Here is a 65,672-nt window from a genome sequence, read left to right as displayed (position 1 = left end):
GCGGGCCGCGGCGCCAGGCCCTCCTCTAGAGCTTGTCCCCCGCATGGACCTTCTGGTGGCGGATGAGGTGCGAGCTGCCCCGGAAGGCCTTGCCGCAGCGGTTGCACTCGTAGGGCCTCTCCCGTGTGTGGGTCTTGTAGTGCTCGATGAGGGCCGAGCGGTGCCGGAAGGCCTTGCCGCACTCATTGCACACGTAGGGCTTCCGGCCCGTGTGGATGCGCTGATGCTGGATGAGGGCCGAGCTGTGGCAGAAGGCCTTGCCGCATTGGCCACACTCATAGGGCTTCTCACCGGTGTGGATACGCTGGTGCTCGATGAGCGAGGAGCTCTGGCTGAAGGCCTTGCCGCACTTGTGGCACTTGTAAGGCTTCTCGCCCGTGTGTGTCTTGCGGTGCTCGATGAGGTTGGAGCTCTGGCTGAAGGCCTTCCCGCACTCCTCGCACGCATACGGCTTCTTGCCTGTGTGGATCCTCTGGTGCCGGATGAGGTGGGACCGGTGGCAGAAGGCCTTCCCACAGAGCTCGCACTCGTGCGGTTTCTTCAGCGTGTGGATCTTCCGGTGCTGGCTCAGGCCCGAACTCTGGTTGAAGGATTTCCCGCACTCCTTACACTGATAGGGCTTCTCCCCGGTGTGGATGCGCTCGTGCTTCCGGAGGCTCGAGCTCCGACTGAAGTCCTTCCCGCACTCCCTGCATGCGTACGGCCTCTTCCCGGTGTGGGTCTTCTGGTGTTGCGCAAGGGCAGAGCTCTGGCGGAAGGCCTTGCCGCACTCCCGGCACTCGTAGGGCTTCTCCCCCGTGTGGATGGCCTGGTGCCGCAGCAGGTGCGAGCTCTGGCTGAAGGCCTTGCCACACTCACAGCACTCGTAGGGCTTCTCCCCCGTGTGGATCACCAGGTGCCTGAGCAGGTGCGAGCTCTGGCTGAAGGCCTTGCCGCACTCGCGACATGCGTAGGGCTTGGCTGGCTGTGCAGTCCTGTGAGGCCCCTCGGGTCCCGAGTCCCCCCTGCCCGCCGTCTCCCCATCGGGCTTACCGGACGCTTCCCCGCTGTGGATTATCTGGCACATAGTCAGGTCTGATTTCTGGAGGAAGGTTGGGCTGGACGGCTCATCGTCCTGGGGTCTGTCTCCTGGGGGGACGCTCTGATGCTGGACGGGGCTTGAGCACAGACTGCTATTACCCTCATAATCGTCCTGCTCCCCCAGAGGGATCTCCTTGTAGATGACAGCCATCTGCTCTAAACCCCCTTCCTGAAGAAAAGGGTCCCCCGGGTCCTCCTCCGGGAAAAGGTTTGTCTGCATCTCCAACCCATCCTCAAACACGAAAGCCTCACCCAGCTTGGCTGCCGGGGGAATCTCCATTGTGGGTCCGGGCTCACCCCCAGTGACTGTTTCTCTTTGGGACACACTTACTGCTCTCAGATTCTGAAAAGAAAACAAGAGACACTGTCAAGTCAGCAAGTCAAGCACCTAGTAGGTGCCAGAGTCTAAGGTAGAGATAACCAAAGACACAATCTTGCCCTTGAGATGGTCCTTACTGAGTTAGAGACAAGTTTGACTTACCAGAAACAACTGCAAGGAAGACAGACAGACAGACAATGCCACACTGTGGTGTCCAGACACTAAAGGCTCAGGGTGTCCAGAAAGGTGGGCAAGGACAGGAAGTGGAGCCATTCTGAAAAAGGGGCAAGACTCCAGCTACCGGAGGAGGTTGGGGCTGGGGTCTTGTTGGGAAAGAGAGAGCACACACCTGCCTGCTACGATCGGTCGGCTGCAGGCCTCCAGCCCAGAGCCCCAGCCGGAGCCCTGGGAGTCAGCCCTTCTCATTCCCGCTGGCACACCCCGTCCTGTCCACTTCCCGTCTTTACTGAAGGGGTCTCTGCCTCTCTCCTCGCTGCCACTGGGCAGCTCAGGCCTCGGTGTGACTCGCCTCCCCGCTGGCTGCCTACCTCCAGCTTCCCCCCTCCCCGCAGCCCGTTCTCTACGTGGATGCCAAGGTCAAACGCCCAAAACACAGTCCTGATCACAGCATCCCCCTTCTCAGGAGCTTGCAGCAGCCCAAGTCCTCCACACCCAGCCATGCGGCCCTGTCCCCTGCTTCTCCTTCCACACACCCCCCAAACTTCCAGCTCCACCACTCACACATGATGCTGTTTCCTCCTCCTGACTGGTCCCCACTCTTCTCACATGGCCACTTGCTCATCCTTCCAGACTCAGTTCAAATGTCCCCTCTTCCCTGCACCCTCAGACTCTGACAATCTTGGGCACGTGGCCTTGGTGACCGTGGAGCATGGGGCACATGTCCATCACAGCACTCACTACCTGGAGGGCAAATGTCATGGCAGGACTTTCCCCACCACCGCCTGCGAGCTCCCCAAGGGCAAATCCGGGGCTCCTCCATATTGGAATCCCCAGCTCCCAGCACAGCCACTCAATCATTACACACACATTTATTGAATAAATAAATGATTGAATGGAGGAAAAGTTATTTGTGTTTGTGTTAGAACTGCTTACCACACTTTTATTTTATTTTGCCAAAGTACTCTTTATTCAAATAAGTCAATTATCTGGGAGATATGAATAAATGAAACATACAAAAGCAGAGCTGCTCCGGTTGAAGGGGGTGTTTTCGGAGGGACAAAGAAGGAGGCTAGAACACCCCACTCAGCCCCCCATCCCACTGTGGGGGCCCAGAGGGAGCCCCACAGGACCCCATCCACAAGCTGCTATGCAGCCTCCAGGGAAACTCTTCAGGTACCATAATGATGACAACTCGAGTTTATTGAGCAACTACTGTGTGCAAGGCACGGCTAGACCTCTTACAAGCATATCTCACGTACTCCTCAGGACTCCATACAAAGGTACTATCATCCTTACACTGAAGTCAGAGAGGAACTGCCTCAAAAAGACATACTAAATTAATCAGAATAGTCATGATGGAACTCATTCCTATTTGGAATTTTTTTTTTAATGAATTTTCAGCCAGTAGAAAGGCCAGGTGTGAAAAAAAGCACAGAACTGCAATATCCTCAAGAAGCCTGTGTCAGACTTCCCTGGTGGTGCAGTGGTTGAGAATCCACCTGCCAATGCAGGGGACGTAGGTTCAAGCCCTGGTCCGGGAAGATCTCACATGCTGCGGAGCAACTAAGCCCGTGTGCCACAACTACTGAAGCCCCCACACCACAACTACTGAAGCCCGCATGCCTAGAGCCCATGCTCCGCAAGAGAAGCCACCGCAATGAGAGGCCAGTGCACCTCAACGAAGAGTAGCCCCCGCTCGCGGCAACTAGAGAAATGCCCGTGCACAGCAACAAAGACCCAACGCAGCCAAAAATAAATAAATAAATAAATTTATTTTTTTTAAAAAAAGCCTGTCATCACTCCCACTCCTCTTCACAACCACGGTCTCCACTCCCCCCCCCACCTCACCCGACCTCCTCAAACCTCACGTCCCATTTTCACCCTGGTCCACCCCTTCCCCATCTAGCTTAGACCTTCTCTACAGCGGGTCTAACTATGGGCGTCACTTCAACCAGCTCTCTGACCAGCATCACATTCCTCACCTCCCTGCCCTGCCACTAACTACCCACCTCCTCTGCCAGCTCCTCCTAAGATGCTGAATGTTGCCAAGGAAAATCATATGACTGTTTCTGGCACGGAGACAAACTTCAAGTTTCCAATTTCAGCTGGGACTTCAGCTCCAGCATCTAATGACCTCCTTACGGCCAAGCCCTCTCTTCTGGGTCCTCACTTCCTCCCCGCTCTGGAAGGCCTCCCCAAGACATCCCTCTCAAAACCCTTCATTTCAGAGACTGCAAATTGGCACTCTGGGGATCCTGCCACAGACACGTTGTGTTTGGCTCTCAAAGAGTCAGGCTTTTCCATTTTGTTTAACTTAGCTGCCAATATTTAAAACTCAGTAGGTTTTCTCATGAAAAACTGGACGATGTGACAATACGAGCCCACCCTTCACTAACCCACCTTGCTGGCCAACCTACCCCCACTCCCACGCCCCACTTCATTCTCTCGGTTTCTTTCCCCCCCCTAATTTTAATGCCCTCTGACCCCTCTTTCTCGGTATCTGGGGACTGTGCCTCCACCCACCTGCTAAATCCTGGTGTTTCCGAGGTTCCCTCCTCGGGGGTTTTCCATTCCCACTATGTACCAGCTACACGCTTAAGTCTCCACTGTGTTGAAAAAGTTGGCGATACTTTATCTGTGCCCAACGATGTTTTAAATATTTTGGGACCGAAAATCCAAAGGTCTGGAACCCCACGCTTCCCACCTCTCTCGGGCCTTCCCCGGCTCCTCATGCCTCCGTCACTCCATCCTCCTGGGACCCCCAGGGCCTGGGCACCCGGCCAACCCTCGGGCCAGTCAGGGCCTCCTGGCTGGAGACCAGCGCGCGGCCGCGCACCCGCACCTGCTTCCACGGACGGGGGCCGCCCACACCTGCGCCACCGGAGGGAGAGGTGGCCACACTGGCTGCCGCGGAGCCACTCACCTAGGCCGGGGCGGGGCCGCTCACCTGAGCGGGGGCGGGGCCGCGGGAGAGCGGGGCGGGGCAACACCTGAGCTGCTCCTGCCCGCGGCCGTGGCCTCGCTCGGCTGCGGCTGCTGACGCGGAGCCCGCGGCGGCCCGAGAGCCTGAGCCCCGCCCCCTCTCGCGGCACTTCCGGGACCGCTCTAGGCCGCGCGGAGGCCGGTGTCTCGCTGGTCCCGCCGCGCGGTACGCGTAGCCGCCTGGACGCCGGGGTCCGGGTCGCAGGACTGGGGTCAGGAGAGGCCGTCTGGTCGGCTCAGGGCTCCGGGCCGTCCCCGAGCGCGTCCCGGCTGGGCAGGCGTTGGCGGGAGCGCAGGGGAGGAAACTGAGGCCGGGACGGGCGGCCGGCTCCTGGGCACCTGTCCTGGGGGTGGGGCCCGGGGTCGTGCTGCGATTCCCCCTCCCTTCCTGGGGAGCTCTGGTCCTGCTTGCTCACCTCGTCCCCGCAGAGACAAATGAGGAGAGCCCGGAGAGGGCCCAGGAGATGGCTGGGAGCCTAGGCGGGACCCTCTGTGGACCCCACCTCTGCATCTGAGGGATGGCCTCCGTTCAGGTGGCGCCTCTTAGGGGAACCGGGAGGGAAGCGGGGTGTGTCCTTCAGCCCCCGACCCCCCTCCCAGAGCTCCCTTCTGCTTCTGGTGGCAAGACTTGCCCCTACACCCAAGGATGGCTGCTGCCCATTCTGCCCCTGCCATCTGCCCACCTGTCTTCAGCACCTTACGTCCTGGCCCTCAGGTGCCTCCTAGCCCCATCCAGGAGTAGGCAGGGGCTCCTAGGGACCCAGTCCAGTGACCCTGTGTGTGTTGGACCACAACCAACCATGCAGAGCTGGGACCAGCAAGGGCTGGTTACTTTTTCTCTCACTCCATCTCCTCCAGTCACAGGAAGGCAAGAGCCACCATTCTGAGCCCCCTGGGGGCTGGTAGGGAGGTGGGGCCCCACCCAAGGGTCTCAGGTGCTTCCCCTTCTGCAACAACCCCCAGAATCCCTACCCCCACACTCCCAGACCAACCACAGTCACTTTTTCAGCCAGGATCTCATGGCCCTCAGAATAGTTATTGTTGACATGTTGATTATTAACCCATTTTACAGAGGAGGAAAATCAAGGCTTAGAGAAAGGGAGGGTCCCAAGGTCAGGAGCATAAGTGGGAGGCAGATGGAAGGCACTCATCCCACACCCCACCCCTAGGGTATGTAGCCCACGGAGCAGTAATAATCTGCGGCGTCTTCAGGCTGCACGGGGCTGATGGTCAGGATGCAGGCATTATGGGCTGCATCCGTGGCTGCCGAGAAGCGGTCAGGGATGTCAGGGGGGCGGTGGTGGTCCTCCTCTGAGCGGTAGTGGAGGAGCAAGCGGGGGGCGCTGCCTGCCCGCTGCTGATACCAAGACACGCCGTAGTCCCCGACGGTGGCATGGCGGGGGCTGAGCATGCAGGAGAGTTGGGCCACTTGGCCTGGGAAGACCAGCAGTGTGTCCGGCTGGGTCAGGGTTGGCTGGGAGGCTGAGAGAGACAGACACACTCAGGTCTGGCCTGGGCCCCTTCCTTCCTGCCCCTGCCCCACAAAGTCTTGGTCAGACTCCCAGGAGAATCCGCTCCCTAAAGCTCACAGCCCGGTGCCATGGGATCGTCACTGGGTGGGGCACAGAGCTGGCGACCCCTAAGCCCCCATTAGTGTCATGTTCCCAAGGAGCCATGTTCAGCTAAGAATCTAGAGTTCAGAGGGTGATCTGGTGGTCTCTGGGCTGCCCACCCTCATCCCTTGCCCTGCAGACCCCTATCACTTTGGTCACACTGGCTTGTCCAAACCCTGGCTACAGACTGACAACCCCCAAGAAGCCTCCTGGGCTGTTACTACCCACTGGCTCAGCCTCTGGCCACTGGCTGCTGAAGACCTTCTCAGGGTTAGCTTGTTCCTGAGGCCCTGTGGGGTAGGAACCAGCCCACACCAGCTTCCCCTCTGAAAAACTCAAAAGATGACGAGTCTCTGAGACCCCCAAGAGTCAGAGTCCAAAGGGACCCTAGCAATCTGGTCATTCACAAATGGGGAAACTGAGGCCCACACAGAGAAATGACTTGCCTCAAGTCTGGGGCAGGGCCACCTGTGGCCAGTTCTCCTCTCCACCTCAAGGACACTTGCAAAACCGTCCCCACTGCCCACATGGATTTGCTTCCTTATAGGGGGCTTCCAGAGCCAGTGTGGGAGTCCTCCTCTGAGCGGTAGTGGAGGAGCAAGCGGGGGGCGCTGCCTGCCCGCTGCTGATACCAAGACACGCCGTAGTCTCCCACTGTCTCCCACTCCACCCCCGGGTGAGCAAGGCCCAGGGAGGGCTCACCTGCCAGGAGGATCCCAGTCAGAAGGAGGGCCAGATGCCAACAGGCCATGGCCAGAGGCAGGGAGGCAGGTGGGAGTCGCTTGTTGTGTTGGGCTTGCGCTGGGCGTGCTCCAGGTGCTTCAGGGCACACTGGGGAGGCTGCTGGACCACGACAGGGCATGCAAATCAGCCCACTGACACGGTGGGAGGGCGGTGCTGGGCCCTAGCAGCCAGACCTTATCTTCCCAGACGTCAGCACCCCGGCCCCACAGGGCCTTCTTGAGAACAGAAGCCCGGAAATCCACATGTGCAGTTAGAGCAGGTGGCTGCTCTTCACTGAGTTATAACTCATACGGTCAAGTGCACAAATCTTACATGTATGGCTCAATGATTTTATATATATATCCCTGCAGCCTCTACCCAGACCAAGATTTAGAACATTTCCATCACCCCAGAAGGCTCCCTCATACGCCTCCCCTGCCAGTAACGCCCTCTTAGCCCCCGACGGTAACCGAGTGGGACTCTGTGGTTAATCAGTTTTGCTGTAGAACGTCAGCTATAAATGGAGTGATAGTGTGTCCTCTTTTGTTTCTGCTTCTTTTGTTAAACATTATAAGAGTCGTCCGTGTGTGCAGCAATGCTTAATTCATTGTCACAGCTGTGTGTAAGCCACTGTGTGGATAGCCACAATTAGTTTATCCATCTCCTGTTACTAGCCATTTGGGTGCTTTCATCTTTGGCTATTTCAAGGAGAACCGCTGCGAGCATTCCTGCCTGTGTCACTGGTGCACCTGAGCTCTGGTTTCTGCTGGGCAGGCACCCAGGACGGGGAACGTTTCCGTTTAGTGTTGGGTTTTTTTTGGCCGCATCGCACCACGCAGCATGCGGGATCTTAGTTCCCAGACCAGGGAGCGAACCCGTGCTCCCTGCAGTGCAAGCGCAGAGTCCTAACCACCGGACCGCCAGGGAAGTCCCCTTTCTGTTTAGTTTTAGTAGATACCGCCAGGGTTCCCGACATGGTTGTGCCGATCTGCACTCCTGTTGTGGGTAAGAGAGTTTGCCAGACCGAGGGGAGCTGACTTTGGTTGGGATTCAACCCGCGTTGGGATTCAAACCTGAATCCCAGATCCTCCTCCTCTTAACTGCACAACTTCAGCCAAGTTCCCCTCTCTGTGCCTCAGTTTCCTCATCTGGAAACTAAAGATGAGCATTGTGCCAGCCCAAGTGTTGTGAAGATGCAAAGTTAGGACTTTGTGGGAGTTCCTTGGTTGCCTAGTGGTTAGGATTCTGGGCTTCCATTGTGTGGCCTGGGTTCAACCCCTGGTAAGGGAACTGAGATCCCACAAGCTGCACGTTGCAGCCAAAAAAAAAAAGAAAGAAAGAAAAACAAAAACAAAAGAAAACATAGATAGGACTTTGTGTGTATTAATCATGCCTTTTATATTCTCTATCCTGATGGTTTGACATCTGGGGCCTTGCTGACCTTGGAGGGACTGGCCCTCCCAGTGTCAGCCAGTTCCTAGAGACAGTAACACACTTTTCAAATGCAAACCAACCATTCCTGAGTCCACACTCCCCCGACCACCTCCCCTAAGGGGCTCTCTCATTGGACCACTGCCCTCCTGCCCTGTCACCCAGGGCAAGTACCAGACAACCAGGGACGGTTCCTGTGCCCCAGAGCATGAAGGTATTCCAAACAGCCAACCCTGAGCCTGCTCACCCCACCTCACTGTTCCTTCCCTCAGAAACCACAATAGAGTCTCCCGCCCAGGGTTCCCCCTCTCTCTCTCTCTCCTGACCAGCCCTGGTGCTTTCCCATGTGGCCTCCCCCACCATGGGGTGTCATACCTCCTCCACTGCGGAACTGTAATAAACCATCTCCTCAACGGCAATCATGTCCTGATCTGCTGGCCTTACCAAGTACCTAAAAAATAATAAAACAAGTTAAAGCAGTGTGCTCTCGTTACTTTGTAGCCTTGAGAGCTCGCTTGGGGAAGGTTACAAAGCTCCCACTGTGGGTCCCACTCCAGTCCTAACACCTCCTTAGGGCACCTCCATGACACTTAAGACAAAAGACCCCTCCTCGGCGGCCCTAAAGACAAACCCCTCGGAAAACAGAGGGGTGGTCATTGGAGCTGAGGGTCCAGGCCGGGAGTTCCATGCCTTCCAGAATCTGGCTGCAGCCACTCCTGGGCTGTGTTCTGCAGGACACGGGTCCCCAGATTTTGGAAGAAAGTGCCCTGCCTGTAAGTTTGGGAAACGCTGCTCCAGGGTTTCCCCAGTGCTGCCTCTGAGCGCCTGCTGCAGGCTGAGCACCCAGGTAGCACTCAAAAGGGTTACTGCGTTCCATCCTCACGCTAACTTGCCCGTGGTGCTGTGAGCCATGCCAGCGGTGCCTCTCACTGCTTTACAGGTGTGAGCACTGAGGCAAGTCCTGTCCAGAGGCAGTGATGCTGACGAGCTGCGGGGACGATCTGGGCCTCCCCCTGCCTTCTGCCTTGAGCTCTGCCTGCAGAGGGGGGATGAATAGTCTAATCACCGGGGAGCAGTGGGAGGGCAGCTAAGAAGGAGGTATCCTGACCTGCCATGAGTCCAGAGGCCCAACCACAACCAGACGGAAAGAGGGGCAATGCAAACGCTGCACACGCTGGAAAACAATGGCAGTTTCTTACAAAGTTAAACATACTCTCTGCAGAGGACCCAGCAATCCCTCTTGCTGAGAGTTACAGTAGATAAATGGAAATGTCTCTTCACCCAGAGACCTGCGGGTGAGTGTCTGTACTGGCTTTACTCATAGTCACCCAAAACGGGAAACAATCCAAACAGCAGCAGGTGAGTGGATCCACAGACTGTGGCACCTCCAGGCAGTGGGACCCTCCCGGGTGATGAAAGGAAGGACCCATTGACACCGGTTGACGACCCCGGTGAATCCCGCACGCATGGAGCTAGGTGAAAGCAGCCGCACCTGAAAGGCTCCGCGCTGTCTGCTGCTTCCCTCTCTGTGACATGACAGTCTAGAAGAGGTGGGGGCAGGGAACACTGCAGCGCTTGCCAGGGGCTGGGGTGACCACAAAGGGGCATGAAGGAATTTGGGAGAGTGACGGAAATGTTGTGTATCCAGACTGGTGGTGGTTCTGTGAGACTTGTCACAACTGGAAAACACTCAAGAGTGTTTTGTTCACTCAAAAGTGAATTTTACTGTATGTAAACCATAACTCAATAAACTTGACTAAGAAAGGAAAGAAACAAGGACAGAAGAGAGGGAGGCTGGGAGTGAGCCCCGGGCAGGGGGCCTTGAGTTGATAGGGAGCCTGCGAGGTTGGTGAGGATCCCGCTTCTGCTACAGCCATGCCAGCACCCCACCCCCAGGAACCTCCCCCGCTTTCAGCCTGGGAGCTCTGTCTCTACTGGTGAGGGGATGTGGTCTCTGGACATCCCTGGGCCCTGAGGCTCCAGCCCCCACTAGAGCCCTGTGTCAGGGAATGTCCGGACCCTCCCCAGAGCCCGTTACCGGGATACTGGGGGGAAGGCATTTCCTGCCTAGACCTCTTGGCAGCTCCCACTCCCATGGAGACCAGCTTGGAAGGTGGGAGGGCCTGAGTCTTCTCTGATTACTCTGATCTAGCTAGCGGGAGGAAGAGGAGGCCAAGGCTCCTGGACTAGCTGCAAGGACCCCCTGGGCTGGTGGAGCCCAGCCCCAAGGGCGGCTGAGCGGGGAGCTGCACCTGGACCCACCCACCCATCACTCCCCCATCCCCGACACACACATCTCCTGCAGGGCGCCGCACGGGGTAGATCTCAGCCCCAGCTCCTTCCTTAGTCAGGAAGTTGGGGGTTGGGGGATCAAAGCCCCTACATCTGTCTCCTTCCCCCTGCAGCATGTTTATCACGGTGACGTCTGGAGGTAAGTGGGGTCCCCTGTCCCGGCAGACTGGTGGGGGTACATTCCCTCTGCCTTGAGGGAGAGTGGGGAGGCGGCGTGGGGAAGGGGTACACATGGGAAGGGATGGGAGCGTCTGCGGAGAGTCCCTTGAGGGGAAACCCCGGCTGGGTCCTGGGAAATGCGCGTGGGCTCCTCTAGGAGCGCACGGGCCACGCAGCAGCCAAGCCGTTGCCGTGGAGCAAATGTTCAAACTGTTCCATCCCTTAGCTGGTCAGTGGTCCTCCAGCTTCAGGGGGCATGAGGCACCTAAAGCTCTAGCCCCAGCTGCAGATTCCTGACCTTCTGGTGGAGGTGGGGCTGGTGCGGGGTAGGGGGTGAGGGGCTGTCAGGTGCCGGAGGTGGGGCTGAAGTGGGAGGGGAGGGTCGCGTGAGAAAGGCAGAAGTTGTGCACCCCGGTCACCGACATCTTGGGAGATGGAAGGGGGTACATTCCTAATCTCGTAGCCCCATTCCCTGCTCTGTAGGGAAGAGACGGGAGGGAGGCAGAGGGTCCCAGTTTGGGGGGAATAGAGGGTGCCATTCGTTCACCTCTGCTCCTCCCCCACAGCTGGCTGCTGGGAGCTGGTGAAACCCTGGTGCAGCCTGGTGATCCTCATCACCCACCTGAGGCAGAGGGGGCAGGTGCCCCTGGATGGTGAGGGGGCAGGGAGGGGTGCTGGGAGGACTGCTGAGGGCCCCCAGGCAGGGATTCCAGCCCTGCCCTGCCTCCCTCTCTGCTCCCCCAGCGACCATCGCCCTCCTGGCTGAGGACGGGCACCTGGTGAACCTGGGTGAGGGACTGGAAGAGGGGCCTTCCCCGGCGCCCTCCGTGGGCAGCCCCCTGCTGCAGGAGCGTGGGACCTATGTCCTAGTGCAGATCATCAGTAAGTGGGGCCCCAGACTCCCCCTGTGCAGCTATGTTGGAATATAAGAGGGGGGACAGCAGCCACAGACCACCCAAGCCCTGCCGAGCCCTAACTTTGGCCAGGACCTAGCCCTGACCTTCCCATCCAATGCCCTGTCCTGACCCCACTGTGGACCAGCAAACAGGTCCAGAGTGAGAGGTGGGGGTGGGGACCACCAGGCCAGCCAGGAATCAGCCTTCTTCCCTCTGCAGAGTGCAAGCGTGGGGCCCCCACCTGCTATGAGTCCCTCCTGGAGAAACTGGATGAGCGGTGTCCAGACCTGGCAGGTGAGTGTCACAGGAGAGCCCCAGGGGGAGGGTGTGCCTTCCCACCAGCCCCCCACAGGCAGGATTCTTGGGCCTTCCAGAGGAGCTGCGCTGGCTGTCGGGCCTGCCCCCCCTGGGCGATGGCTGGAGAAGGCGCGCCGGCACTCTGCATGGCCACCAGGAGCAAGGCCCTCCTTCACGGCCCCGAAGGGTGGGCTTCCTGCTGTCTGGGACCCACTAGCTGGGGCCGAGAGCCAGGTAAGGAGGAGACATGGATCCCTGAGGGGATGCTCATGTCCTTCCCAGGGGACAGATGTGTGTGAGAGGTGGACCCCAATGGCAACCCCCCTCAGAGACACACACGTATACCCACATGATGGAAGACACTATATCCAGAGACAGGTCCCCACCATCCCGCTGGAGGCTAAGTGCCTGCACAAGGGCAGGGAGACGTGGAATAGGGCCTGGCACACCGTAGGTGCTCAGTGCAGAGCTGCTGAATGAACCCAGTGAAGGCAGCAGCACAGCGTGTGATGGCGTTTGAAGGGCCAGCACCTCTGTTCCGGCAGGCCCCGTGACCTGGCACATCACGGCCAAGTGGCCGAGCTGGACTCAGATCCAAGGGGGTTGGCCGTGACCTCTGCCTGGCGTGATCAGGCGCAAAGGCCCAGCAGTATTCCTCTTGCAGAATCTGGAATTTCTGGGAAATTGTAAGGTCGCTGACAGAACGTGAGGCCGCCGCGGGGCTCCTAAGGTGTGGGTGTGGAGAAAGGGATCCAGAGGCAGAGATGAGAAGGGTGGAGGGGCAGGGGTCCCTGAGAGGAGACAGCACGCTCCTCCAGGGATTCCAGCCCCCAGGAGTCAGATGCCCTTGAGGCTTATGGTCACCTGCTAATGCCTCACCACCCAGTCTGGACTGCCCGAGGCTGTCAGATTACACCGGATTACAAGGTCACCTTCCCCACCCAGGACACCAGCTGAAGGTGAAGCATCCCACTCCACAGTGGGACATCCATCCATTCTCCCCCCACCCACAGAAAGTCCAATGAGAGCGGACACAGCAGGCTCAGATCTAACATAAACTATTTTAATTGCACATTTTCGTCTCGGGTCATCTGTGGGGTGAGAAACCCCCTCCTCACTTCCAGTCCCAGCTATGTGGGTACAATCTGACGTCATGGTCTGGCTGTCGGTGAAGGGGTGAAGGTGGCTGCAGGGCTGGCCCCTGAATCTGCACCAGTCTCTTCAGGGCAGGGAGCTCAGACCTGGAGAGGGAGGGCCGGCACAGGTGGAGGTCAGGCCACAGGTACAAGAGGAGGGACCACTGCTCCCGCCCCAGCAGGGGTCAGGGCCTCCCGCTCACCGTGGTTGTACTTGCATTGCTTCAGGGCCTCGCTGAAGCCCTCGCACAGGGTCAGGTCGCTCTGAGCGGTGGAGCAGTCCAGGAACTGCCTGATCTCATAGGCGCAGGGCCCCATCTGCAGGGGCTGCGGGGCAGCGCGGGCCGGGGCCTGGGGTTACAGCACAGGAAGCAGCAAGGTCAGCTTGGGGTTGGCACCCAGAAGAGAACTCCAAAGCTGGGGGTGCCAGCTGCCCCTCCTAATGCCCCCAGCCCTGCCAGGCCCAGCCTGCCCTGTTTAGCCTCAGCTGCTCCATCCCTGAAACAGGGTGAGCCCACAGCCCTCTCAAAGCCACCCTGTTGGTGCTGGTACAGACAGCATTCCCAGCTGCCTCATAACAGGTATGCTGGCAGGTGGGGGTGGGAGGTGAGAGAAGGTTCTAGAAAAGCCCAGTGCTCTGCTGGAGTATGAGCCCCACCCCCACAAGTTCTAGCACCTTCCTGCTCAGCAACACTGATCCTCATGACCCCCGACCCCACCACTAAGCCAGAATTTGGTTCAGGACTGGTGGGGTGCCCAGTGGGGGACAGGCCAGCAGAGAACAGACCCAGAGTCACTGGCTACCCTTCACCCTTGGGTGCAGGGGCTACAGGAAGGGGCTGCCTGGGAGAGAGAGAGCACGGACTCAGGAACTTCAACATCCCTCCCTTCTACTAGGGTTAGGTGACCTTGGGCCAGTCTCTGAGCTCCTAAGGGCCTCAGTTTCCCCATCTTTAAAGGGCTGGTTGGTGTCTGTCCACAGGGGTCTAGGGACCTTGGCCTCAGGGGAGGGGCAGGGAGAGCCAGCCTGTGACCAGAGGCCAACAGCAGAGCGACTACTAGGACCCTTCTTGGGCACAGTCCCCGGCCGAGGCAGCTCTGGACACCCTGGACACTCCTCGCTGGACGTTCCGGCAGCTCCCCGCTCAGTGGCCTTTAGAGAAGGCGGCCTCAGTTTCCCCTGAGCCCTTGCTCACCTGCTGGGCAGCAGCCTGGGCGGGCTCTGAGCTCCCCCCGCTCAAGGCTCCGGTCAGGGCGCTGCCCACGACGTGTCCCACAGCCGAGCCCACGGCCACTCCTGCGGCCGTGGTCGCCATCTGCGCCATCAGGCCGGGCTGGCCCGACGGGGCGGGGGCCGGGGCCACGGCCGAGGGCGGCGGGTGCGCGGGCGGGTGGGCAGAGGGCGCGGCGTTGCGGCTGCGGGATGGGAAGAAGCAGGGTTAATCCCGGCGGGACTCCAGGCCTGCGGCCCCAGGGGCCCGCAGCTCCAGAGAGGTACCCTCTCCTCCTCCCCGAGGGTGGACGACCACCGTCTTAGACACGTGATTGCGGTACCCCCCGCCCCTCCCCCGCCAAGATGGCGCAGCAGCCGCCAAGGTCACGCTGTCACGCCCTTGGGGGCCGAGCTTCCCCAGACCCCACCCTGCAGGCCCTCGTCCCGCTCCCACCTTGCTGGCCGGGCGGCCATGCTACGGCTCCCCCGGGGCATGGTGGCGGCGGTGGGACCGGCTGAGCCGAGTCGGAGACGGCGACTGTGACTGCGGTTCCGGTTCTGGGACGAATGCGGCGGCGCCTGTCACGGCAGGCGCTGCGGGGCGGGGCTGGGGCGGGGCCTCGGGGACACGCCCCCGGCCGGAGGCTCGGGACCCGGGGCCAGGCTGCACCCCCGCGGTTCACCCGGCCTCTCCGTCCGGCAGCACCCGTTGCCGGTGACCCTGCGCCCTCCCAGCTCCTGGCCCGAGCTATGTGCGCCATGGGGACACGGGCCGCTGTCGTAGGGCACCGAGGGCGTACGCAGGAGCGAAGGGCCTGGTCCTTCAAAGACCACCGCGGAGCTCTGGGAGTGGAGCTAGGGGCTGTCCCGCGCTCGGGAAGGGGGGCACTGGGAGGCCGGGCCCTGCCCCTCCCCCTCCTATCGGACCGGGCTCGCTGGCTCCGGCGTGGCCTCAGGGTCGCGGGTGGACTGGGCAGGGGAAGAAGCACCCACCCTCCGTGACGGTCCCCAGAGCTCCCGCCAGGGGGCGTCCGGACCGCTCTCGGACTCCTTCCCGGCAAAATCACTGCGGGGCGCGGGCAGCCCCCGCTGGGGTGCGACGAGGCCCACTGCGTGGCCCTCCACCCAACCCGACCCCCTGCCCCACGGATGCAGCGCCAGACTCCGACAGCGTTTACGCAGCGTGTCCCTCCCAAAGGCCGTAACCTAGAGGTGTTTGCGCAGGTTTGAATCCTGTGGCCTCGAATTTTACCACCTTGGTTCCAGGCCCAGGGCAGGGCAATGCCGAGTTTAGGACGCTTCCCAGCCCTTCGGGAACTGGAGGTTTTCATAGTCTTTTATTGCTACCCTTAGAGGGGAGAGGTCCTGACCTCTTTACCACCCCCTCATCACTGTCCCCTATGCCCGAGGGAGGCCTCCCAGCACCAGGACTGTGGGGAGGATGAAATCGCCCACAGCAAAATCATGAGGGAGGGGTCCCTCTGTGAGGAAGGGGCGGAAGGGACGGAGGGGACATGGGCAGTGCCTGGCAGGCTCAGCATGTCTCTGCTGTGTCCCAACCACACAGTCCTGTCAGCCAGCCTGGGAAGCAGGGCCCTCCCCTGACCCCCATCTGGGCCTGGGCCAGAATTTTCTCCTCTCTGCAGTGGGGGTGACCATTGGCCTCGAGGTGAGGGAAGCATGTGAAGGGTGGCTACTCTCTCCTCATAGACATGCCAGGCCTGGTCCAGCCTCCACCCCTTTACTCATGCAGCCCCTGACCACTTGTTCCCATTGCCAAACTGGCCCATCCTAGGCTGATCAGGGTCTTCCTCCTGCAGGAAGCCCTCTGTGACCAGCCCAGCTTGCTGTAACCATGGCTCTCCACTGCGGCCTGCAACGTGGGAGGTTGTTACTTGAGCTCCCATGACAGGTGGACTGCGGTTGCGCAAAGCAAGGCCATGCTCCCCTGGAGGCACTCAAGACCACTTAAGGTAGTTACACAAATATTTTTACTGTCTATATTTTCAGGTGTATCGGAAAAAAATGTATAATTAGCTCATCAAATCTATGATTTCTTGACCAATGTGGCTAAAATGAGGCTGAAGTAGGCATTTCAATTTTTAAAAGTAAATCACTTTAAATAAGAAGATGGCAAACAGCCCAGGTAGTAAAAATCACTGCTGTCTTTCCTCTCCTTGCCCTCTAGGGGTCTCTGTAGAGCCTCCCTGGAGAGGCTGTGAAGGTTCCCAGGAGTGGGACCCGGAGGGAGGGCTGAGTCAGCTGGTGTCCCTCTCCTCCCCCTCCCCACACCGCCTCCCCCTTCTTAGGCCCAGGATGGGTGCCCACAGCCTCACCCTGAGGCAGCTCAGCACCCCGCCCACCAGGACGGGAGCCACCGCCTGTGTCCTGGCTCCCCAGCATTGCCCATGATGGAGCGGATTGCCTGGCAAGGTGGTGAGGTCCATGGTCATCACAGGGAGTATATGAGCCTGGAGGATCCCTTCCAGCGTGTGGTCATCAACCCCTCCTCTGATTCTCACCTACTTATCCTCGGTCTCAGAAGGCTGGGCCGGAGGTGTCCAGAGGAGTCTGTTAGTTCCTGACCAAGGGGCAGCCTGGGCCCCCAGTGCCCCACTCAGACACTGCCCACCATGGCTTTCTGCCCGTACCCTCCCTCCAGCTGACCAGCTAGAGGGCCTTCTGACCCCTCTGCCTGCCTGCTGGTTTGGAAAAGCCTGATCTCGTCCCTCCCTCTTAGGGCTTCAGTTTCCCCATCTATAATTGTCTATGGTTCTGTGCCAAGCTGGGGTCCTGGCCAGCCGCCTCCATATGCCTCAGTTTCCTCTGGGGCACATTTTAATATCCCTTTCCTCACAGGGACTATAGTGCCATCTTCCAGATGGATCAGCTGAGGCTCTGAGGAGTGGCAGAACTTGCCCGTGGGTACCGCCACCTGTCACAGGCTAACAGGAGGTCAGAGGTCAGGCCCCCAGGGAGACCAGCTAGGGATGCGCCTTCCAAAGGTGGCCTGGTCAGGAGGGGGAGGAGTGAAACGCGGCTCCTCTCAGACTTTCCACCGCATCGGGGAAACTGAGGCCCGGAGCAGCACCGGCTGGCCAGGGTCCCCCAGCACCAGGCCCCTGAGACCGCAGAGCCGGCCCGCCCGGGAAGGACTGGGTCCGTGGGCCGGCCCCCGCCTGGCCAGCCCTCCCCGCCCACCTCCCCCACCCTGGCCGCCAGCACGGGGCGAGTGCAGAACAAAAGACGCGGGGGCGGGGCCGGGCGGGCGGGGGCGGGGCGGAGGCTATAAGGGGCGGCGGCCGGCGCGGCCCAGCAGGCCCAGCAGCCCCGGGGCGGATGGCTTGGGCCGCCCGGCTCCGCGGCGCGGCCACGCGCGCCCTCCTGCTCCCGCTGCTGCTGCTGCTGCTCCCGCCGCCGCCGCTGCTGGCCCGGGCCCCGCGGTCGCCGGTGAGTGCCCGCCGCCGGCTGGCCGCCCCCCGCCGAGGGGCGCCGGGCACGCGGGCTGGGCCCGGTGGCCGAGCTGGACCCACGGGGATGCCCGGGGTGGCCCGGCGCGGCCCCTTACCCGAAAAGCTGTCTGGGTCCCTGGGGGGCGTGATAGATAGTGAGCTTCCCGTCCCTGGAGGTGTGCAAGTGGAGCCTGCGCCGGGATCGCTCAGGCTGGTGAGCGGGACTCCGCGCCCCCCTCCCAGCTCTGGGACCTGCTCCTCGGCGCCCCGGCCGAGATACTGGGGTGTGTGTTGGGGGAGGTACAGCAGGAGTGGCTACAGGGCCCCATATTCACTGCAGGGACAAAGCCCAGCAGGTCTCAGGCTGGCGTCAGCCTCCAGATGTGTGGCCTCCGTGAGCACACCTCCAGGCTGGAGGATTAAGGAAGCGCTGGGGAGGGCAGCCGGTGCCCGGGAAATGGGGTCTGAGCCTGGAGGAGGCGCCACCGCCTGGCACCTGAGAGTGGCGATATTGGGGGGCGTGGAGCCAGGAGGCAGCATGAGTGTGAGAGCTAGTGTGTGTTATATGAGTTGGGTGAGAAAGAAGGGGCCGAGGCAGGGAGTCGAGACCCTCAGAGAGCAGGGGGTAGGGTCAGACAGGGAAGGGAGAGGAAGGTGTGATCAGAAGAGGAAGGAGGTCCCGGCATGTGTGACAGCCTGTGTGTGCCTGGGAAAACTGCACCCTCCCCTCCGGCTGGCGCTTGGGGGGACCAGTCCCAGGGGCGGCCAGGTGGGCCTGGGGTCACAGCCTGGGCAACTGCAGGCCCAGAGCCCGCTGGGTGCCCAGCCCACTCAGACGCCCAGCTGAGCATCCAGCCAGCCCAGGCAGGGATGGGAGCATTAGAGGGGTGGCAGGTAGAGTCCAGTGAGGAGGGAGGTCTGGCCAGGTTGGGCCCCTCTGTCCAGCCACGCCAGCTCTGCCCTCCCCTGCCCTGGCTATAGGAGCAGGAGAGGACAGAAGGGGTGGTGGGCACCTCAGTCCAGGGACCCTGCCTCTTTCCCAGCCCCTCCTGGTCCCCTAGACCTTGGGGCAGAGTCAGAAATCACCCTGGGTAGCTGTTGAATCCATGGGGTTCGGGTATGGGAGAGACCTGGGTTTGAACCGCGTGACCCTAGGGGAGCCCTCTGGAGCCTCAGCACCCCCGACCTGTCTTGTCTGGGTGGGTGGGAGGCAACAGTGCCCACTGCTGGGCTGAAGACTATATGAGGTGAGGCCAGGAGAGGGCTCAGCCAGGCACACTGGAGACATTGTCACCTGCAGCTGCTACTTTGCCGCTTGTGTGGGGTCAGTCGGGTCTGGGTCTGAGCTGGGCCGTTGTCTGTCACGCTGCAGATATGCAGGGAGCATTTGGGGTCGCCTCCGATTTGTTTATCCCCGGACTGCTGTTGGCAGGGCCAGAAAAGCTCTATAAATATTTATCCATCCCAGTTCACAGCCTTCAGGGTTGATGAAAGCCCCGCCGCCCAGTGGGGTGGACGCTGCCTTCCCTTCTGGAGCCAGCGGGGAAGGTGGGGGGAGATGGACCTGCCTGCCCACCAGCGGTGTGACTTGGGCAGGTTGCTTGATCTCTCTGAGCCTCAGAGGGGCATAGAATGGCGTGGTGATGCTCCCTGCCTTCCTCACAGTCTAAGCAAATGCCCTCCCCTCAGGGTCACCTCCTGCCCACAGTAGAGAGAGTAGCTATGAGTAACTGTCCCGCTGGACCAACAGCAAACAGGCCCAGAGAGGGGCACACCCGGCCTGGCCTTACCCAGCACTTTCCAGTCTGGGGTCTTCCCTCACCTCCCCTCTGCTAGGTACCTCCCATTTTCCTAATTGGAGGTTGACCCAGGGGCTGACCCCAAGCCTCTAGCTCAGCCAGGAGGCTGAGTTCCCCAAGAAATTCCTCGAGTATGTTTGAGGCTGTGGTTTGGTGCCCGCCAGAGAAGGGTGGGGTGAAGGAGCTAGGCACCCTCCCCAGGGCAGGCTGAGGGAGGCCGCTGGCCAAGGAGGAGGCGGACCTTCTCCGAAGAGGCGCATTTCTCAGGAATGTGGGTTTTGGAGACAGGCCAGAGCTGGGGGGATGGGGGGCTATGGGTGGGGAGGCATGAACCCCAGGTCTAGGCCCAGCTCTTGGCTGACTTGCTGTGTGACCCTGAGCCAAGACCTTGACCTCTCTGGGCTCTGTTTCTTCCCCTGGGAAATGGGGTGAGACCTGCTCCCCAATCCCCCAGGGCTGTAGATGAGGCCAGGCGTGGTCTATGCCCACCCCCCACCTCACTGCCTCCCAGCCGCCCTGGGGGGACTGGCACACCCATCTGAGGAATCAGGTTGCTGCGTGCCAGGCCTTGCAGCTAGGGAGGGCCCCTGGCCCCAGGCCGGAAAGGACTTGGGAAGACAGAGTGCCGGAGGTCGGCAGGGCAGGGAGCATGTGTCCCATCCCAGCAATGGGAAACTGAGGCCAAGAGCCCTTAAATGGTGGCTCCAAAAAAAAGACCCCACTGCCCAGGGGCCTTGACCCTAGTGCCTCCTGCTCATTCGCTCTCCAGTACCAATGAACGTGATCTGGGCGGGGAGCAAGAGGCCCCTGGCTTGTGGGTGGACCCAGCACGAGTCACTCTTCCTCTCTGGGCCTGAGAGCTCCCTTCTAGCTGCAACTCCTTTGTTACGATTTAAAGTCTGGAAACTTCAGGGGAGCTGTAGGGAATTGGGTGGAGCAGATTCCCAGGTGTGGGAGGGGAGGGCCCACGGGGCAAGAAGCCAGACCAGGAAGAGGCTCTTCTCTGCACCAGACGCTGCAGTGGGCATTACAGATGGAGGTCATTTAGCCCTTTGCCATGGCGCCATTCCCATTTGACAGATAGGAAAGTCGAGGCTAAGAGAGGACAGTGACTTGCCCAGGGTCACTCCATCCAGGGTCTCCACAGCACAGAACTGGGCCTTCTGAATCTCAGCCCGTGGCTCTTTCTGCTGCACTGACAGTCCCATGATCCAGGAGTCCTCGTGGGGGATCCATGAGAACTTGGTGCCTCGTGGGGGCAGGAAAGGAAGGCACACCCACCCTCCCTCTGTGGCTGGCTGCTCAGGCCTCACTGGGGGGGCAGAGGAGGGAGCAATTTCTGCTCGTGGGCATAAACAGCTGGCAGGCTGGGCTCTGGGCTGTTTGGGGCTCCCAGGAACGACGCAGCCCTGGCCTTCCTGGGGAGGGTCCTCAGACCCTGGCCAGGGTTGGGGGGAAGGAATCTATTTATCCTGGAGGTCTACGGGCTAGACCTTCCTGGGGAGGGGAAGGTGCAGGCCGTCATGGCTCGTCACATAAGTCTGGGGTCCACATCCTTGATGTGAGACCTGGCATGCATATCCTCCCCAACTTATGCCGGGGGTGGGGGCGGGGAGGTTCAGTGAACCTGCCTCCAGAGTGCCTGGGAAGTGGCAGGTGCTTAATCATTTCCCCTTCCTCCTCTTCTGTCACCAAGGTGAGGCCAGCCTGGGTCCCTCCTCCAGGGGTAGGGTGACCCCAGCCTGAAGAGCAGAGCAGAGTAGCAAGTAGGGGGTGGGCTGTGAGTGCAGACAGCCCGCCACCTGCCAGCTGTGCCCCCCGCAAGTTGTTTAACTTCTCTGGGCTCCGGGTCCTCACCTGAGAAATGGGGATGATGACTGCAGAGATGGTGGGAGGTCCCATCAGGGGCTGAGAGCGTGTCTGTGGAGCAGTTGGCAGCGTCCTAGCCTAGATACGGGTGAGCTGCAACAGCCATCAGTACTTAGTACTGGCACACTCAGTATGGCTGGGCTCTGTCAGGTGATCAGCCATTCAGGAAGCAACTCTGAAATGGGGAAAACTGGCCCAGGGCCTCACACCCCAGAAGCTCCAGGTGTCTAGAAGACCCCTTCATCATGGGGAGTCCTTGGGGGTTGAGTGGCTCCAGGGGGTTGAGTTCTTGGTGGCTCTGGAATCGGGAGCTGGGGGGGTTGGGATGCTCATCAGAGCTCTGGGGCACCCAGGGCCTGGGAGAGCCGCCAGAGGCAGAGGCCGAGGGTGGGGCCCGGGTGGCCCGGCTCCTGCCCCAAATATGGCTGTGGGGAGGCCACAGCGGCCCTGACCAGACAGGCCCAGACTAGACAGGCGCTGAGTCTCTCAGCAGACGGCACTGCTCTGTGCCTCTCCCCCAGCTTTACTGTGTCCCAAACCGGGCCTTCGCCCCCTGCCTGGGATGCCAGAATCCTCACCTGGCCCGGCCATGCCCTTGCTGGGTGACCCCGGTGGGTCTCTCTACCTCTCTGAGCTTCTGTTTTTTCCATGCATGAGAACTGCGACCTCCATCCTGGGACTCTCGGAGGGTGGGAGCTCCAGGTCAGAATCACTGTTTGTGGTCCAGGGGCTCTGGTACGGTGGGGCTGGGTGTCTGGTAACTGTCTGCCCCCCATACCCCCGTGGAGGGGGCAAACAGAGCACATCTAGCCCCGCCGTGTACCCAGCCCTGGCAGGGCGTGAGCAAGACTGCCCCCAGCAATCAGACCTCAGTTCCCAGTGCCCTTTGCACTTTGTGTGCACTGCCTGATTCATCCTCAGATCCACGCTCTGGGGAACTATCGTCCCCATTTGTCAGCTGAGCAAATTGAGGCAGGACTGCAGCCTCTCCACGCTGGGGAGTGGCTGCCGTGGCTGTCCTGGGCAGGAGCCAGCTCACGTAACTGGAGAGGGCAGAGTGGGGGCCGGGGGCTCCCAGGAAGAAAGGGAGGTGGAAAGGTATCTGCTGGGGGGGTGGAGGGGGAGCTTCCCTGGCCTTTCCTTGGAAGCTTTGTGGGGTCCCTTCCTGGGTGTATGTGAAGAGTACAGTCAGGGCTGCACCCCAACCCAGTCCTCACCAGCCCAAATGGTGGGAGCAGGTGCCCGGCAGCCCAGGCCCTCCACAAGGGGGCAGGAGGCGGTAGGAGGCCTTGGAATCAGCATCTGGACGCCAGTCAGCCTGTGCCAAAGGCCCTGCTGCATGACGGCCTCAGCTTGGCCATCGACACGGCCGGCTGGGGTCAAGTGAGGGTGCGCTGACCGTCCACACCTCTGACCGTGGGCCACCAGGACCCAAGGCCTGAGCAGGCCCCCGCATCCTCTCTCCTGCACAGGATGCCCACCGCCGCCACCCAGTGAGGAGGGGGCCGCAGCCCTGGCGTGAAGCTCCTCCCAGCAGCCCGGCACCTGCCCCGACTGCCCAGGAGGCCCCTCAGCCTGCCGCCGGCCCCAGACCTCCCCGCTGCGGCGTGCCTGACCCGCCGGACGGGCCAAGCGCCCGCAACCGACAAAAGCGGTTCGTGCTGTCGGGCGGGCGCTGGGAGAAGACGGACCTCACATACAGGTAGGGCCAGGGGCTGCGAGCAGGCTCTCGCCCTCCACCTACCGCCCTCACCCTGCTTCTTGAGACACAGTTGTGCCGGATCCCCACGGTAACAGGCTGGTGTATCCACTGGCCCCTGAGCCCCCTGGGTCAACACCCCAAACCCACACTTAGATGCCCACACAGATGGTACCCCCTGCACCGATGCCCTCCCTCAGCAGAGGAGTCTCAGCACATGCCTGGTCACACCGTAGACATGTGGGGACACAGCCTTCAGTCAGCCAGGCAGCCTCTGTGGGGATGCACTAAGGGCCAGGTCCTGGGATTCTGTGGTGAATGAGGCAGACACGGCCCCTCCTCTCAGCGAGCTAGGTGTTATCCACACCGGGTTCATATCTATCGCTGCAACTTGGGATCCGAGCAGGTAGGGAGCAGCAGTGGCAGGACAGATAATAGCTCAGGTGACCTGAGGCCCCTCGGGGTGATGCAGCGGGGCTCATCCTGGGAGAGAAGGTGTGAATACTGGTGTGGTGCCCCGAGGCATTGGAGCCGAGACTGCTGGGGGCTCCGGAAATGTCCTGGGTGGGGAGCTGGGAACCAGGAGGGGGCAGGTCTAGGGCCCAAGGTCTCCCCACAGTGAGCAGTATAGTCAGGTCTAGAAGGTGGGCCTTGGGGCTCCTGGTCCTGTGTTCTTTCCACCCAATGCAGATACCCATGGGCACCTGAGGACACAAACCCACACAAAGATGTGCCCATGTGGCAGAGGGACTGGTGTGCCACATCTGAGGCCCAGAGCACACCTGGCCTGTGTCGTGCATGCCTGCTCACCGACTGAGCAGCATCCAGGGGCAACTCCTGGCCCAACAGCCATCAGGGGCTGACGCTGCCCCATGAGCCAGGTCCAGGCCCCTCCTCCTCCCCCAGGATCCTCCGGTTCCCATGGCAGCTGGTGCGGGAACAGGTGCGGCAGACTGTGGCAGAGGCCCTACAGGTATGGAGTGATGTGACGCCACTCACCTTTACCGAGGTGCACGAGGGCCACGCTGACATCATAATCGACTTCACCAGGTGAGCCAGTGGCCGGGGACCCCTCTAGGAATGAGCCCCACCCATCAGCAGCCATTGACTCTGCCCCCACCCCCCTGCAGGTACTGGCATGGGGACAACCTGCCGTTTGATGGACCTGGGGGCATCCTGGCCCACGCCTTCTTCCCCAAGACCCACCGAGAAGGGGATGTCCACTTCGACTATGACGAGACCTGGACAATCGGGGACAACCAGGGTATGGGCTGGGGACCCACTTTCCAGATGGGGCTACTGAACATCATAGAGAATGGGGACTTGCCGAGGTCCCTGAGCTGGGCCCGCAGCTCAGTGTCTTGCTGCAGGAGCTCGGGGATTGCTGGGCTATCTCCCTTTTCCAGGCACAGACCTCCTGCAGGTGGCAGCCCACGAATTTGGCCATGTGCTAGGGCTGCAGCACACGACAGCTGCTAAGGCCCTCATGTCCCCTTTCTACACCTTCCGATACCCGCTGAGCCTCAGCCCAGATGACCGCAGGGGCATCCAGCACCTCTACGGCCGGCCTCGGCTAGCCCCCACCTCTAGGCCCCCAGACCTGGGCCCCGGGGCCGGGGTGGACACCAACGAGATTGCACCTCTGGAGGTGAGGCCCAGGAGGGTGGGGAGGCAGGAGGTGAGGCCCTGCTTCCAGCCCCGACCCCCACTGCTGGCCTCTGTGGCTCCAGTGCAGGCTCTTTCTGACTCTTCTCTCCTACCCCAGCCAGACGCCCCACCAGATGCCTGCCAGGTCTCCTTTGATGCAGTCGCCACCATACGCGGCGAACTCTTCTTCTTCAAGGCAGGCTTTGTATGGCGGCTGCGCGGGGGCCGGCTGCAGCCCGGCTACCCTGCGCTGGCCTCGCGCCACTGGCAGGGGCTGCCCACCTCCGTGGATGCAGCCTTCGAGGATGCCCAGGGCCACATCTGGTTCTTCCAAGGTGAGTGGGGGCTGGAGGTCACACTTCAGGAATATCATGGCCAAGGGTAGGGTCAGACGGCAGACATGATGAACAGATGGAGGGTGCCCCGAACTCTTGGGGCCAAGGAAGAGTATGGCTCACTCCTCTGGGGACAGCTGGGAGGCTTCCTAGAGGAAGCGGCTCTCGAGGTTGGAGTAGAATTGAAGGTATCACACCCCATGGAGCATGTGTGATCGTTACCCCTGGTCTAGAGACGAGGCTCCGGGGCTCAGAGGTGGTGAAGTGACCTGCATGAGGGCACAGCTTGGAAAAGGCAGAGAGGGGTGTGATCTGGGTCTGGCAGAGACGAGAGCCTGGAGCACTGCAGGCGGCAGGGACTTCACAAAGGCCCAGCTGGGGCCTGCTGCGGCAGGGCTGGGCCCAGGGATGGGCAGCAGGTGCCTGTCCGGGGCAGCCAAGTGCAGGGAAGGAGCAGGAGCCAAGGCGGCCTCTCTGCTGCTTAGAGTAAACTTTCCCATGTGTACCTCCCAGTGCCTGCATTGCCCAATGTCCTACTTGGGGGTGGGGGGTGCCAAGCAGGCATTGCTGGCCTTCATGTTTTACGGACAAGGAAACTGAGGCTGGGAAAGTCCGTGGCCATGGTGGTGGCTGGGCGGGTCCACAGTGGCTGGATGTGGCAGTTGGGCAGCTCATTGCAGCCTCCATTCTCTAACAGGAGCTCAATACTGGGTATACGATGGTGAGAAGCCAGTCCTGGGCCCCGCGCCCCTTTCTGAGCTGGGCCTGCTGGGGTCCCTGGTCCACGCCGCCCTGGTCTGGGGCCCCGAGAAGAACAAGATCTACTTCTTCCGAGGCGGAGACTACTGGCGCTTCCACCCCAGCACCCGCCGTGTGGACAGCCCCGTGCCCCGCCGGGCCACCGACTGGCGAGGGGTGCCCTCTGAGATCGACGCTGCCTTCCAGGATGCTGACGGTGCGCTGGGGGTGGGGTGGCTGGGGGAAGCGGGGTGGCGGCTGCATCTCCCACCGGTGGTGGCTGGGCATCAGCTCTCATTGCGGGTCCTCTGCCTGGCAAACTGCCTCTCCACCCCCTCCTCGTGCCAGGGCAGTGCTAGACCCCTGTGCTGCAGATGAGGAGACTGAGGGCCAGAGAGGTGCAAGGACTTGCCGAGGTCCCTCGGTCATGCCTGGTGAAGTAATAACTGCTGCTTGCTGAGGGCCAACGAGGCTCTGGGCACAGTGCTGAGCTCTGTACACGTCTCATGTGATTTCCTGATGTAGCATCTGTTATGAACCCAGTTTCCAGAAGAGCAAATAGAGATTCAGGTGGTGAGGTCCCTAACCGGGGCCACCAAGGTGGACAGAGCCAGGACCTCCACCCAGGCAGTCCCTGCTTCTAGCCGAGAGCCACCTGCCTCCTGTGATCTTGAAGCAGTAGATCTGGGACTCACAGTCCAGCGCTCTCTCCCATGTCCTCCCTTTGCTTCTGTGCTCCCCCACATCGGGACCTGCTGGGAGAGCTGTCTTGTAGTGGCCTCGGGCTCCTGGGCTCCAGGTCGCCAGTGTCCCTCATCTGACTCAAGGCGCAGGGGAGGTGGTGAGAGGGGCGGGATTTGCTTTCCTGAGAGGCAGGAGTTGGGCCTTTGAGGCTCTGGCCTCTGTCAGGCTGGGTGGTAGCTCAGACCAGCCCCTGGGGCAGGCAGAAGGGCTTGCCCAAAGGGAGGTTTTGGAAGGGACACCCTGGGGTCTACAGGTTTTAAGGAACTCAGCAGTGGCCAAGGTCTGCCCACCGGGACTTCCCCCTGTGTCCACTCGCCCGGCCTGACCCTCCTGTCTCCTCAGGCTATGCCTACTTCCTGCGAGGCCGCCTCTACTGGAAGTTTGACCCTGTGAAGGTGAAGGCCCTGGAGGGCTTCCCCCGCCTCGTGGGCCCTGACTTCTTTGGGTGTACCGAGCCTGCCAATACTTTCCGCTAACCACGGCTTGGATGTCCTCAGGGCCGTTAACCCCTGCCAGGACACTGACATCGGTTGGAGACCATGGCCATCTTTGTGGCTGTGGGCACTGGGCGCGGCATGGAGCTGTGCGTACTCGGGGGGGGGGGCGTGCACTGCCATCAGGACTGCGGGGAGGGCCGCGCGGGTCGTGGCCACTGCCAGTGACTGCCTCAGACTGGGCAGGGCAGCTCCGGCATTAAGGGTGAGGGTGGCCTCAGGCCAGCTCCACCCAACCTATGCAGGTCACGGTCAAACCCAGCTGCCCTGGGTCTCTGTCCCCATCCCTCAGGGTAGCACCTCAGCAGGGCTGGGGGAGTTGGAGCCCTCACTGTCCTGGCTGTGGGGTCCCACAGGGTGCTGGCATGTGGGTCCCAGGGCACTGTGCCTTCTGCCTTTTCCTGAGAAGTCGGCTCTGGGTAGGTGCTTGGAACTGGCTGCCTTCCAGTTGGTGGTTCTGGAGACCTGTTCCCCAGGATCCAGGGCACAAGGGCCAGGCAGCTGGGGAGGGGGGTGCTTCCTGCCAGAGACCCTGGGACCTGGAGGCCCCAACATACCTCAATCCTATCACGGGTCGGATCTTCTCCAGCCCTCACCCCACACCAAGCCCTCCAAAGCCATGTAAATGTGTACAGTGTGTATAAAGCCTTTTCTTTCTCTTTTTTTTTTACTGAGGACTGCCATTAAACATGGTCATTTTCTACCTGCTTGCCTGGGGTGTCTCTGTGACTGCAAGGCCAGGATGGGGGGAGAGCTGGGCCAGGGAGGTGGGAGGCCTGGCTGGGGACCTGCTCTGCCCTGGGAGCCAGGGTTGCAGCCCACCCCACCCCCAAGCCCCTGGTCCTCGGGGCCGGGTGCCCTGCTTAGGGCTTCTCCTCATCTTGCTGGATGCCTGGAGTGGCTTTATAATCTGTTCCCTGCCTCCCCAGTGGCCCCTCATACCCTCCTCCACCAAGTGGTGGTCGCTCTTTCTGATCATGCCACGCTCCAGCCCCTATCCTGCCGCTGTCGAGACACAGAACAAAACTCATGGTTACCACCGCCAACCATTCCTAACTCTCCAGGGTCTCCTCGCCTGCCACCCAGCCCCACGCGAATGTTCTTCGGAGTGGCACCTACCACGACTGCCATTTATCAGATGGAACCATAGGAAATTGTCAGCAGTGGGCCGTTTTTGACCTACTGCAATTGTTCAACCGGATACACGGATGCTTTGATGCTTTCCTGTGTGTCAGGCCCCGCTCCAGCTGTAAGCGCCCCAGGACAAGGCTGTCTGGCTTCAGTGCACCGGGCTTGTGGCAGGCATAAAGCGCAGAGTTAAGGAGGGAATGGAGACGGTCCCCTCGCCCCTGCCAACCCCAGCACTCAGAGGATGCACCAGCCAAACCAAACACCACCTGGGCCTTGAAATCCTGCAAACCCCATCCCCAAGGCCACAGGAACAGTGTGGGCCCGGAGCTGGGATAGCGGTCCCTTAGCCCTCCTATCTGCTCAGCTGCACTGAGTTCTTGGGCCGAGGAAACTGAGGCATATGTGCTTCTGGCCTCCTCCAGGCCTTCAGGCCTCGCCTCGTTCCTCCTCACTGGGCTGAGTTACAGTCCCAGCTGTGAGACTGGGAAGACCACCGCCTGAGTCAGGGCCGCGGTTGCTATTTGTGTCCGTGAGAAATTTTCCCTGGTACCTCCACTTGAGAGGCGGCCTGGGAGGAAGAGAAACGGGTCGAGACTCCTTTAAGGGGCACGCGGGGGCGCGCCCGGCCTTTTGTCTGGGCGGCAGTGGCGCGCGCGTCAGCGTCAACGCCCGCGCCTGCGCACTGAGTGCGGCCTGGTCGTCGTCTGCTGCGGCGGTGGAGGAGTCCGGCGGCGGCGGCGGCGCAAGCACCCGGCCCGGCTCGGCCAGCCCTTCGCCTCCGGCTTCGGCTTCCCTGGGCTCGGGGCTCCCCGACCCCGCCTCAGCCCTCCTGACCCTCGCACCCCGGCCGTGGCCGCCCGACTCTGCCGCCGCAATGATGATGATGGCGCTGAGCAAGACCTTCGGGCAGAAGCCTGTCAAGTTCCAGCTGGAAGACGACGGCGAGTTCTACATGATCGGCTCTGAGGTAGCCCGCGGCGTGTCCTCTCTCTCCGGGCCCCTGGCCGGCCTGGTCCCCGCGGGAGCCTCGGGGCGGGTCTGCGCGCCGGGAACGCGCGTCTCCATTCATCGCGGCGGGCGGGCGCGCGCGTGCGCGGCCGGCCAGCGGGGCGTGGTCTGTCTGTGTCTGGGGGCGTGGTTTGACCGGGGCGTGGTTGAGCAGGCCCCCGCCCAGCGCTCGGCCGCCTGGGTTCACTCACTGGTGTTGCTGAATCGCGGACTCGCCCGGCTGCCAGGGCTGCGGCGTCCAGGGGCCCCTGGGCCACGCTGAGTTCCACAGCTCCAGCCGGGCACATAGAAACGGGGTGTTAAGTTATCTCTTGCGACATGTGGGGGGAGATGTTGGACCCCTTGCACGCACCCCTCCCACACTGCTGGAGCTGGGATCCTGAAATCGTATGTTCGAAACACGGGGCTTAGTGAGGGCTCACCCCCTTCGTGTTCGTGAACTTTGAGGTGGGCGGGGAGTTGTTCTGACCTTTGATTACCAGTGAGGAAACAGGTTGGGAGGAGGATGCTTGCTTTTGGATGGCTAAGGCCGCAGCCCCGGAGTTAGATCTATCAGCAGTTCGGAAGCGCTTGACACTTCGGATATCTTGAACTAACTCTGAGTTAGTACAGGGGAAAGAGCCTTAAGCCTTTAATCCTTAACTGAAAGTGACTTTTCAGCACTTTGTTGAATCATGTGGATGACTAACTTTAGGAAAACCCTACAACTGGTTCTTCACTGGTAGTTTATAGCAAGTATATTTTTTCCAGATTGCCTCAAACTAGGCCTTTTTGGCAGTCCCCGGTTTGTGTGTGTACATGCACATACACATATATTTTTAAATTATGGATATGCAATTTAGACGTGCAAACACCAAGTAGTAGTGTCTTCCTCATGTAATGAGTTAAGTGCAGATCTTGGAGAGTTAAAGCAGTTACAAATGCCAGCGGTTACTTCTCCTTGTAGCAGTTTTCAGTATTAGACATTTCATTCCTTTTTTTTTTTTTTTTTTTCCCCCACAGTGTTTTTTTTCCATCACAGTTGAACATAGTGTGAATGAATTAAGCCTCATGATGGTCACACTGAGGCTTCCAGGACTCCCTGTGATTCCTGGCTTGTCTGAGTTGTATTGAGTTATGAGACCAGTGTTTTCAGTAGCATCGGAACCTTAGTGTTTCCTTTTTTCACCAGTTTTTGAAAAACACAAGGGGCAGGATGCAACACATTTTTCATGTCATCATAAAAATACTACTCTTCAAAGCTAGCTATGCTGAGGAGAGGAGCCAGTGCCTGCCATCTGCCATAGCTCAGAATGGTCCTCATCGGCCGGTGGGCACAAAGGCAGTGGAGGAGTTTCAGTTTGTGATGATGGACAGGTTGTTTAGAGAACCTTTACCTGGGATTTCCCTGGTGGCGCTGTGGTTAAGAATCTGCCTGCCAGTGCAGGGGACATGGGTTCGAGCCCTGGTCCGGGAATATCCCACATGCCGCGGAGCAACTAAGCCCATGAGCCACAACTACTGAGCCTGCGATCTTGAGCCTGCGAGCCACAATTACTGAACCCATGTCCTGCAACTACTGAAGCCCGCGCGCCTAGAGCCTGTGCTCTGCAACAAGAGAAGCCACCGCAATGAGAAGTCCAGGAACCACAACGAAGAGTAGCCCCTGCTTACTGCCACTAGAGAAAGCTTGCGTGTAGCAACGAAGACCCAATGCAGCCAAAAATAAATTAATTAGTTAATTTAAGAAAATGAAAGAAAGAAAGAAACCTTTACCTGATCTAACGGTCAGGGAGAGCAGTCAGTTTAGCATTGGCTCTGAGTCGGTGGTACTTTTGAAAATCAAGCTTGCGTTTATTAGGTGGAGCCCGCAGCCAGGTGGGCAGAACGTCAGGAGGCCTGGTTCCAGCTCTGCCTGTGTGTCACTTTTCTCATGTATGTAATGAGATGGTTAGACTAGATGGTCTCTAAGATCTTCCCCTTAGCACATTTTAGATTCTAGAAAGCTAACTGCAGTCTTCTCTTTCAGCCCTGTTGAGTGAGAACGTTTGTCCTGAGATGCAGTTTATAGAGACCAGATGGGAGAAGGGAGAGGCAGTTTGCTTTCTGGGGCCTGGCTTAACAATCATCAGGCCTTGGGAGGCCTGGGAAGGGTTCAAGGTCAGAGTGCTGTCTACTGATAAGCAGCAGCTCCTCTGACAGCATTGGGTGGATGGCCCCCAGGCCCCTTGCCCTTGGCAAACAGGCGCAGTATTCAGAGAGGTGGGCCCGCCAGAGCAGTACCCTCAGCGCCCCCACACACTTGGGTGTAGCAGCCTTGGGAGGGCATCCACAGCTGCAGTGAGCGTGTCACCCTTCCCCTGCCATCTGCAGGCAGCCGTTGTCACCACGCCAGAGTCACAGCTGAGAGGATCCTAGGAAATCCCCATAACCACACCTTCGTTTTCCATTTGGGAAACCCGGGTCCAGAGGTGGCAGAGGCTGGTTCGTGGAAAACCCAGGAAGGCAGGCCTGGTCTCCTAAGTTCTGAAGGGACCTTGGGAAGGGCCTAGGAGTGTGGGAGGTCTGCAGGACCTGCAAAGTAGTAGTGGGGGCATTATAGTCAGTGTCTTTTCAAAAACCTGATGGAAACTATGTGTTTACCCTTGGACGGTAACCACACTCAAGCCAAATAACTGGCATGGGTCTGTGCCTGCAGTGGGGAGCACCAGTGACCCTGTGGCCACTTTCTCTTGCACTGTTCGGCAGCCCTGGTTGGGCATCGTGTAAATCTTTGATTCATGAAAAATGGAGAAACTTTTTAAAAATAAATATACTATAATGGGGTAGGTAAGTGGGAAAGTAGTAGAAGTGGTCCTTCGTGGGTGAACTTCACAGTTGATGAACATCTGACAGAGATGTAGGGAGACCCAGAAAAGGGAAGTGATGCCTGGTCACAGGTGGAGCCAGCACCCAGTCCACCTGCTGTCCCTGGCCATGTGACTCAAGTGTTCGTTTTTGAAAAGTCAGTGAAACAATGGAGTTTCTTTATAAAAACTTTAGGACTAGATTTCTTTTCATCAAGTAAGTCGGCCTTCGAGTATTTGGTACAGGCAAACTGAAGCTATTGTTTGGGGCAGTAATGATTTATATAGCAATCTAAGGATTGCTGATAAGTGCATTTTAAACTCTTTGGAAAATTCCTTTGGTATTTCTGGTTTGAGTTTTGTTACTAAACAAAGCAACAAAGGCCATGGGGGAAATTATCCTGCATCTGTCTAAAATTAAAAGACCTTTTTGGTCTTTATTACATCGTAAAAATATCAAAGTCTTAAGATAAAAGAAAGTCAGAGAGGCCTTACATTTCTGGAAAGTGCCACAGATCCTTAGTCCAAAATCAGAATCACTTCGAGCTTCTTAGTGAGCTCGGGGGGCCTGCCTCCCCAGTATCTGGTCAGGCCTTTCTGAACTTGGTCCTGTCGTCAGGATGCAGATGTTATTACCCCTGCCAGAAGGACAGATGTAGGCCAGATACGAACTGCTGTTGAACCCCTGATGTCAGCAGAATGTATTTTTACTGCTGCTGGAAGCCTGGCGCCTGGAGGCCTGGGGGCCAAGTCGAGGTGTGTTTGTCTGTCACTTATCCAGCAGAGCCTCTGAGCCAGGGCCCTCCCCTTCCTCGAGGAGCTGCGACCCTTATAATGAGCCTTCTCGCTTTACTCATAGGTGGGAAACTACCTCCGTATGTTCCGAGGTTCTCTGTACAAGAGATACCCCTCGCTCTGGAGGCGACTAGCCACTGTGGAAGAGAGGAAGAAAATAGTTGCATCGTCACATGGTAAAAAAACAAAACCTAACACTAAGGGTGCGTCTTCACGAGGGTTTGTAAACCTGTTTCAAAACCACTCGCTTATGTCATGAAGATAAAACTTTTTCACTCCGGAGCGTCTTCACGGCAGCCCTGACCTTAGGGTGGCGGAGCGTCCTGGGGTCCCCCTGGAGCGGGTGGTCCTCCGTCAGGGTCGGTCAGGGTCAGGTGTTGGCAGCGGGCGGTGGGCGAAGGGGGCGGGGCCAGGGCGGAGAGGGTGTTGTGAAGACTGCTGGTCTGAAAACGTTTTAGGAATGCTGTGATGCTCTACCATCTGCCGCGGGCGTGTTGCCATCGTCACCCTCCATGCGCCCGGGCGGCGGGGGGCTGCCCCAGCCCCCGCTCCCCTCCGGCTTTCACCGCTTCGCTTCCCAGCGCACATCCATCGTGTGGCACTTGGTTCTGGCAGTCGGTCCGCTGGCGCTCGTGTGCATGTCCCGCTTGGGGCTGTGGGGCGCTGCTACCCGACCCGGGAGGGCGGGCAGAGGGTGCTCCTCACCTCTGAGCTGGGGAGAGGCCCTGTGCCTCTGGCCTCAGTCGAAGCTGCCTTCCCTTTGGCAGGGTTGCCTAGCGGAGCCGGCCCGGCCCTTGTGTGCGTGTGCCCAAGTGCGTGTGCGTCCCTGCGTGCGTGTGCCCGTTTACGTGCGTGTGCCCATTTGCGTGCGTGTGCCTGCGTCCCTGCCTGTGTGCATGTGCGCTTCGCAGTCCGTCCCATGCCAGTGCGTCTGTAGGCGCTGCGGTGGTCTCGTCTATCGTATTCTTTTAATGCAGGAGCCGGAGCTGCTTTTCTATGCGCTGCTGTAACCTTTCACTCCCTCCCGCGCTTTCCAAAGCCTCCCTGGTCCTCCCTCCACCCCAGTGGAGCGCCAGTCACTAACCAGTGCGTCCCCAGCTGCGCTTGCCCCTTGGATGCCTTGGCGACCCTTCGGCCTTGCGCTCCTCGCGCTCGGGAGACTTTCCTGTAACCATCTGTCTCTCCACCAGGCTCCCTAGGCGAGCTGTGGTCGAACTGCCTAGAACTCCCCGCTCCCGGGCAGCTCGCATCCACTGGCGCTGGGCCAGGAATTCCTGTTTGGTGTACAGCAGCTCTTTCCAACTCTCTGGGCTCTTGTTTTAAAAGAAAAATATTTCTCATCCCTCATTTCATCTCCACCTTGCTTCGTGTCGTGGACTGCAGCGGTGTCAGACCTCTTCCCACTGGCGGTGTCACTCTGGAGCCTTCCTTTCCCCGAGAGGCCCCGCGGGCTGAGCTGCCCATGGGCGTCCCCTGTGCCTGGAGCCAGTGCTCCTCCCGGGACACGTTGGTCCCCGTCCATCCAGGGGGTGCTGACCCGGGAGGGCCTCTAGAGAAAGCCAGGGTCCAGACCGTCCCTTTGGAAGAGGCCAGCATTGGGCAGTAGTGAGGTTGACGCCCGCTTTCCCACCTCCTGCATGTGAGGACCTCAGTGCGCTGCATCTCCTGGCTGCTGCTGCTCGCTGCCCGCCCGCAGGGTGACCGCAGCCGCATCTCTGGTTGCAGATCATGGATACACGACCCTGGCCACCAGCGTGACTCTGTTAAAAGCCTCCGAGGTGGAAGAGATTCTGGATGGCAACGATGAGAAGTACAAGGCCGTATCCATCAGCACAGAACCCCCCACCTACCTCAGGTAGTGCACCCCCGGGCTCGGCTCGCTCTCGGGACACCCACGGGTATTTTTCTCATGCTCTGGAACAAAATACTTTTCAGTAATTTACCCACTGTGTTTACAGATCGTCTTAGCCAGGCTTTGAAGTTTTATCTGACTTTGGAATTTCTAAGAAACATAAGTCAAGTCTTGGGTTCTGGAGAGTCATTAAGAATGCTTTGAAAGTGGAATTCACTAATCTGTCAGAACAATTAGTGGCCCAGATCAACTCACAAAAGAAACAAACAATAGATTTGAACGTATCAACGTAGATCCTTTGAAAGAGCATTTACATTAACAGTTAAACAGGGGAGTAATTGGGAAGTTGCTACCTTGTAGAGTTTGTTCATTTAGATTTATAAGAAAAACTTGGATAGCCCAAGTATTTGTCTGTTTTATGTAGACAAATAGGTAAAGCGTGATCCACACTGAAGCACAGGAGTAAAGAAACACAGGGAATGATGTTTGTTCTTGGGTGTGATTTTAAAAATGCAAAGTAAAAAAATAAATAACTAGCAACATAAAGAACCGGGGAGGGCGTCATGGAGTGGGCACACTCACGCCCACCGTGGCGGTTCTGCCTCAGGCATTGCGGCCTCAAAGTTTTTTGTTGGTCTCTGATCTATTAATTTCACTCCTGGGAATTTGTCCCAGGGAAATAATTTATACCGTCAACAAAAACCATTATAAGTACAGAGATGCTATTGGTGGCATGTGAATTATAAAGAGAACTAGGGAGCCCCTTGAGTGTCCTGCCTCAGGGAAAGGCTGTGTGAGCGAAGATGCAGACACCCAAATAGTCTGGGATTACACGGTGTGGTGTGGGTAAGTAGACCCTGCAGCAACCCGAAACCTGGCTCACATGAGCGAGACGTGCAGAATACCTGCGTGATGCTTTCAGCTCTCAAGAAAACATGCATTTATGTGCATGAGATGGTGGGAGCACTAAGGTGGGGGGCAGGCCATTGTTTCAAGTGATGCGGTTGCGGAAAATCATGAAGGTGACATGATGCAGAGGTTGGGGATGGAAAGGTGAGTTATGTACAGTTGCTGCCCTCACGTTGCTCCCAGGTTACTAGGGACACGGCCCGAGTGTGATGAAGGGGCTCGCAGAGCAAGGTGGGAGCCCACCCACTCCTGTCGGTCAGCTTTTGGTACTTTCCTAGTAGTAAAAGCAACTTGTAATTTGGAGAGAAGAGTGAGCTCTTTGTGGGACATGGGTTCCTTGGATTACTTTGAGCATCATTTTCTAGAGAGTATTTACCAATGTGTCTTCTCACTTCTACTGGTCTGAAGGCCCAGAGGCCAGAGCCGTTGCCTAGTCTCTCTCAGCCTGGACTGCATGTCTAAAATAACTGTCTGAGTCTCTGCCTGCTTCAAACCTCCAGGAACTCACAGCCACCTGCTGAGTGCATCCGTTTCCTGCAGAGCACACCAGCCCCTGTAATCAGGACCCTCTCTGTGTCTCCAGCCCTGCTGCCCTCTGTGTTCTTCCTGAAATGCTCTCCTCTCCTCCACCCATGAACCGTGACTCAGCATTTAAGGCTTTGCTCCAGGGCTGCTCTTCTGGGCAGCCTTCTTGTACAGTCCCTTCCTCGCAGAAGGGACGGTGCTTCCGTGCAGCTGTGCCCAGCATGTAGCACGTTGGGTCATGGCTCAGGCACTGGGCTGGGGCCCCTCTGCACCTCCCCTAACCCAGGAGCAGGTGCTGGTGGGAACCTAGGGAATAGGCACCTGCGGAGTCTGGGGTGCACAGAGGTCCCCACTGGGACCTGGGGCCCAGCAAGGGCGCAGTGGGCATCCACTGACCACGACCTGATGCCTAGTGGGCAGTTTCGGCTCGTAGACTGAGTGGAGGTATTTCCATGTCTCCCAGGGAACAGAAGGCTAAGAGGAACAGCCAGTGGGTGCCCACCCTGCCCAACAGCTCCCACCACCTGGACGCCGTGCCCTGCTCCACCACCATCAACAGGAACCGCATGGGCCGGGACAAGAAGAGGACGTTCCCGCTGTGGTGAGTGGGCCTCGCCCTCTGACTCCACCGAGGTCCTCCAGCATGTTTTAGTTTCCTCCTCCCCAGAAAAACGCTCTGCTTTGACCTCCTGTCCCCGAAATGCTGCACTGCTCCTCCTTGGGGCTGGTCTCCCTCAGTGTCCAGCATGACTGGCCTCCACGTGGTCCAGCCTGGCTCTGCCTGTGCTCACCCCCAGCTCCTCAGGTAGCGTTCCTGGGCGCAGTCCCTGGACCTTTTCTCTGCCATCTGCATGACTCAATGCTTAGTTGCCCATGGTGCCAGAACAGAATGCCACAAACTGGGTGGCTTGAAGCAACACAAGTTTATTCTCACACAGTTCCAGAGGCTGGGAGTTTCACTGGGCCGGAATCAAGGTGTTGCCGGGCCCTGCTCCCTCCAGGGTCCTTTCCAGCTGCTGGCAGCTGCCACATTCCTTGGCTCGTGGCAGCATCACTCCAGTCTCTTCCTCCGTGGTCACATGGCCTCCTCTGTGTGTGTGAAATCTCCCTCTCTTTCTCTGACACTCTCTCTTTTTTTTTTCTGGCCGTGCCGCGTGGCTTGCAGGATCTCAGTTCCTTGACCAGGGATTGAACCTGGGCCACCACAGTGAAAACCTGGAATCCTAACCACTAGGCCACCCGGGAACTCCCTCTCCCTCTCTTTCTTGTGAGGACACTTGTGATGTAATTTAGGGCCCACTTGGACAAGGCTCCCTCGCCTTTTTTGCTCTATAAGGTGACAGTCACAGGTTCCAAGACTTAGGACACAGATGTCTCTGGGGGGCCATTTTTCAAGCTCCCGCCCACTAAGCTGTCTTCTGAATGCCGCCCCAAGCACCTCCGGCACAGGCTGCCTGCAGGCTTCTCTACTCCAGGACACAACAATCCCGTCCTTCCTGTGCTTGGGCCACAATCCTGGAACCCTTCCTCCTTCTCACACCATAGAGCCAGTCTCCACAAATTCTACTTGCTCAGCTCTCCAAGTGTCCAGAATCCAACCACCCTTGGCCAGCTCCCCACCAGGCGTGTGCCCCTTCACCCAGGGCAGGTCTTCTAGATGCCCCGTCACACCAGCATCCACCTGACAGAGTCCTGGTGGTGGCTGCCCCTCTCTGGCCCCGGCTCCTGCCGCCCTTCACCTCAGGCACAGTGGCCTCCTCAGCGCTCTTCAGCCGCCCAGGCGCTCCTGCCCTCGCAATTCCCTCGCTTCCTGCCAGCATCTGCAGGCTCATCCCTTTCCCCCTCCTCCTTCCCTCCTCACCCTTTCTTTTTCTCCCTTCCCATCTCTGTTTGAATGTCACTTCTCAGAGTGGTCCTCCCCTTTTAGAATGGCCACTCTGTCCCTTTCCCTGAAGGTGTCTCCTAGAGCATTCATGTCTGGGCCGGGAGAGGGGGGTGTTTTCCTCATTTGTTTGTTTATCTGTCATCTGTGCCCCCAGCTCTCTGAGAACAGTTCTCAACCCTCGGTCTTCCGCCCTTGCGTTTCTTGCGCCCACCCTCACCCCATATCTTCCCGCTTCGTCTTTCTAAAATGCAGGTGTGAGCACAGAACTGCCTTGCTCTCAGTCCTCCTGGGGCTCTCTCGGGGTCGAGGCTGGAGATGGAGAACTGTGGGCACTTGGACCCCTGTGGCTTCCCAGCGTCCTCCCACTGCTCCTCCGCCCCATCTGCACCCCTCCTTCCCTCAGCAGCTCTTGACTCTCTTGCCCCTCGGCCTTTGCTCAAGGGCTTCTGCTTTTGGGAGTACCCTTCCTTTCCTACAGTTTCCTGGGGAAGTCCTGCCTGCTTTGGGGCTTAAATCTCCCTTACTTCGGACATCTCCATCTTGTCCTGCTGCCCAAGTCAGCATCTCCCCTCCCGTCCTGCGTGTCCATTAGCATGGACCCCTGCTGGCACTGTCTCTGCCCACTCAGCCCATAGTGGACAAGTCCCTGTAAGAAGCGGGGTTTCCCCTCTGGTTAGGTCACAGTGACCAGTGGTGCAGAGAGGGAGGCCCTGGGTGCAGGGACCCCAGCCCCCCTTGCTGAGCATGCTGCTGCCTCCCTTCCAGCTTCGACGACCACGACCCAGCTGTGATCCATGAGAACGCGTCCCAGCCCGAGGTGCTGGTTCCCATCCGACTGGACATGGAGATCGATGGGCAGAAGCTGCGGGATGCCTTTACCTGGAACATGAACGGTACGTGGTGGCCAACCCACCGTCTTGCACACAGTCTTGTTTCCTGCCTGCTGCCCGTCGGGGGACCCTGGACTCTGATTGTGACATTCAGAGCATTGTGGAGTAGATTTGGAAGTTGTGGACTTTGGGTTCAAATCCTGGAATGCAAACCTGGTTCAGTGTTTGAAAATCAGTCGGTGTGATCCATCATATTAACAGACTAGAAAAGATAAATCCCTTGATTATATCAATTGATACAGAAAAAGCATTTAACAAAATCCAACACTCGTTCTTGATAAAAACTCAGGAAATTGGGAATAGACAACATGGTGCTGGAAGTACTAGCCAGTGTAATAAGGCAGGAAAAGGATATAAAAAACATACGCTTCAGAAAGGAAGAAATAAAACTGTCTTTATTTGTAGATGGCATGATTATCTACGTAGACAATCCCAAGAGACCTACCAAAAATACCTGCTAGAACTAATAACCAAGTCTTAGCAAGGTCACAAGACCCAAAATAAACATGCAAAAGTCAATTGTATTTCTATATATTATATACTGTCAGTGAACACGTGGACACTCAAGTGTCCAGTATAAAAATATGTTACTATTTACAGTTACTCAGTTAAGAAAAAAGGTGTAAATTTTACAAATATATAGTTTGTTTCAGGAAACATTTTGTATGCTGAAAACTATAAAGCACTGATGGAAGTAATTAAAGGAGATCTGAATAAATGGACAGACAACTATGTTCATGGATCAGAAGATTCAAGATGTTAATTCTCCCTAAATTAATATGCAAGTTTATTTTTTTTTCATTTTTATTGGAGTATAATTGCTTTACAATGGTGTGTTAGTTTCTGCTTTATAACAAAGTGAGTCAGTTATACATATACATATATCCCCATATCTCTTCCCTTTTAATATGCAAGTTTAATGCAATTTTTTTGAAAATCCCAGCAAGACATTTTGTAGATTTAGACAAAATTATTCTAAAATTTCAATGGAAAGGCAAAGGAACTAGAGTAGCTAAAGCAATTTTGGAAAAGAAGAAAGTAGGAGGAACGAGTCTTTCTAATCCCAAGACTTGGTGTGGAGCTGCAGTAATCAAGGCGGCATCTGAATCTACAATGATCATAGACTAAAAAAGTTAATTTTAAAAATCCTCTGCACAGTATACTCATAGGATGCTTGGCCTGAGCACCTTAGCTTTCTGCTACTTCACTAAAACTGGATGTATGAGTTATCAATAGTAGGCTAGCTGAGTGTTCAGGTCTGGCACAGTGGTGCTGTGAGGAGGGTTGGTCTCTAGCCCTTGTTCTGGGCTAGTGAAATAATGGAGTCAGTTGTCTGTTAAGCAGACCTCATTCTTTTTATTTATTTATTTATTTATTTATTTATTGCTGCATTGTGTCTTCATTGTTGCGCACGGGCTTTCTCTAGTTGCAGCAAGCAGGGGCTACTCTTCGTTGCGGTGTGTGGGCTTCTCATTGTGGTGGCTTCTCATTGCGGAGCACGGGCTCTAGGCACGTAGGCTTCAGTACTTGTGGCACACAGGCTCAGTAGTTTTGGCTCGCGGGCTCTAGAGCTTAGGCTCAGTAGTTGTGGCGCACGGGCTTAGTTGCTCCGCCACATGTGGGATCTTCCCGGACCTGGGCTTGAACCTGTGTCCTCTGCATTGGCAGGCAGATTCTTAGCCACTGCGCCACCAGGGAAGTCCCAGCAGACCTTGTTCTTGAAGATGGAATCATGCCGAGTGCTTGTGAGGGAATTCATTCTATTTTTATATATATATACAGATTTATTTATTTTACTTATTTATTTATTTTTGGCTGCATTGGGTCTTCATTGTTGCGTGCGGGCTTTCTCTAGTTGCAGCGAGCAGGGTCTACTCTTCGTTGCAGTGAGCAGGCTTCTCATTGCAGTGGCTTCTCTTGTTGTGGAGCACGGGCTCTAGGCAGGTGGGCTTCAGTAGTTGTAGCATGCGGGCTCAGTAGTTGTGGCTCGTGGGCTCTAGAGCGCAGGCTCAGTAGTTGTGGCGCAAGGCTTAGTTGCTCCACGGCACGTGGGATCCTCCCGGACCAGGGCTTGAACCCGCGTCCCCTGCATTGGCAGGTGGATTCTTAAACCACTGCGCCACCAGGGAAGCCTGGGAATTCACTCTTTGCTTTCTCTTCTCCGTGGCTCATCCCAGCTTGACACGTGGTCATTGAAGTTTGGGTTATGAGAAAGAGGGCAGGTCGGGGGAAAACATTTGACTTCATAGGACCGTGCTGTAGTCTGGCCAGTAGTGGACAGTCCCCATGAAGCTCATACCTGAGGCAGTTACATCTCCAGGATCCAGGATCCGTACCCACCCCCACGCCGTCACCTTGTTGAGTGCGTGTGCTGCCCACAGAGTCAGAAACTCAGTGGGAGCTTGTAAAAAGCCACACGCAGCCCCGGGTGATCTCTGAGGGATTTCCACTGCAGAGGAAGTGGTGGATGGGCATGCACCTGCTCCGTCTTCCAGTGGATGCTGGCTTCCAACTGGCTTGTCCAGAAGGAACCTGTGTCCCACAGCCTGGGGGGCATAACAGCAGGTTTTATCTCCTTCCAGTTCTGGAGGCTGGAAGTCCGAGTCAGGGTGTTGGCAGCGTTGGTTTCCTCTGAGTCCATCTTCTCCCTGTGTCTCCACGTGGGCTTCCCTGGTTGCCTGGGTTGGAAGAGGGGAGGAAGTGGCACATCAGCTCTGAAGTGCCTTTGCTTCCCCCCTCCCCAGACAGCTCACTGGTTAGAACTAACGGAGCTGTGCAGTCCTAAGCCCGGGAGTGGGGAGCCTGGGGTTGGGGAACACATAGGGTCTTGACCACCTCCAGAGGTGTGGGGGGGTGGTGTGTATGGATTGAGGGCCAGAAGGGGGGTGTTCGTCTTGTGCTTCCTCTCCTTACCATGTCTGGGAGGATCCATCGTCCTCATCTTCATGCTCATCTTCATCCGGGTGGGTTGGCAGAGGAGGACAGGCTGGGGGAGGTCAGGGCTGAGCACGGTGACATTAGGCCCTGTAGTCCACCAGCAATCCATACCTCTCACCTCATTTCAGAGAAGCTGATGACCCCTGAGATGTTTTCAGAAATTCTCTGTGATGACCTGGATTTGAACCCACTGACGTTCGTACCAGCCATCGCCTCCGCCATCAGACAGCAGATCGAGTCCTATCCCACAGACAGCATCCTGGAGGACCAGTCAGACCAGCGTGTCATTATCAAGGTAGGCAGCTCCCCGCCCTGCACCAGGGCCTTCCTTGTACTGGTGGGGGTCATGGGGTGCTGAAGCTACGTGGAGGCTTCAACAGAAGCCTGTCTGGGATTCATGCTGTGGGACAGGGCTTCTGGAAAGCTGTCTTTCAGGCAGCTTATCCCAGGAAAGGCGTGGGCTGACTTCTGAGTAAGGTATCACATTCTGGACGCTTTCGGGGTGCTGCTGTGGCATTGCCAGGCGTGGAGCAGAGCCTGGGTGGTACAAAGGGGGTTATGCCAGCTGACGGGTAGAGCAGGGAAGGCTACAGTAAGATGAGCACACTGCCACACTCTTCCCATGGGCAGGCTGGGCCAAGCACACCCCATACTGTCTCAGTAACCCCCACCATCCTAGGGGAAGATGCTGTGTTACAAGTGAAGAGGTGGGGCCACCTACCCCCAACTGCCCTGCTGAGAAGTGGTAGAGCTGGGGTTTGGGCCCAGGCCTGCCTGCTGCAGAGCCTGCTTGGTATGAAGCAATATCTCATTGTGGTTTTGATTTGCATTTCCCTGTTGATTAGTGACCTTGAATATCTTTTCATGTGCTTATTGGCCATTTGTTTATCCTCTAAGTCTGCATAAATCCTTTGTGTTTTTGAATCAGGTTTTTGTTCTTTTGTTGTTAAGCTTTAGCAGTTCCCTGGGTCTTCTAGATAGCAATCCCTTTTCAGGTAAAGTGATTTGCAAATATTTTCTTCCATTCTGTGGGTTGCCTTTTTATGTTGTTGATAGTGCCCTTTGATGCATAGAATTTTTTTATTTTGGTAAAGTCCGGTTTGTCTATTTTTTCATTTATCGCGTATGCCGTTGGTGGCATATCCGAGAAATCATTGCCAAATCCAATGTCATAAAGCTTTCACTCTGTGTTCTTCTAAGAGTTTTATAGATTTAGCTCTTACATTTATATGTTCCATCCATTTTGAGTTAATTTTTGCATATGGTGTTAGGTAAGGGTCCAGCTTTGATTTTTTTTGCGTATGTATATCCTGTTTTGGGCCCAAAACCATTTGTTGAAAAGACTATCCTTTCCTCATTGAATGGTCTTGGCAACTTTGTTGAAAATCATTTGACCACATATTTTGAGGGTTTATTTCTGGGCTGTCCCACTGGTCTATTGTCTGTTTTTTTGTCAGTACCACACTGTTTTGATTCTTGTAGCTTTGCAGTAAGTTTAGAAATTAGGAAGTGTGAGTCTTCCAGCTTTGTTCTTTTTCATCATTGTTCTGGCTGGACGTCCTTTGTCCTTAGATTCCATATGAATTTTTTTTTTTTCTTGGCCGAACCGTGTGCATGTGGGATCTTAGTTCCCCAACGAGGGATCGAACCCAGGCCCCCTGCAGTGGAAGCACAGAGTGTTAACCACTGGTCTGCCAGGGAAGTCCCTCCATATGAATTTTAAAATAGATGTTTTTCTATTTCTGCAAAAATATTGTTGGGATTTTGATAGGGATTACATTGGATTTGTAGATTGCTTTGGACAGTCTTGACATCTTAATAATATTGTCTCCCAATCCATGAACATGGGATGTCTTTCCATTTATTTATGTATTTAATTTATTTCAGCATATTTTTAAATTAATTAATTTAAAATTTTAAATTATTTATTTATTTATTTATTTTTGGCTGCCTTGGGTCTTTGTTGCTGCACACGGGCTTTCTCTAGTTGTGAGAATGGGAGCTACTCTTCGTTGTGGTGCGCGGGCTTCTCATTGTGGTGGCTTCTCTTTGTTGTGGAGCACGGGCTCTAGGCGCGTGGGCTTCAGTAGTTGCAGCACGCGGGCTCAGTAGTTGTGGCTCGCGGGCTCTAGAGTGCAGGCTCAGTAGTTGTGGCGCACGGGCTTAGTTGCTCCGCGGCATGTGGGATCTTCCCAGACCAGGGCTCGAACTCGTGTCCCCTGCATTGGCAGGTGGATGCTTAACCACTATGCCACCAGGGAAGTCCCTTCAGTGTGTTTTATAGTTTTCATTGTACAAGTCTTTCATCTCCTTAGCTAAGTTAATTTCTAAGTATTTTAGTCTTTTTGATGCTATTGTAATTGGAATTTTTTTCTTAATTTCAGATTGTTCATTGTTAGTGTGTAGAAATGCAACCGATTTTTGTGTGTTGACTTTGTATCCTGCTACTTTACTGAATTCATTTATTAGTTCTAATAGTTTTTTGGTAGAATCTTTAGGGTGTTCTACAAATAAGATCATATCATCTGGGAACAGAGATAACTTTACTTCTTCCTTTCCAAGTGGATACCTTCTATTTCTTATTTTTGCCTAATTGCTCTGGCTAGAAATTCCAATGCTATGTTGAATAAAAGTGGCAAGAGTTGGTATCCTTGGCTAGTTCCTGATCTTAGAGGAAAAGTTACCAGTCTTTCACCATTGAGTGTGATATTTACATTGATTTTTTTGTGTATTAATTTTGTTATGTTGACATAGTTTCCACCTATTCTTAGTTTATTGAGTGCTTTTACCATGAAAGCATGTTGAATTTTGTCAAATGCTTTTTTCTGCATCTGTTGACATGATCATATGGTTTTTATCCTTCATTCTGTTCAAGTAGTTTATTGCATTGATCGGTTTTCTTATTGAGCCATCCCTGCATTGCCAGAATAGGTTCCACTGTTTATAATTTATTTATATTGTTGTATCATTTATAATGGTGTGTAATTCTTCTAATGTGCTGTTGAATTCAGTTTTGCTAGTATTTTGTTGATTTTTTTTTTTTTTTTGGCTGCATTGGGTCTTCCTTGCTGCTTGTGGGCTTTCTCTACTAGCAGCGAGTGGGGGCTACTTTTCATTGCAGTGTGCAGGCTTCTCATTGTGGTGGCTTCTCTTTGTTGCAGAGCATGGGCTCTGGGTTCACGGGCTTCAGTAGTTGTGGCTCTTGGGCTCTAGAGCACAGGCTCAGTAGTTATGGCGCATGGGCTTAGTTGCTCTGAGGCATGTGGGATCTTCCCGGACCTGGGCTTGAACCCATGTCCCCTGCATTGGCAGGTGGATTCTTAACCACTGCGCCACCAGGGAAGTCCATTGAGGATTTTTTTTTTTTTTTTAAATTAATAGCTACTCTATTTATTTATTTATTTATTTTTAGCTGTGTTGGGTCTTCATTTAGTGCGAGGGCCTTCTCCAGTTGCGGCAAGCGGGGGCCACTCTTCATCGTGGTGCGGGGGCCACTCTTCATCGCGGTGCGCAGGCCTCTCACTATCGTGGCCCCTCCCGCTGCGGGGCACAGGCTCCAGACGCGCCGGCTCAGCAGTTGTGGCTCACGGGCCCAGTTGCTCCGCGGCATGTGGGACCTTCCCAGACCAGGGCTCGAACCCGTGTCCCCTGCATTAGCAGGCAGATTCTCAACCACTGCGCCACCAGGGAAGCCCGAGGATTTTTATATCAATGTTCGTAAGAAGTATTGGTCTATAGTTTTCCTTTCTTGTAGTATCTTTGCCTGGCTTTGGTATCAAGGCAATGAGTTATGAAGTGTTCCTTGCTCTTCAGTTTTTTGGCAGGATTTTTTTTTTTTAACATCTTTATTGGAGTATAATTGCTTTACAATGATGTGTTAGTTTCTGCTTTATAATAAAGTGAATAAGCTATACATATACATATACCCATATCTCCTCCCTCTTGTGTCTCCTTCCCACCCCTCTGGGTAGTTACAAAGCAATGAGCTGATCTCCCTGTGCTATGCAGCTGCTTCCCATTAGCTATCTATTTTACATTTGGTAGTGTTTATAAGTCCATGCCACTCTCTCACTTCGTCCCAGCTTACCCTTCCCCCTCCCTGTGTCCTCAAGTCCATCCTGTTTTTGGCAGGATTTGATAAGGATTGGTATTAGTTCTTCTTTAAACATTTGGTAGAATTCACCAGTAAAGCCATCAGGTCCAGGGCTTTTCTTTGTAGGGAGGTTTTTAATTACTGATTCAACCTCCTTGCTAGTTAATTTCTTTTAAGAGAAATATGAATTTATTTTTCTTAACCTATTTCAGTTTCTCATTATGGCCAACTAGCAGAAAAAGGGCACAGGTGAGAAAGAAGGGGGATGTCCTAGGAGAGAAGCGGCGGGGATGTGTGGGGTGCAGCTGTGGGACCAACACCTGTGTCCCTGTGCACAGCCTGTGGCCCCTGGAGGATGGCCCCTACTCTGCTCTGTGCTGTGTCTTTGTCCCGTAACCATGGTGGGGACGTGGGCTTGCAGAGTTGGCTACACCCAACTGCGTGGTTCCAGATAGGCGGGGTCGGCCACAGGGAGGGTCCTTGTGAGTCTGACAGCTGGCTTCTCTGACATTTTCTTGTAACTGAGTGTCATCTTTTTATTATCCTGATGGGGCTTGTGGGCAGCCATACAGAAAGTTGTCAGGCAGTTGAAAATCCACCTGGGACCATCACCTGCTCCCTGATCAGAGGCTTTCTTGGTGACTAGACAGCTGTCAGCCATGGGGTCCGTTCAGGCCCTCACACCCACCTATAATCCCCACCCATGGGATGGTGTCGGCTGGTAGGCTGCTGGGAGACAATCCCCAGGTTGGGGTCCTGCTTGGTTGGGGTCGTGAGGGCCTGCCAGCACTGGGGCCGGACACAGCTAGTCAGGGAAGGCCTGCTGCCGGGGGGGCAGAGCCTCGTGGGCACTGTGACCTGGGGGGAGCGTGCCACCTGGTAGGCGAGCATGCTGATGGCCACATCCAGGGTTTCCCGTGTGTCACAGACTGCAAAGGAGCCCGGTGCTTCTGGGACACAGTGGAGGACGACATCTGACCAGTGTCTCCTCACAGAGCAGCACCTTAGCTTAGGGCAGCCGCTCACAGGTGCTCCCGGAGCGGCGGAACGAAAACCCAGGCTGGCACTGTGACCAGGACACCTGGCCCTCCAGGGCCGTGGGGCTCAGTGCGGCTGAGGGTGGAGCTGTCAGACTCTGGGGGGCTGGTGGGCCCTTTCTGGGGAGGGAATGGCATGTGGGTGATACAGGTTGAAGCTGGGGAGCCTGCTTAGGGGGCCTGGCCCCACAGTCCAGCCGCCCCTCACCACCCACCACCCCCCTGACGGCTCCCACTCCCCACTCTGTGAGCTTCCCGCATCCTCTGTGGAGGTCTCAGGCCCTGCTCTGCCCAGACCCTCCCCCGGGAGCCCCACCCTGCTCTCTCTCAGCTTGTCCAGTTCTTCCTAAAATGCCCCCTCCCCCGGGCGGCCTTCCTGGGGCTCCTGGCTAACAGCTGACTGCACTTTCCACCCCTCCCCCTCTTCCCCTCAGCACCTACACCTCTGATATCCCCTCATTCACGTATTTAACCCCACACTGGATGTCAACCCATGAAGATGACTCTGTCTGTTTTTCCCACTATGTGTCCCCTGTGCGCATCCTGGGTCGGCAGGAGTCTGTATTTCTTAATAAACGATAGCATTGATGAGCAGTCGGCGCAGTGCACAAACAGGCACCGGTCTGCGTGGCACCCCTGATGGCCAGGCCGAGTGGTGCGCAGGGCGGTTTGGTCCCGTGTGATGTGTCCACGGGCTGCCTGCTGCTGCTTCGCTTTCCGGTCCTGTTGTGCCGACGTGGCTCACCAGACACGTGGTTCCTGCTGGAAAGGGCCGGCTCTTCCGATTCTCACCTGCAGACCTGCTTGGTCGCCCAGCAAGGGCGTGGCTTGGAGGCAGGAGTGGCGGGGCCTTGGCTGCAGAGTGGAGCGCCGTGCAGGGGGCCCAGAGGTGCAGGACTTCATGCACAGGTCAGGTGGTAGGGCCTCACGTTTCTCTGAAGGCATGGACGAGTCCCGATCTGAATTTTAAAAGCCCAGCTGAGCGCCTGGGGACAGTAGCATGAAGGGGCAGGTGCACCGTGGCCTGCTTGGCTGGCAGAGGGCTGGACAGCAGGGGCAGGGGTCTCCACACGATGCCCAGTGAATGCCGCCAGACCCCGAGTTGTCCTTCCTGTGAGTCGCTGATGCCCAGTTTCAGAGCAGGCCCAGGTCATCTGTGGGGTGAGAAGTCAGGGTGGGGAGCTCCTGGGGCACAGGCTGTGGCTGCAGGTGGCACGTCTCACAGATGCCTCTGGGGAGCGAGGCAGAGGAGCCGGCATGGCCTCCACTCCCGCCGCCCCCCACCCCCACCCACCCAGGCTCTGCCTGTGCCATGCGGGCTGTGGGTCTGTGAGCGCACGTAGCAGATGATTTCAGAGCAGGGCATGTTCCGTGAAGAGACAGAGTAGGGGGGTAGACACTGGCTCAGGGGAGGGCTCGGGGATAGTATCTGATGAGTGACCAGTGTTTATCACGTTGTAAAGATCCAGAGCGGCACGGTACAAGGGCAGAGAAGAGGGTATCGGCCGGTGCGGGGAGCGAGGGGGTGGGAACAGGGGCAAGGCGGGACTCAGGTGCCCGGGGCCCTCCAGGGCCCTCCCTAGAGGGTGACAGTGCCGGGCCCTGAACCACAGTCCCTCTGGCCGCCCAGGAGGTCTGTGGGGTCAGCCCCGTTTGCGGATGGGGAGTTGCAGCCAGAGGGATAAGGGCAGCCGTCCCACTTTCTCATGGGCCTGGAGGTGGGGGGATGCAGTTCTGCCTGCTCTGACTCGTGTTCCTGGTTCTGGCCCAGCTGAACATCCACGTGGGAAACATCTCCCTGGTGGACCAATTTGAGTGGGACATGTCAGAGAAGGAGAACTCACCGGAGAAGTTTGCCCTGAAGCTGTGCTCCGAGCTGGGGCTGGGCGGGGAGTTCGTCACCACCATCGCGTACAGCATCCGGGGACAGCTGAGCTGGCATCAGAAGACCTACGCCTTCAGGTAGGTCTCGGACAGGTGCCTCCTCCTCCTTCTGCAGACCATTCTGGGGACAAGGCTTCCCCCTGTGTGTGGTGATGCCTTTGGGACTTTCTGGAGCCTCATGATGCCGTCTGGCCGAGGGCAGCCTTGCGGGCTCAACGGCCTCTGTTGGCTCCTCCCATCCCCCATCACAGAGGAGGATCTAAGGAGGTGGCGGGTCTACCCCTCTGTCCTCACCCACTCTGCCGCCAACAGCCCCTGCCACCCTCACACGCCACTTCCTCCCTGCACTCACCCAGACCCTTCCTCGGTCAGGGTCGTCTGATGGACTGGCACTGAATCTCAAACAAGGGCTACTCCATGCTGCCTTCCCTGGAGGGGAGTCAAGAGGCTGCTGTCGCCTCTTGTTCAGTCAGAGAGTGGGTGGTGGGCGCCCCCGCTGGCTGGACCCGTACTGGGTGCCGGTGTGGAAGAGGGAGTAGCGTTCAGGCTGCTGGGGATGGGCAGGAGTAGGGAGTGTAAATGGAGCATTTGGTCCAGTGTCCTGGGTGCTGGTGGGGGTGGACCGGGGGACGGGGCTCTTCATGACACAGATGTGGCCTTCCTGTTCCTGGTGGCCCTGCTGTGCGGGCCTGGCCGGGGCAGGAGTCGGCGAGCGTTAAGTACATAGCAGAGCTCGCCCACCGACAGGACTGTTCGTCACATCCAGCCCTGTCCCCCGAGCTCCTTTACCTCGGCGGGATGGGGTGCCAGCGGGGGCGGCGCTGAGTATCTCTGCATCAAAACAGGATGTTAGGATTTATTCTGCTCGTCAAGCTGTCACCGTCCACATTTGGAGGCCATTACTGAGGGACCACCCCTTAAGGTGGTGCAGAGGAGCAAAGACGAAGAGCCTTGCAGAGACGGAACAGCTAAGGGAGCGCATGAGTCTGTTTGTGTCTCAGCTGGTTCTCCCAGAAATCCCAGGAGGTAGCCTTCTCAGTTTTCCTGTAGCTCTGAGCAAGAGAGAAGGAATGACCAACACCCGCAGGGCCTGAGGCCCCGGGTGTCCCAGCTGACATAACATGCATGGCCTCCCATAACCTCCAGCAGCCCCGCTAACTGGGGATCCTGCTCCACAGATGGGGGTCCAGGCCCATGCTCTGCATCCCATGGGAGGTCTGCTCACGGTGTCGCGGTGCGTGTCCACTGACGGCATGCAAGCTGAGGCCGACCGGCCTGGGGCCAGTCTGGGGTGGCCTTGCTTCCTAGAGTCGACCCTGAGGTCCTGGGAGTCCCTTATCCCCAAATGCTGAGTCAGAGCCCACATCTCACCGGTGTGCAGCAGGGGGACTTGGAGGGTGTCCACACACGAGCCCGCATCCCTCCTGCTCTGATTCCCGGGTCTCCGGGCTGTCGGCAGTGTGACCTGCAGCTCCAGAGCAGGCCCCCAGGGGCCCTGGGGGGTGCAGGTCAGGACGTGGATGGAGTGCTCCCATTTCAGCAGCCAGTTAACACGTTCCGTTGTGTGGGTGGGAATGACTCTGGTACTGAGGATGCAGGTTTCAAATCCTCAGGATCAAAGGCAGGGCCGCCCCACTGGGGACCGTCCCCTCCACAGCAGCTTGGCCCAGCCAGCTGGGTGGGTGCAGCCTGCCTGGCGGTCTGGAGGCGGCCACAGGCCTCCTTTGGCGTCAGGAGGGCTTCTGCACTTCCCCAGCCAACCAGGCCTCGTGGGCTCGCGTGTGCTGGGTCTGGGCTGGGCAGCGGGGTGCTCGGAGAGCTGGCAGGACAGGAAGGGGAGCGCGAGGTCAGGCTTTATCATCCAGGGGCAGGACTGCGGCTAGCAGGGGGCCTGGAACTTTTGTCTCCTCACCCCACCTCGCGTTCTCCCCACCCCTCGGGAGCTCCCCGGGAGACTAGTAGCAGCCTTTCCCTGCTGTCCAGACTCTGCCTGGGGAAAGGAGAGGGGCTTGCCGCGTCTCCAGGGCCAGGGCCTGCCTGGCCCACAGAGAGCTGGACTGGGAGCCCCGGCCTGGTTTTTGCTACGCGAGGCTTGGCAGCTGCTGAGTCACGTGACTCCTCAAGGGGACTTTAAGCTTTGGGCCCCATCACCTGTTGGAAGCACTCTGGATTCCTGTGAGCTGGTGCTGGCTGTCTCCCCCGGACTGAGCTCAGCCCGGTGTCTGGCCGCAGTGCCCTCCTCTGCGACAGTGGAACAGGCTAGTCACAGGCCATGCGTGAGCAGGGGCACCAGTGCGGAGAACAGGCAGCGGGCCAGGCAGGCCTGATGTGGGCAGAGGCAGGCAGTGAGTATGAGGGGGACGCGGGCGTGTGGCTGCTAGAGGACAGAGCTGAACCAGAAGGACATATAGATGTCCTGGAGCCAGCGGAATGGAGACAGAGACAGTGACGAGGGGGCAGGGCTTCCCAGGGGAGGGCTGGGCAGAGGGTGTGAGGGTGTCAGATGGTCACCGAGACTGTGAGGGGGGTGGCATCCTGCAGAGTTCCTCCACCTCCTCCAGGCCAGCCCTGCGCCCTGGCTGGGGACACAGAGGAGAACCAGCGCGCTGTCCAGCAGAGGAGGTGCGAGTGCCTGGCCACCGAGGCCAGAGGGTGTGGGCCGGGGAGGAGGCAGCGGGTGGCCAGGGCAGGAGTGGCTGGAGGAAGCTGGGGACAGGCAAAGGGTCAGAGAACCTGGCAGCTGTGCCCGGTGGGGGACAGAGGCATTGTCACTGGAACAGCCTCAGGGTTGGGAGGCACCAGGGTCGTTGTGGACTGGCTGACCAGAGCCACCAGAAGAGGTTAGTCCTGGGGCTGCAGCCCCTGCGCTGGCCCCACGGCAGGGCTGGCCGGCTTGTTTTCGTTCACCACCTAGAGTGTCGACTCAGTGGGTTTTTGTGTGTTTGCACAGTTTCGCAGTCCTGGGCAACCGCTGATCTACTTCCCGTCTGTAGATCTGCCTGTTCTGAAAACTTAATGTAAATAGAATCATATAACATATGGTTTTTTGTGGCCGGCTTCTTAGCATAATGTTTTCAGGGTTCGTCCATGTGGAGCCTGTATCAGAACTTCATTCCTTTTTGTGGCTGAATGATATTCCATCGTATAGACAGACCATACTTTATTTATCCAGTCATCAGTTGATGGTCATTTGGGTTGTGTTAACTTTTGGCTGTTAAGAGTAGTGCTGCCGTGAACACTTGTGCACAAGGTTTTGTTTGAACACCTATTTTCAGTTCTCTTGGGTATGTACCTAGGGGTGGAATTGCTGAGTCACGTGGTAGCTCTGTTTAGCGTTTGGAGGAACCACTAGACTTGTTTTCAAAGCAGCTGCGCCGTTTTACATTCTCTCCAGCAGAGCAAGGGCTCCAGTTTCTCCACATCCTCGCCAGCCTTTGTTATCTGACTTTTTGATCCTAGCCACCCTAGTGGCATCTCGGTGTGGTTTGATTTGCATTTCCCAATGGCTGATGGTGTTGAGCATCCTTTCATGTGCTATTGGACGTGTGTATATCCTCTTTAGACAGAAGGTTATTCATGTCCTTTGTGTTTTAATTGGGTTATTTGGTGTTTTATTACTTAGTTGTAAGAGTTCATTATATATCCTAGCTACAGGTCCCTTATCACATACATGATTTGCAAATATTCTCTCCCTTTTTGTGGGTTTGTATTTCACTTTCGTGACAGTGTCCCTTGAGGCACAAAAGTTAAAATTTTTTTATTTTTGATGTGGACCACTGTTTTAACGTCTTTATTGAATTTGTTACAATATTGCTTCTGTTTTGTTTTGGTTTTTTGGCGAGAGGCATGTGGGATCTTAGCTCCCCGACCAGGGATTGAACCTGCACCCACTGCATTGGAAGGCAAAGTCTTAACCACTGGATCGCCAGGGAAGTCCCACAAAAGTTTTAAATTTTGATGATGTCCAGTTTATCTATTTTTTCTTTTGTTGCTTGTGCTTTTGGTGTCATACCTAAGAAACGGTGGCCTGATCCAGGCTCCTGTCCCAGCACCATTTGTTGGAAAGACTGCTCTGTCCCCATCGAGTGGGTTTGGCCCCTTATCCAAAGTTAGTTGATCATAAACAGGAGGGCGACGTCGAGTTTTGCCCCCTCCTCCCAGCTGAGGAGCTGTGGGCAGGTTGCTCACCATCGCAGTCTTGTTCTCATCTACCAAGTGGGCACAGTCATGCTTCTCAGCTGGCCTCTTGTACCTCATGAGGTCATAAAAGTGAGGTCACATCGAAGATGAACCTCCAGGTCCTCTGCCTCCTCAGCCATGGCCTCCCTGCCTGGACACCGCAGGTCGCGGGAACATCAGGGTCCCAGGTGGCCTTGAGGCCCGGGAAGCACAATCCCCTCAGAGGGGATTCTGAGGGCGGCAGGGCGGCTCTCTGCCCGCATGTCCCCCGCAACACCTATGGGGCCTGCTGGCTCCAGGCCCATCCTTCCATGCCTGGTTCAAGCAGTTCTTATTTTAGAACAAACCCACTGGGGTGGAATCTTCCCAGAGACACGGGGAGGTAAACACAGGGGCCTCCAGGACCCACGCACCAGCTCTTGTTTAAGAGGAAAACATGTTTGCCTCCCCTCTGCATGGGCTTGGCGACTTTCATGTTTCCCCCTCCTGAGGAAGGCGGCTGGGAGCCCTCGAGGTGAGGAATGATGTTTGGGTCTGTGGCCGGCTGGTTTTGGGATTGCCAAACCGCCACCCGGCTGGGGAGCAGCTGTCAGGAGCGGCCGAGGAGGGGCGGCCCAGCCACGGGCCTCTGAGTCACCAACACCAGCTCCAGCTCCAGGCCTCATGGGCATGGACCCCACAGGCCAAGCTGTGGCAGCAAGAGGTGAGCCCCACTTCTGCAGGGGAGCAAGGCAGCCCTGGGCTGTGCCCCGTGCGCCCGCGGTCCCTGAGACTCCAGGCCGAGGAGCAGCATGAGGGGGGTGGGCGGGGGCTCTGCAGTCACACTGGGCAGCCCCTTGGTACGGGCTCGGGGGGCTGTGGGAGTGGCACCTGTCCCCCACATAGCGGATGTACGTTGGATGTTTAGTAATAGTGATCCTCTGAAATCCCTCACAGCAAGGACATTGTCCCCATTTTCGAGATGAGGTGTTAAAACCAAGGCCAGGGGCCCGTTTTTTTCTGTGCCATCATCCACCGGGCACCTCCCTGGGGCCCCCCCGCTTTCCCTCCTCCAGAGCTGACTCTACAGGGCTCCGGGTAGACGAGGGCAGGGCTTGGGCTGCACTGAGGCTCACTGGGCAGCCTGGGCTTGGCCCTCCTGGCAGAGGCGGCAGCTCAGTCAGGCACCCCCAGCCTTGGTGGCCTCGCTGAGGCTGACCCCCCCACCGCTGAGTCCACTTAGCCAGAGGGTGTGCAGGTGGCCCTCAGCCAGAGTCGGAGGCGTCTCTGAGGGACCCCAGGGTGGAGCGGTCAGGGGTCTTGGGTTCTGGGCCCCATGACGGGCTGAGGAGCCGTGTGTGGGACCATCGGGGGCAGTGGCCCTCGGTGAGCGGCGTCCGGACTCCTTTGCTTTCCTTTTTCGTGGACGCTGAGCGAGGCGGATGGCCCTCCCCCTCCCCGCAGGTGCAGTGGGAACAGCTGGCCCTGCAACGCTGTCCTGTGGACCCTTCCCCAGCATGCAGACCCAGAGTCGCTGTCGTGGTGTCTGCTGGGCCACAGCACCCCCGCCGCCCTGTTGGGGGCCGGGCACAGAAACCAGGCTCCAGGGTTCAAGCTGCCCGTGGGGCGTGGACAGCGCTTTCTGGGGCCTCTCCGGCTGCTGCTCTGTGAACTGTCTACTTCCTCCCGTCTTCCACAGTGAGAACCCCCTGCCCACGGTGGAGATTGCCATCCGGAACACAGGCGATGCTGATCAGTGGTGCCCGCTGCTGGAGACCCTGACAGATGCCGAGATGGAGAAGAAGATCCGCGACCAGGACAGGAACACAAGGTGCCTCCCCGGCCCCCTTTCCAGGCAGGACAGGACCGTCACCTTTCCCGAGACCCAGCAGGCCCCTGGATGATGAGTCCCAGTCTAGCCCTGCAGGGGACAAGAGTAGCCCTTGGGTTGGTCTGACCACAGCCTAGACTAGGTTTCGGGACCCCTGGAGAGGTGGGTGGGACAGAGGGCAGCTTCAGGGCCCCAAGTAGCAGACAGGCCAAGGCTGAGGGAGGGGCTGGGGATCCCACCTACCACATCCTGTCTCTGCCCCTTCCCCTGGCTGCCCTAGAGATCCCTGGTGGAGGGGCAGCTGCCCAGGGTCACCGCCCTCTCCCCTCCTGCAGGCGGATGAGGCGTCTGGCCAACACTGCCCCGGCCTGGTAACCACCCAGTGGTGCTTGGCTCCCACGGAGCATCTGGAAGATTGGACCGTCTCCCCTCCATCTTCTGGCAAGGAGGGGGCAGCCCGGCCATCCTGAGGAGCATGGGGCAGGGGCCTCCTGGTCATCCACCCCAGGGTACACATTCCTTTTGCTGAGCTCCAGTCCCTGCCGCCCGTCTCTGGTCAGGAAGAAGCCTCATTTTGGGTTGTGTTTTGTTTTTGTATAGGAGCCCCAGGCAGGGCAAGCAACATTTTTTAAATAAAAGGCGACAGGTCCTGTTTTGTTTCTTCAAAGTGGTGGCATAAAAACAGGAATGGGGGAGAGCACACGTGGTCGAGGCTGCGGGCTGACCCCTCACCCTCCTCCGCCTCATGTCCCCAGCTGGGCCTTAGCAGGGCCGTGGCTCTATTCTCAGCCCTACAAGGCCCCTGAGTCAGAGCAGTTTTGATTCCCCTTGGCCCCGGCATCCCACCCACCTGTGCTCGGCAAGTCCTTGCAGTCCCAGAGGGATGAGAAGGTGGTGAGGCTCAGCAGGCAGGGCCGCTTGCCCTATCAGCCACAGCTCCGCCCCCAGCCAGGAGCATGCTTCTCTGGTCCTTGGAGAGGCCCCATCTTGTGCGGTCATTGAGGGCGTGTTGCCAGCCCGGGTGCCCGTGCCCAGCTGTTCAGCTCCAGCAGGTGTGCACTGCTCTTGCCACACCTCCTAGCACCTCACACATAACAGGTGGACTGGGGCCCATCTCCACCCCCAGCTGATGCTGTGGCCGGGCCAGCCCCTCCCTCCCCACCGGTTGTGAGGAGTAACAGGAGAAGAGTGTGGAGCAGTACACCCAACCTGGCGCCAACTCGTAGAGTGATGCAGCTCTGCATCCTCTTCTGTAATGTGGAAGGGTCCCCACTCTGCCTGGGATGTGGGACCCAGGAGGGTGGCACATGGGGGCCTCCTCACTGGGCCAGGCACCGCAGGGTGACCCGGGCACAGCTACAGTCTAACTGAAGGCCATGGGCCCAGACCCCGCACCTTCAGTTGCTGGCAGGGCTGAGGGTCAGGACTGCTCTGCTCCCCGGAGCATGGCTGGGGCCCCATGGCACCCGGTACCCAGCCCAAGCCCCACACTGGGCAGGGGCAGAGCTCTGAGGGTTCTCGCTGTGGGAATGTGGGGTGAGATGGGGCTGGCGTCTGGGCTGGGGCGGAGGTGGTGGGGGGCTTCATGAGCACGTCCTAGGAATTTGTACTCCAGCCACTGCCCTTCATCCAGGAGTGGAACTTGCTGGACCCCAAGCAAGGAGACAGCTGGGCTTCACTGGAAGGCCCTGAACAAAGAGGAAGGCTCCAGGCCCAGCTGGCTTTGGAGACAAGTGGGCTCCACTGCTGAGGTGTGTGTTCAGGCCAGCAGGAGGTGGCCCAAGCCCCCAGCTGGTGGGTGGGACACACCCTGCCTGCCTCAGCCCACTGGCCAGGCTGGCCACCTGCCTGGGAGAGGCCCAGGGAGGGGCCTTCACATGCCGCCTGCCCACTGCAGAGCCCACTGCTGCACCAAAGGTTTCACTACAACGTCAAGGTCCAATTCTATGGCGAATACTTCTGTCATCTGTGAATGTGACAGCCGGTGGCTGGAGGAGCACTCATGCTGGTGACGATCCAGGAATAAACCATGTGGACTGGTCATCTGATGCAACTGAGCTGTGGGCCAGAGGAGGCTTCCGTGTCCTCAACTGAAAATGGCAGGGGCAGAGCTTCCCAGAGGTCTCTGCCTCAGCCGTTGGACTCTGCTAAGGTGACACTTAAGGCTTTGGGGTCACAGAAAGGGCCTGCCCCCTTTCTGCACCTGGCCCTGTGGGTACTTAGCCAGTCCTTTAGCTGCTTAGCTGGAAAATGAGGCAAAGCTCCCCTTGTGGGTTGCTGGTGAGGGACAGGAGAGGCCTAGAGAGGCATCAGCCTGAGGGCCCCTCGGGCAGCAGCCACCACAGACTGGGCTCAGCATGACCGGCTAGCCCAGTCCTGGCCCCGCCACCAAGATCTGACACCCCTCACTGAAGGCTGAATTGAGGCACAGTCAGGGTGGGGATGAGAGCTCAAAGCTCTGCTGGGCAATTGTGGGTAGGTTCTGGACCCTCCCTGGGCCTCCCATCCTACCACCTGCTCTTGGTCTGAGAGAGCAGGTCAGGCTCGGTTGGTGGCCCTTGGTGAAGGCCAGCAGCACCTACCCTGCATGGAAAGGTGTGGCCAGCCGAGGCAGGAAGGCCAGTGCTGTGTGTGAAGAGGATACAGGTCATTGTTTATTCGGGTGGGCCCTGGGCATGGCCCAGCCTCCAGGACAGGTAGCTGTGCTACAAGCCGGGGTTGCGGGGGGAATGCGGGCCTGCCGGAGGCCGGGAAGATGGGCCCCTGGGGCTGGCTCTGGCCTTGGGTGGGGTCACTGCTGCAGAGGTCCTGGCTGCTCCTCGGGGAGGGGCAGGTAATTGGGGTCCTCCTCTGGGGCATCCAGTAGCAGCTTCCTGTGGGGAGGGGCCCACGCTGAGCTTCAGCCAACAGGGGTTCCCCCATGGGGTAGGGTGTAGGGAGGGCTGTCATCTCAGCACTCACAGGAAGCCAGGGGTCAGCAGCAGCCTCTTGCCGCCAGGCTGGTTGGGGAAGACATCCTCCAGGAAGTAGTAGATGTGGCCCACAACAATCCCTGTGGGAGAGCCACCAGCTGCTGAAGCCACTCTCCACAGCCCAGAGCCCACGGCCAGCGCAGCCCTGAAGGCCCCAGAGCACGGGTGACCAATGTCCTACACAGACTGCCAGCCCAGGGTGGGGCCAGGATTGGCCCAGAAGAGAGCAGGTCCTGGGAGGGGGTCAGGCCTGAGAACATGGGAGGAATGGGAGCCATGAAGCAGGAACCCTGACCCACCCATCCCCACCTGGGTCAGAACCTAACACAAGCATCAGCAAGCAGGTGAGGCCTGAAGGAGTAAAACCGATAGACTGGCTTGGTTGAGGGGCTGGAAGAACAGGGTAGCCGTGAGGGCAGGAAGAGGCGGTGGGGACAGATGAGAGGTCCAGTGCAGGTGGACGGGGGGCTCTGGCCAACCAGACCCCCAGGTCCCTGACAGCCTGCTTGGGGAAGGCTGGATGGACAGCAGGCTTACCCAGGAGGTCCACGAGGATTGAGTTGCCCAGCAGCATTGAGAAGCCCATGAGCGCCCAGGGCAGGAATGGCGCCTGGAAGGTGAGGAGGCCGAAGAAGTTGACCCTCACCCGGGGGCTGCGGCGGCTCCATACGTATACCAGCATGGCTGTGAGAGCCTGGCCCAGGAAGAAGAGGCTGCCCAGGAGCCCCAGCAGCTGGGCCAGAGTCAAGGCCTCATGCCCTGCCCAGGGCCCCTCTGACTTCCTAAACCCCTGGAACCCTCCCGCTGGCTGGTTTCCCTTCCTAATCTAAGGCCACATTGTAGCCTCCAGGGGCCACCTGATCTGCACTGCCTCTCCACCTCACCCCAGGCCCCACCACTGGTCATCCCGGCCCCAGTTCCATCTGGATACTGGCATTCAGGGCTCAGAGCCCCGGGTACCCCACCGTGTGGCATTTTGGGTACAGCACTGGACCTAGCCCTGGCACCTGGAGCTGAGCACGCGATGCACGCTCAATACAGCCTAAGCTGGAGGAAGCGACTCTGTCCCTCTCCGGCTGGCGCTCAAGCCGGGCCCCAGGGCCAGCACAGGACGGGCCCAGAGGTTCCAGAGCCCGGGAAGGATACGATCATAAGGACACCCCCGAAGAGAAACATGAAGACGAAGTCGGCCGTGCGGCCGCGGAAGGAACCCTCCTCCAGCAGACGGCAGTAGCGAAACCTGCGGCGTCCGTATAGGAAGTGCCTCCCAGCGGAGCTCAGTTTCCCCGCTCCCGCCGCCACCCACCCCCACCCCGCCTCCCGTGGCCGCGCAGCGGAGGATACACGAAGAGCATGTTGAAGAAGAAGCTGAATCCCAGGGGCCCGAAGAAGAGGAAGTTGGTGACGAGCCTCCAGACCTGCATGGGGGCGGGCGGTCAGGCGCGGGGCGGGCCGGGCTGGGCCAGCAGGTGCAAGGGGCGGGGCGGCCTCACCTGGAACTTCCGGAACACGAGGTGCGGATTGAAGTAGAGCTGGAAGGGGCTGAGGAGCTCCAGTTGCTGCGGAACCAGGGGGCGTCAGGAGCTGCCCCCCGGCGGGGGGGCGGGGGCGGGGGGGGGGGTCCAACCGTAACCATGGCAACCCTGGGGCTGTAACCATGGTGATACCCACCCACCCGCCCAGCTCACCACGGCGGCGGTGGTGAGGACGCAGGCTGCGGTGTAGGTCCGCGTCACCGCCGGCACCTGCAGGAACTCGGTCGCCATCCCCTGCCACGCCATTGAACCTTCTCAGAAACGCGTGGCCCGACCACCGAGCGCTCTTAACCTGCCTCCAAACCCCGCCTTCCTGTCTTCGGCCAATCCTCACCCGAGGTGCAGCGCGCCCGGGCTGGAGGGAGGGGTTTTGCGACAGGTAACCAATAGGAGGAGGAAGCAGGAAGCCGGGGGCAGGATGGGGGCGTGGGCGGGTCGGAACTCGCGGCCAATGAGCAAGCCCCACGGTTGAGCACGTGGCGCTTGTTGTGGTGACTGCGGCGGCGGCGCGGGAGAATGTGTGGCCAATGAGGAACTGGGCGCTTCGCGGCAAACTAGAGGAGGACCAATAGCGAGGACCCACGAGCCACCCTGGGGGCGAGGCTAGGAGTGCTTGCTCGAGGAGGGCCCGCGAGACTGAAGGGGCGGGGCCACGCGGGGTGTGGGCGGGGCGGAATCCGGAGTTCGGCTGCGCTGATATGTCGATCCACCTGACTTGGCCGGCGACGCGGGTCGTCCTTCTTCCCTCCGGGAACAAGAGCAGCGAAGAAGGCGCTCAGCCGCGAGTCCAAATCCCCCCGCACGTCCAGGGCCTGCTGAAACTGCCAGCTCCTTGGGAAGCCCCACGAGGGCCGCCGGAGGAGGGCCAGGCTGGGGACTTGCAGCCCCGGTGATGAGGCAGGCTGGAGCAAGTGGACGGGCTGAAGAGGACCTTGTTATTTTGGTGGAAAAGGGAAACTCCATTTATTCATTCTAATGAACAAAGTCAATCATTTATTGAGCACCGACTATGTGCCAGGCACTGATCTGGATGCTGAAGACACAAAGGCCAACAAAAGATGCTATCCCTCCTGGTATAGCCAAGGAGACAGGCCGTCATGGTCTTGTGCTAAGATGAGAGCTAGTGTTTGCAGAACAGCGCGCTAACGGAAATAACAGCCAAGTGGAGGCTGGAGGGTTGGGTAGTGCGCCCATGCCAGATGGGGTGATATGGGAATCCTCTGTGAAGACGTGATGTTTGATTGTCACTGCTGTGAGTACAGTAGACTGCCAGAGGAATCGGTGAGCAAGGGATGATGCAAGGGACGCTGGTGGCTTGGGCAGGGTGGAGCCTGGAGGGCCAGGAGGGGCGGGATGTGGGTTTGCCAGCAGACTAGACAGAGCTGTGAGAGAGGAGTCAAGGGTGACTTCAGGGCCTGAGCTGCAGGGTGGATGGAAGGCGGTGGCCTTTACTGAGCTAGAGAATGCTTGGGAGAAAGGCAGGCAGATGGAGAGCCCTGTTCTGGCCTCACTGAGTTTGGGGCATCTGTATGACATCCGTGGTGTTGGGGGAGATGTCAGGCAGGCGGTCCAAGTGTGGGTAGCAGCCTTAAGTAGACCAATGACATTTGTAGCCTTGGGCCTGCGTGAGATGCCCAAAGGGCGAGGCCAGACCTGGGCAGCTCGACCTTCATTAGTTAGAGAAGGCAGACAGCCAGCGAAGCAGGGAGACCAGGGAGGCTGCAGCAGAACCAGGAAAAGGCTGCAGGGACAAGGTAGTGAGAAGCCCTGGGAGACGTGGCCTGGGAAGCCACGCCAAGGTCCCTGGATAATGGCGGCCATGAGGGAGAGGAAGGTGCCCGGACCTTTACCAAATGGGAGCTCAACCTTGGACTCGAGTGTGGCAGGTGAGGGAAGCCCTGGGCTGGACCCTGAGTCCCCCAGGGAGACTGGAGTGGGGAGAACCAGCCGAGATACCTTGTTATTTTGGTGGAAAAGAGAAACTCCAATTCAGGTGGATCCTAGGAGGGCTAAGAGGGGTCCCCTGGGGAGTGGCTCCTGGAGGCCCACTTGGGAGGGGCGGGGAGGGAGAGGCTGGGAGCATGAAGGGGGGTGTGCATTGGGTTCAGGAGTGAGGAGAGGTCAGTCTGATACAGCAGGAGTTGGACCAAGGGCTGAGAGGCTGGTGGGAGCAAGCTGAAGAGGCCCCCTCAGACAGCCTCCATTTTCCAGCAAAGCAGATCTAGGTCACGTTCGAGGTGAGGCCGGCGGAGCAGATCCCACCCAGGTGGGATCCCACCCAGGTGGAGGTGCGGCTGCAGGGCTGGGATCCAGGGCCTCAGACATCAGGGCGGGCGCCTGCCAGGCTTGAAGGAGCCAGCAAGGGGGTCGGGTTTCCTGTCTGCACTGGGAAGGGGAGGCATTCCTGTCTCTGGGCCCTCAGCAAGCAGGCGCTGGCTGGCCCTCCGCTCAGGGTCAGGCTGGGGCTAACGGAGGGGCGTCATGTGATAGGGGTGTCTGTCTCTCCCCTTCGATGGGGCTGATAAGGCTGATAAGGCAGGAGCCGGGTTTGGGGCTGGAGAAGCACATTCCTGGGAGACGGAGCCCAGGGTGGGGGCGGGACATGCCGGGAGCAGCGGCGGGGTTCTACTGCACATCTTCCCTTCTCAGGCCCAGGGTACCCTCAGGTGGGGACTGAGGCCCCTAGGAGGCAGAACAGGGCCTGGGGCAGACTGTCACCACCAGTCCAGGCTTTCACGTCCAGTGTCAGGCCCAGGACAGGCCACTCGAGAGGCACCGGGCCCGCTGCTCCGACCCCTGGCACCTCCAGACAGTTAATTACAGAGAGAAGGCCTGGGTGAGCCAGGCAGGCGGGGTGCTGGATGCTAATGGCTGTGTAGCCATCTGTCTGTCCTGAGCAGCTGGGCAGCAGGCCTGCCCGAGGGGCCGCCTCCTCTCTCCTGGGCTGAGGACTATGGCAGGAGGCGGGCCTGTGGCGAGGTGACGATGGGCCTGCTCTCCAAGCCACCTCGCTGGCCTCGGGACCCTGCCTGCTACAGAACAAGGAGCCCAGGTCTGGGGACAGGTGCCCAGGTCCGGGGACACCCGAAGACCCCTGATTTCTCTGTCCAGGCTCTCCAGTGCCTACAGGCAGGACAGCACCTGCTGCGTGCCCACCAAGCTGGCCTTCTTCCTCACAGGGTTTGTACACCAGGAGAGACCCTCATGAGACCCCAATGACAACCCCGAAACCTGGAGCCAACCCTGACTCCCTCCCACTCCCCGGCCCCACAGGGAACCCTCCAGTCCTTTCCCCACCTCTTATTCAGCATCTCTCTCCTGGGACGGCCCAGATCTGACTTATTCAGTCACTCATTTCCCTCCCTACCAGCCTAGATGTTCTGTTAAAAGGAGAGGGAGAGAGGGTGATAGAAATGCCCCCTATTCCAGGAAGCCCCCCCTGAAGGGACCAGAGCTCACCTACCTTCTGTTAGGGCCCTACACACTCAATTTTCAGATGTATTTTATTCCGAAGGCAGCACGTGCCTGTGGTAACAGCTGGCAAGAAGCAGAAACAAGGTGAGTGCTGGAGGCGCTGTGTCTTCCTGTGGATAACATGTGGCACCCCTCGCGGGGCCTTTCCTCAGGGGCTGCGAGCTCAGTGCCCACCCCCTCCCAGCACATGGACCACGCCCCCAACTGCTGTGGGTGGGTCTCACCGCGGCTCCAGCCAGTGCCCCCAGGAGCAGCTGTGTCCCCGGTGGCCCTTCCTGTCTGGGTCATGGGATATTTTTAGCACTGAGTCCGGAACTCACTCGGCAGCAGCTGCTCGTGACCGGAGCATAAGAACCACAAACCGTCCAGGTGGGCTGTGTCAGGCCTGCCCGGCAGAGGGGGCGACCTGGGCCTGGCCTTCTGAGCCTGGTAGCAGAATCGACTTTCCAGGAATTTGAGGGTCTCTGGGTGGGCTGGGGAGGGAGGAGGCAGTCAGGATAGAGGAAGAGTTAGGATTAGCCAGGCCCAACAGGAGAGCAGCTTGTGCAAAGGTCTTGAGGTGGCATGGAGGGACAGAGGCAGGGAAGGAGCTGCATGTGATGAGAGGCTGGCTGACCAGGCCCTGTAGGTGATGGTCTCTGTCCCAAGGGCAGTGAAGAGCCCCAGGTGAGGTTAGGATCAGATGGCAGCTCTTTGGAGAAAGCAGGGGTCAGAGGGGAAGATGGCTGCGGCCTGCGGTGGCGGGCACGTGACAGCGGGGGTGACAGGGTCAAGGAGGCGGAAGGCATAGACCTTAGTGAGTGCTTGGCGAGGGGGCTGAGACGTAGGGGAGGGCCAGGATTGGGAGGGAGACCCCCTGTTGGTTTGGGACAGGCCGAGTTAGGGGTCCCGGGGGGACAGGACCGCTCAGGGAAGCCCTCCCTGGCCTCCCCAGCCCTGCCCTCCCAGCTCCTTGCCTTCACCCTTCTCCAGCTGTGGTTCAGAGACAAAAACCTCTCTGCCACCTCTGGGCTCCTGCCATGTCTCTGACAGGTGACTCTGCTCCCTGGATGCTCCCCTGCTGAGTAGCTGGGGTGTGGGACTCCCCGCCTGGACCCCAGTTTCTCTATCTCTGACCCTCAGTGGCTGGATGAGATGGTCCCTCCCCAGCCCCAGCTGCCAGGCCAGCCTGACCTTCAATGCCCAGCTGTCATGACCCTCATCAATTGCCCCCATTCCACTCGCTGCTGTGGCCACTACCTGACCATCAAAGCCGCCTCCAGCCAGAGCCCCAGAGCAGCTGGCAGCCCCCCCGCCGCCCCCTCCACCTCAGCTATTTTCGGGCTCAGTGTGGCTGCGGGGCTGTGTTTTGGAAGAAGATTATCTGCTTGGCTGAATCAGCCAAATGGCAGGGCCGGGGATGCGAGTTCATGGAGACACAGTGAAAAGACTGTGTGGTCTCACACGGGTCTGCTGCCCACCTGCACACCCGGGGATGCACATGGGATCCGGTCCATGTGGAACCTGAGGCCACACTGTCCCACCGTCTTCCTACCCATCGCCTGCCCGCCAGATCATCAGGCAATTCCCATCTGTGGTCTGGCAAGGACCTGGAAGGACAGGGGCCACCACTCTGGGAGCCTTGCCCAGAAAGTGACTGAGTGCTCAGAGCAGGTGGATGGAGAAGCTCAGAAAGGCCCGGGGCTCCCGCATCTCCCACCTGGCTTATACCCCCAACACTCCTGCCAAGCAGCCCAGGCCCTGCTCACATACCGGGGAGGGTGAGCCCCAGGCCAGGTGCTCGCTCAGCCCCTGGGACAGGAACCCTGAGTCCTTGTCCCCCTCCCCCCCCCGCCCCCCCCCCCCCGCCCCAGACACCACCACAAGCCCTGCCTCCACATTTCACTCAAGATGTTCTCCCAGTCTCGAACGCCCTTCACTTGTGTGAGGTACTGGGGCCTCTTTAAGAAAACAAATGCAAAATTGCAAATCCAAGATTAGGTACAAAAGTACCTCATTTGTTTAGAATGAGGACACAAAACAAGCAACAAGTTCATAAAAGGTAACGAATAGCACTCACTATCAAACCCAGGAAAAATCCCCTCCCCGGTCAGAAGCTGTGCCTATGTCAGGCAGGGGCTGGTGAAAGAAGCAGCGGGCGTTAACCAGGACCCTGGGGAAACTGAGGCTGGGGTGTGGGGAGGGCATGGGGAAGGGGTGAGGGTGGGCCCAGGAAGGGGTGGGCTGCCTGTTCAGCTCCATCCCAAACCTGCACCAGGTGGCCCAGCCACAGGGGACTGGCCGCTTTGGTGTCCTCCCCTCTTCCCCCACCATGGGCCCTGCTGGGAGGGGTCCTCCCCCACCAGGGAATGCAGGCATCAGCACTTCAGACTCTGTCTAACCGCCATCCCCACCCCCCGCCTCCCACCCTTCCCCTCCAGATGTGGGCACAGCTGTATTTTTAGAACAGCCAACCCCGAGGACATTCTTTGCTTCTAATTAAGATGGCTTTAAATCTCCTATCCTCAATCAGCTCCACTGTTCAGTCCTCAAATATCAAAGGGTGGCCAGGAGGGGCTGCTCGGCTGGTTGTTGCTTGGGGTTTCTTCTTTCTTTCTTAGTTTTGAATCGTTAAGTTGGAAATGTGACCCAGAACTGGAGTGGATGCCAGCTCTGAGGAGGAGGGAGAAGCTGGATTTGGGGTAGAGCCTGCAGGGGCTGCCCCTAGGCCTTGCCCTCCACACTCAGTCAGGCTGCAGCCCCCCGTGTTCACCTACCCACAGTCAGGGTCTGTCTGGAGATCAAGAGAGGGCACGGTACCTGCCCTCAGGATGCTCAGTGCAGGCAGTCAACA

General features: G+C 58.1%; 7 protein-coding genes across 13 annotated transcripts in view; 3 read left to right on the top strand and 4 right to left on the bottom strand.

The window, feature by feature from the left end:
- The window catches only part of ZNF70 (zinc finger protein 70), an 8,425-nt gene extending 3,780 nt beyond the window's left edge, over nucleotides 1–4,645 (bottom strand). The window contains exons 1-2 of one of the 5 annotated variants that reach the window (XM_036824052.1): nucleotides 4,503–4,645; nucleotides 292–1,423 (exon numbers count right to left, since the gene is read on the bottom strand). In XM_036824052.1, the coding sequence (XP_036679947.1) occupies nucleotides 292–1,360 (1,069 nt within the window). In that variant the 5' untranslated portion in view covers nucleotides 1,361–1,423; nucleotides 4,503–4,645. Of the gene's footprint in view, nucleotides 1,424–1,561; nucleotides 1,627–4,102; nucleotides 4,214–4,283; nucleotides 4,317–4,502 lie in introns of those variants that run through there. The other 4 variants (XM_036824047.1, XM_036824049.1, XM_036824051.1 and 1 more) reach the window with 4 other exon arrangements.
- A 945-nt stretch (nucleotides 4,646–5,590) lies between these two features.
- On the bottom strand, nucleotides 5,591–6,993 carry VPREB3 (V-set pre-B cell surrogate light chain 3). Its single transcript, XM_036823773.1, has 2 exons — nucleotides 6,877–6,993; nucleotides 5,591–6,043 (listed from the first exon to the last, which is right to left on the bottom strand). The coding sequence occupies exons 1-2, from the start codon at nucleotides 6,923–6,925 to the stop codon at nucleotides 5,727–5,729; spliced, it is 366 nt and encodes a 121-aa protein (XP_036679668.1). The 5' UTR covers nucleotides 6,926–6,993; the 3' UTR covers nucleotides 5,591–5,726.
- Nucleotides 6,994–10,734: 3,741 nt separating this feature from the next.
- Nucleotides 10,735–12,189, top strand: C14H22orf15 (chromosome 14 C22orf15 homolog). The gene is made up of 5 exons (XM_036823436.1): nucleotides 10,735–10,759; nucleotides 11,346–11,432; nucleotides 11,524–11,661; nucleotides 11,895–11,969; nucleotides 12,050–12,189. Exons 1-5 carry the CDS (start codon nucleotides 10,735–10,737, stop codon nucleotides 12,187–12,189), a joined length of 465 nt encoding a protein of 154 aa, XP_036679331.1.
- Nucleotides 12,190–13,014: 825 nt separating this feature from the next.
- CHCHD10 (coiled-coil-helix-coiled-coil-helix domain containing 10) lies at nucleotides 13,015–14,932 on the bottom strand. The gene is made up of 4 exons (XM_036874726.1): nucleotides 14,776–14,932; nucleotides 14,305–14,524; nucleotides 13,312–13,459; nucleotides 13,015–13,213 (listed from the first exon to the last, which is right to left on the bottom strand). Exons 1-4 carry the CDS (start codon nucleotides 14,814–14,816, stop codon nucleotides 13,194–13,196), a joined length of 429 nt encoding a protein of 142 aa, XP_036730621.1. The 5' UTR covers nucleotides 14,817–14,932; the 3' UTR covers nucleotides 13,015–13,193.
- A 2,524-nt stretch (nucleotides 14,933–17,456) lies between these two features.
- MMP11 (matrix metallopeptidase 11) lies at nucleotides 17,457–28,673 on the top strand. 2 transcript variants are annotated; one of them, XM_036874722.1, is made up of 8 exons: nucleotides 17,457–17,771; nucleotides 22,914–23,143; nucleotides 24,047–24,190; nucleotides 24,271–24,404; nucleotides 24,547–24,788; nucleotides 24,910–25,122; nucleotides 25,820–26,077; nucleotides 26,947–28,673. In XM_036874722.1, the coding sequence occupies exons 1-8, from the start codon at nucleotides 17,661–17,663 to the stop codon at nucleotides 26,995–26,997; spliced, it is 1,383 nt and encodes a 460-aa protein (XP_036730617.1). In that variant the 5' UTR covers nucleotides 17,457–17,660; the 3' UTR covers nucleotides 26,998–28,673. The 2 variants fall into 2 exon arrangements, with proteins under 2 accessions (XP_036730617.1, XP_036730616.1); XM_036874721.1 differs by having other exon boundaries at nucleotides 24,906–25,122.
- Nucleotides 28,674–28,893: 220 nt separating this feature from the next.
- On the top strand, nucleotides 28,894–55,525 carry SMARCB1 (SWI/SNF related, matrix associated, actin dependent regulator of chromatin, subfamily b, member 1). 2 transcript variants are annotated; one of them, XM_036874723.1, is made up of 9 exons: nucleotides 28,894–29,196; nucleotides 32,922–33,060; nucleotides 34,583–34,712; nucleotides 36,607–36,744; nucleotides 38,794–38,921; nucleotides 41,984–42,150; nucleotides 48,757–48,947; nucleotides 54,727–54,858; nucleotides 55,194–55,525. In XM_036874723.1, exons 1-9 carry the CDS (start codon nucleotides 29,104–29,106, stop codon nucleotides 55,231–55,233), a joined length of 1,158 nt encoding a protein of 385 aa, XP_036730618.1. In that variant the 5' UTR covers nucleotides 28,894–29,103; the 3' UTR covers nucleotides 55,234–55,525. The 2 variants fall into 2 exon arrangements, with proteins under 2 accessions (XP_036730618.1, XP_036730620.1); XM_036874725.1 differs by having other exon boundaries at nucleotides 28,918–29,196; nucleotides 32,922–33,033.
- A 1,573-nt stretch (nucleotides 55,526–57,098) lies between these two features.
- On the bottom strand, nucleotides 57,099–59,668 carry DERL3 (derlin 3). Its single transcript, XM_036823342.1, has 7 exons — nucleotides 59,519–59,668; nucleotides 59,324–59,389; nucleotides 59,175–59,248; nucleotides 58,977–59,070; nucleotides 58,368–58,563; nucleotides 57,820–57,910; nucleotides 57,099–57,731 (listed from the first exon to the last, which is right to left on the bottom strand). Exons 1-7 carry the CDS (start codon nucleotides 59,609–59,611, stop codon nucleotides 57,650–57,652), a joined length of 696 nt encoding a protein of 231 aa, XP_036679237.1. The 5' UTR covers nucleotides 59,612–59,668; the 3' UTR covers nucleotides 57,099–57,649.
- Nucleotides 59,669–65,672: the final 6,004 nt, after the last annotated feature.

The sequence above is a fragment of the Balaenoptera musculus genome, chromosome 14 (genome assembly GCF_009873245.2).
Source record: "Balaenoptera musculus isolate JJ_BM4_2016_0621 chromosome 14, mBalMus1.pri.v3, whole genome shotgun sequence".
NCBI classification, from domain to species: Eukaryota; Metazoa; Chordata; class Mammalia; order Artiodactyla; family Balaenopteridae; genus Balaenoptera; species Balaenoptera musculus.
Note: the sequence above shows the minus strand (reverse complement) of the source record. Positions and strands in the feature narration are given on the sequence as shown.

Coding starts and splice junctions, on each gene's coding strand:
- SMARCB1 (XM_036874723.1), top strand. CDS start 29,104: ATGATGATGATGGCGCTGAGCAAGACCTTCGGGCAGAAGCCTGTCAAG. Junction 29,197..32,921: donor TCTACATGATCGGCTCTGAG/GTAGCCCGCGGC, acceptor CTTTACTCATAG/GTGGGAAACTACCTCCGTAT. Junction 33,061..34,582: donor AACAAAACCTAACACTAAGG/GTGCGTCTTCAC, acceptor CTCTGGTTGCAG/ATCATGGATACACGACCCTG.
- VPREB3 (XM_036823773.1), bottom strand. CDS start 6,925: ATGGCCTGTTGGCATCTGGCCCTCCTTCTGACTGGGATCCTCCTGGCA. Junction 6,044..6,876: donor GACTGGGATCCTCCTGGCAG/GTGAGCCCTCCC, acceptor TGTCTCTCTCAG/CCTCCCAGCCAACCCTGACC.
- C14H22orf15 (XM_036823436.1), top strand. CDS start 10,735: ATGTTTATCACGGTGACGTCTGGAG. Junction 11,433..11,523: donor GGGGCAGGTGCCCCTGGATG/GTGAGGGGGCAG, acceptor CTGCTCCCCCAG/CGACCATCGCCCTCCTGGCT. Junction 11,970..12,049: donor GCGGTGTCCAGACCTGGCAG/GTGAGTGTCACA, acceptor TGGGCCTTCCAG/AGGAGCTGCGCTGGCTGTCG.
- CHCHD10 (XM_036874726.1), bottom strand. CDS start 14,816: ATGCCCCGGGGGAGCCGTAGCATGGCCGCCCGGCCAGCAAG. Junction 14,525..14,775: donor ATGGCCGCCCGGCCAGCAAG/GTGGGAGCGGGA, acceptor CCCATCCCGCAG/CCGCAACGCCGCGCCCTCTG. Junction 13,460..14,304: donor CCCAGGCTGCTGCCCAGCAG/GTGAGCAAGGGC, acceptor CTGTAACCCCAG/GCCCCGGCCCGCGCTGCCCC.
- DERL3 (XM_036823342.1), bottom strand. CDS start 59,611: ATGGCGTGGCAGGGGATGGCGACCGAGTTCCTGCAGGTGCCGGCGGTG. Junction 59,071..59,174: donor TTCTTCAACATGCTCTTCGT/GTATCCTCCGCT, acceptor CGGACGCCGCAG/GTTTCGCTACTGCCGTCTGC. Junction 57,732..57,819: donor CTGCTGACCCCTGGCTTCCT/GTGAGTGCTGAG, acceptor CCCTCCCCACAG/GAAGCTGCTACTGGATGCCC.
- MMP11 (XM_036874721.1), top strand. CDS start 17,661: ATGGCTTGGGCCGCCCGGCTCCGCGGCGCGGCCACGCGCGCCCTCCTG. Junction 23,144..24,046: donor AAGACGGACCTCACATACAG/GTAGGGCCAGGG, acceptor CTCCTCCCCCAG/GATCCTCCGGTTCCCATGGC. Junction 24,191..24,270: donor ATCATAATCGACTTCACCAG/GTGAGCCAGTGG, acceptor ACCCCCCTGCAG/GTACTGGCATGGGGACAACC.